The sequence below is a fragment of the Aplidium turbinatum genome, chromosome 14, assembly GCF_918807975.1.
Source record: "Aplidium turbinatum chromosome 14, kaAplTurb1.1, whole genome shotgun sequence".
Taxonomy (NCBI): Eukaryota; Metazoa; Chordata; class Ascidiacea; order Aplousobranchia; family Polyclinidae; genus Aplidium; species Aplidium turbinatum.
The window spans coordinates 17,410,454-17,482,542 of record NC_137485.1 but is presented as its reverse complement, the minus strand read 5'-3'; the positions used below and the strand labels follow the sequence as shown (position 1 = coordinate 17,482,542).

The 72,089-nt window shown below is 37.4% G+C and overlaps 3 protein-coding genes across 4 annotated transcripts; 1 reads left to right on the top strand and 2 right to left on the bottom strand.

Annotated features, from left to right (window-relative positions):
* Positions 1-13,782: 13,782 nt before the first annotated feature.
* LOC145783213 (tubulin--tyrosine ligase-like protein 12) lies at positions 13,783-44,615 on the bottom strand. Of its 2 annotated transcripts, XM_082595016.1 has the most exons (12): positions 44,479-44,615; positions 24,867-25,047; positions 24,177-24,310; positions 22,239-22,398; positions 21,779-21,912; positions 20,463-20,650; positions 19,769-19,884; positions 18,571-18,770; positions 17,607-17,761; positions 16,819-16,969; positions 16,063-16,204; positions 13,783-14,977 (listed from the first exon to the last, which is right to left on the bottom strand). In XM_082595016.1, exons 1-12 carry the CDS (start codon positions 44,602-44,604, stop codon positions 14,823-14,825), a joined length of 1,842 nt encoding a protein of 613 aa, XP_082451142.1. In that variant the 5' UTR covers positions 44,605-44,615; the 3' UTR covers positions 13,783-14,822. The 2 variants fall into 2 exon arrangements, with proteins under 2 accessions (XP_082451142.1, XP_082451143.1); XM_082595017.1 differs by lacking the exon at positions 44,479-44,615 and having other exon boundaries at positions 24,884-25,040.
* A 6,860-nt stretch (positions 44,616-51,475) lies between these two features.
* LOC145783449 (deubiquitinating protein VCPIP1-like) lies at positions 51,476-68,418 on the top strand. Its single transcript, XM_082595326.1, has 11 exons — positions 51,476-51,689; positions 56,642-56,746; positions 57,378-57,502; positions 57,715-57,869; positions 58,154-58,329; positions 62,076-62,243; positions 63,448-63,725; positions 64,085-64,271; positions 64,454-64,599; positions 65,234-65,450; positions 65,929-68,418. The coding sequence occupies exons 1-11, from the start codon at positions 51,543-51,545 to the stop codon at positions 67,003-67,005; spliced, it is 2,781 nt and encodes a 926-aa protein (XP_082451452.1). The 5' UTR covers positions 51,476-51,542; the 3' UTR covers positions 67,006-68,418.
* Positions 68,419-68,607: 189 nt separating this feature from the next.
* LOC145783261 (ATP-dependent RNA helicase DHX33-like) lies at positions 68,608-71,300 on the bottom strand. The gene has a single exon (XM_082595081.1). It carries the CDS (start codon positions 71,290-71,292, stop codon positions 69,322-69,324), a length of 1,971 nt encoding a protein of 656 aa, XP_082451207.1. The 5' UTR covers positions 71,293-71,300; the 3' UTR covers positions 68,608-69,321.
* Between the last annotated feature and the right edge of the window lie 789 nt (positions 71,301-72,089).

Genomic DNA, 72,089 nt, shown 5'->3' with positions numbered 1-72,089 from the left:
CAGCAACAGCCCTTCTGGCAAGATTAGATTCAAACAGGAAGAAGCGCTGGACAGAAGCCATAGACTCAATCGACTTCACGCACACCAGCCACACAGCATGGAGTACACTCAACAACCTCACTGGCAGATCACGTGCCTCTCGTCGCCAATGCTCCATTTCAGCAAATGCCATCGCCTCACAACTTGTGAAAAATGGAGTGCACAGAACGAGAGACCGTGAATCAGACAAGTCCGTCCTCAAGGAAATGACGGACCTCTGGAAGGTCCCAACACCTGCCGAGGGCAACATCTCTGGTGAGTTTACCCCAGAAGAATTTGCCTCCGCCCTCCAGCACATAAAGCCAGGCAAATCCCCGGGCCTTGACCACCTATGCCCGGAACTAATACTACAAGCTGCCCCCTCTATGAGATCCTGGTTAAAAGACTTCCTTTCCTGCTGCTTGCGTCACCTGCGCATCCCAAGAATCTGGAGAAGAGCCCTAGTGGTTGCAGTCCCAAAGCCGAAGAAGCCCCCAGGGGATCCGAAGAGCTACCGCCCCATCTCTCTGCTCTGTATCCCCATCAAGATACTCGAGAGACTTATCTACGCCCGTGTCGAACCGATAATAGACCCTCAGCTCCCTCGGGAACAAGCCGGCTTTCGCCACGGAAGATCAACCGTAGACCAGGTTACTCTGATGACCCAAGACATCGAGGACAGCTTTTCGGCAAAAAAGAAGGCTGGCGCCGTGTTTGTCGATCTCACGACTGCCTACGACACTGTATGGCACAGCGGCCTTACCTGCAAACTACTCCGTCTCCTTCCTGACAGGCACATGGTCCATATGATTATGGAACTTGTGCAAAACCGCAGCTTTACCCTTTCCACCGGTAGCGGCCGACGAAGTAGACTACGTCGACTCAGGAACGGCGTCCCACAGGGCTCTGTCCTGGCTCCCCTCCTCTTTAACACTTACATCTATGACCTGCCTGACACCATCTCCAGGAAGTATGCGTACTCAGACGATCTGGCTCTCCTGCATCCAGCCGGAGATTGGCAGTCAATGGAGAGGAACCTAAGCCAGGACATGTCAACTATATCAACATATCTCCAGAAATGGAAGCTACAGCTCAGCAAGGCAAAGACAGTGTCGGCGGCCTTCCATCTAAACAACAAGGAAGCAAAATGTGAGATCAACATTACTACCGATGACGAACACCTCCCCTACTGCACCGAACCCACCTACCTCGGCGTAACCCTGGACAGGTCACTCACGTACCGACGACACCTGGAGTCACTGCGCAAAAAACTATCTGCGCGCGTTGCACTTTTGAGGCGGCTAGCGGGTTCCGGCTGGGGAGCTGATGCGAAAACCCTTCGCACAGCTACCTTGGCCCTCGTCCATTCTACCGCCGAGTACTGCGCACCAGTGTGGTGCCGCAGCTCTCACACCCGCCACATTGACACCGCCATCAATGACGCACTACGCACTGTGACTGGATGCCTGTGTCCCACTCCAACGGACTGCCTTCCCATCCTTGCAGGCATCCAACCTGCTGAGCTTCGCCGTAAAGGAGCCATGATTTCCCTTGCTCGTCGCACGCTGGACCCCGGCCACCTCCTCCACAGTACACTCCAGCGCCTAACTGGAAGACAGCAGCGACTGAAATCAAGACGCCCATTTGTGCCCGCCGCACGACAGCTTCTGAACAACGTTGAAGATCTTGGAATAAGTGCGGCACACTGGACGAACTACACATGGAACATGGAGTGGCAAAACAACACCTCCCGACTCCGTGATTTCCTACCCGACGTCGATCCCCACCCTCCGGGAATGTCCCTCGCAAGACTTGCGTGGGTCCGGCTTAACCGCCTACGAACCGGCGTTGGTCGCTTTCGTTCAGACATGTGCAGATGGGGCCTGGCTCCCTCACCGGGATGCGAGTGTGGCGCCACAGACCAGACAGTAGATCATGTCGTCCATGACTGCCCAATCCATCAACCACCACATGGAACGCTTGGACTGAAGGCCCTGGATGACGAGACTGGCTGATGACATCATGCCCAAACATATAGTTCGGAACAAAGGTCATACGACGAAGAAGAAGAAGAAGATTACAGTAAATACAACACCCCCCATTCCTTCCAGTGCTGTGGTGGAGAGATTTTTTCTGTTGAAGACCAACGAAGCTGAAGTGCTGAGGCCAAAGCAGGCAAAACTAAGTGGCTCGCATTTGGAAATGCTTGTGTGTTTGAAAGATGGGTAACAATAAACTTTACTTACAACGTGTTATCTAAAACGACGTTGAAATGGCAGTGTAGACAAATGATATCATTCGATTTCAAGGTCATTTTGACGTCACAAAGTACTTCCTGGGTCAGTTTCAACCGTTAAGGGCCACTCATAGAAAAACACTTGCAAAAAAATTGATTTTTTGGTACAACTGTATTGACGTAACACTGAACACATTTCACTCACAAAATGTGTGATGACGTCATCGTTTTTAGTAGTGACGTAAGGGATCCATGTGGATCCTTCGACCAACAAGGGTAGGGTAGTTCAGGGCAAAACAAGTCGTCGGGTAAAACCGGTCAGTTTGATTTTAATCAAGCATAACTTTTTTTTTTGGAAATAATACACTCAAAAAAATGCTTTAGCGCAGTTAGTGGTTCTTTTGTGATGCGACAACAGCAACTGCTATGCAGTTTTTGCTTGCTATCTTGGTCTAGGCTGCGAAACGTAAGTTGGTGTAAAATTTTACCTTCATATTTTGGACTAACTTTTTTTTGTGGTTTAGACTAAACAGAGCATTACACTATGAAAATTGTTAATTAAACCAAGACTTTCTAGTTTAAACAAAATTACAATTATTGTAATTTGTCTCAAAACAACTCCTCTTGTAGTTCTTCCTTGGAAATTAGTTTTATTGGGTATTTACTTTTGTTCAGTCATGGCTATTTTGGTTGGGGCAACACAAGTCAGTCATGAAGTGCTGTGCCAAACTTTTGGTGAAAATGCTAAATTCTTTAACCAAACTGTCATGTAGGCTTAGGCTACCTGGTTCATAGGGTAGGCTTAAGAAAAAAAATTGGAGTCATTTGAACTATTCCTTCAGCTTCCTCACAGCTTCTGAAAATTTTCATTTTGCTGAAAATTTCGCATTTTTGTTTGTGGTTGCATAACTACAATCTTCGTCAGTGACGTTAATTCAAATAAAAGACGTCACTTTTTCCTATCAAATTAACCCAATTTCATTAAAAAAATGACGCAACAGCTCAGGGCAGGTCTATAAAGAGAAATACAATGACGTTTTATAGCTGGCAAAATGTCTAACGCAATTATGTATTATGTAACCACCCACAAAAATGCGAAATTTTCAGCAAAATGGAAATTTTCAGAAGCTGTGAGGAAGCTGAAGGAATAGTTAAAATGACTCCAATTTTTTTTCTTAGGCTAATTAGATATATCTAAACAATATTGTATCTACCCAAACTAAAAATATTTTTGAAAAAAAATGCGTTTTTGACCCCATTTTTCGATTTTTGGGCCCCATGAGGAGGCTGAAGACAATTTTTTACGAATCTCAAATTTTGTCATGAGCGTTTTCTCACTCATTGGCACCATTTCCCCACTACCCCGAGAGAATTAAAAAAAAAAGTTCAAAAACGAGCCACCCTATTGCAGATGCCTTAAACTTCGTTCACGATGTTGCAGTTGTAATTCGTGAATCGATCGTCTAAACGTAATCATTATTCATGTCGCTTTTTGGTTCCGATGAAGTTGCCTGCAATTTGCTGGGTTTATGTCTTACTCGTTGGTGCGTTCGTGCTTCTGTCCTCGCTCATGTTGTTAAGTGCTACCCTACCCTGTTTGGCTGTTGCAATGTCTTGACCCACATGACAGAAGATAGTGCAATGAAAGGAGACGTTCGTGCAAAGATATTCGGCTTGGTAAAATAAGCACGCATGTTTGCGACTACCTGCAGCGGTGAAGTTTTTCAGTTTGCAGAAGCCGTCGCAAGACAACTCCAAAACAAGAAGATCTCTGCTTCTTCATCTTTGGATCATCACCATTTTCCACGAACGGATCAAAAATCTCAGAAAAGATTAATCCGTTTCCATGCTTGCGGAAGCAGCGAACGTCTTTGCGTCTGCCAATAACCTAAAGACGCCAAAGAATCCCCAAGTGAGCAAAACTCTAGCAAGATTTCGAAACACAGAGGAATCGGATGCTTTGTCGTCTGTGGGAGAAGGAGCGTGGAAACGGCAATATGGCATACATCGAAGCCCTTGATTTGGTTCAAGCTGAGCTTGATCGACGATTCAACCAGGTGGATCTGCTTACAGCAGCCAACAGAGAGAAGACTCTTCTGAGCTGTGAAAACGGTGAGGAAGGATCTAATACTGAGATCAGCTTACCCGATGCAATCAGAAAAGATCACCTAAAAACTGAACTTACATTGCTCAGCGATGTTGTAAGTGGAAAAACCGCAAACTCCGTTAAAAAAGTTGCTGAGATATTATTGCAACTAAACCCTCGAAGACTAGATCTTTTCAAAGAAACTTGAAAAGTTGTGGAGCTCTGCCTTTGCCTCCCGGTTTCAGCTGCATCATCAGAACGTTCTTTTTCTGCTCTAAGACGCCAGAAAACGTGGTTGAGAAGCTCAATGACACAAAAAAAGATTTACTCGTCTTGCGTTGATACATGTCCATCAAAACATTTTGAACACTGTCGATGTCAAAAAACTCATGACACAGCTCATAGAGAAAAACCTGAGCGTAAAGCAATCTTCGGTATTGTGTGAGAACTCATTTCCACAAACTGTCGTTTTCATATCACTTTCTAATTTGTTCGTTTTCATTTTAATTTTCTGAACAAATGCTTTTGTTGTTGCCGTTCTTCGTTTCTTACAACTTACAATGTGTGTGTTTTTGGCGACTTATTACACACAGGAGGGGACCAATTAAACCTACCACCAGTTTGTAAATGCTCTCCCACATAAGCTCACAACACTACCGCAGCTTCAGCCCCCCCTAGAGAAGAATAGTTCCCGCGCCACTGGTTCTGTTTCATCATTTTTACAGTGGTTGATATTTTAAAACGTATTTCCAAAAACAATTCTGCAACTTATATTTAAAAATTTACAGTACAATCAAATTCAAAAAATTACCGTCATAAATTTCGATTTTACACCATTCAAGGGAATTTATCCTGGTCAGCGAACCACTGCGTTAGGCCTACGTCTATTTTCTTGATTCAGAAATTTGCAGACAAGTCAAAAACTTGTTTTAAAACATTTTTTCTATTGTTAAAGCTCTCGGACATTCACAATTTGTGAGTTAGAAAAATTTATCCATGCAGCAGCATTGAAAATCAAAATTGAGAGCACTAGATGATAAATAATGCGAGTTAAAGTTGTAGGTGTAGGACTGCAGTCTGAATGGGATGATGTTAGCCTACAAGGTTTTTAATTTGTTAGTGCAACATTTCAATGTAATAGCTACAGTAGCCTATTCCACAAATGACAATATTCAGTGACTTTGCATTGATTTATTGTGATCACATTGAACCAATGTAACCACACGATTTATCAAAACAAAACAGCATTTTAACAAAACAGCATTAGAAAAGTATAACAACTTAGCATCTTAAAACGACTGTTGAGGATAATTCGGTTATGTTCACTTATTGTCATTTCCATTGTGATAATCGGATTTTTCCCAAGCTGCAACTAAACAAACTCCAATGCTTTGCATTATAGATATTTTATAAACTACAACACAATCAAATACACGAAATAGAGCTTGTTTAGGTACGAATATCTTTTAAAGATGACCATCTAATGATGCTTCCACAATCCACACCACTAAGCAGAGTTTATTTGATACGATTTTATGGACGATTATTATAATGTATAAAAGCCTGAAGTGGTGGCTTGACCACTACATAAGATTTTTATGACGAGGTATGAAAGAAAAACTTTCTGCAAGTCATTTGGATGCAATAAGCGATTGGTTGTGTAAGTTATGAATGTATTAACCGAATTTTACTACAATGCTGAAAACCATAAGCTCCAATCCTGACTGATTCTAGGTTGTAGAGTACATAACGTTCGTGAAAAATTGACTGAAAGAATTGTGTCAAAGCCAAGAATATTCAAAGCGCCAATATTATAAAAACACAATCAAAAAATCATTTTATGCAAAAAAACGACTTTTCAACTGTTATAGAAGTAAAACATTAACTCAGTTAACTGCAAAACCATTTACTTTTAAACCATAAACAAACATAACTAAGCAACAACACAACAATAGATTAAGTTTTGCTTTAAACAACATGTTCGATGTTTAGTTCAATACCGACTAGGAAACTGTGTTCCGAAAGCTAGTGCTAACCGCTATTACCACAGAGAACTCGCAGCATCAGGCTAAAACATATCGTTAATATCTACATTGTGAAGTAAACAACGACACTACATTTAACGTCATAAAAACAAAAACTATAAGCGAACGTTTTCGGCTATTCATATAGCCCTTTTCAAGTCTACAAAATAGAATATTGTAAAAAAAATACTAAACAATTATACAGGATCACATCAATGTATGGTCGAATCTAAACACTTGAGAAACTGCCTTGCTCACACAAAATGATAACTGAAAGATTAGGCAACACTACGGGTCAATTACATGAAAGAGGTAAAACTAATTGTTCAGAAAAAATATTTAGTATTTCTTAAGTATTACTGTATGATTCTTCAGTATTTTTATTTGCAATATTTCCTTTTTTAGTAAAGTTTGAAAAGGGCAATACGAATAGCCGAAACGTTCGCTTATTGTTTTTATAATGTAAAAAACGATTGATTTGCTGTTTGGGCTTTGACCATCGACGTTAGTTTTCACTTCATGTTGCGGTTGTTGTAAAATTGTAAATATTTACACAAGTTTGAAAATAATATCGTGTTGAAGGCTGTTTCGCTTCAGGTTCACCGACACCCGTTTACGTTAAATCAACATTGAAAAGTTTTTCAAATAACTACAGTAATTTGCTATTTGCAGTTAGTTTTCAACACCACACGTCTTCAAAACAAATTTCAAGTTTATTAAGAAGTTTTATTCTAATTTTTTTTAAGTTTTATCATCTTTATCAAAAATTAACTATAAAAAGCAAACGCAGATGATTGCAACAAGCAAAAGTTGCCATTTTTACGTCGTTTCAACGTCGCCAGAAAACGTTTGATAGCTGGATTAGAGACAGAAAAACAAGACCATCATTTTAAAACAATTTAACGTTAAGAAGCATAAAATCAACGGAACTTTCATGAGTCAAACAACGTTTGTGTGAAAACATACAATATGTAAATTGTTCGATACAATATAACACAAACTTTGCAACTAGCATGTGACGACATAGGCATAAACTTACACGATCAAACACTGCAATATTCTTTTGCTGGTTCAAAAGCTTTGGCCAGGGTAGTAAAATCGGATCAAATATAAAAGACTAAAATTTTTAAATTAACCTATTTCTATTGCACTGTCTTTAACTTTAGAGTTGCTGGATTTTTAAAGTTAGAAGTGGCTGTTTGGTGCTGTAACGCATGGCTGCAAAGTTGAAAAATGTTTTATTTTCTGCTTGCTCAAAATAATTTTAGTCACGCAAGAAGTTTTTTATAAATATTCTAAGTAGAATAGGAAGCAAAAAATTTAATTATTGCACTATTTATAACGAGAGGATAAACTGCTCAAGCTAGAAGTAGGCCTACAGACAGACAAATTAACTTTGCATTCACTTCCACATGAAGAATACCAAGGTAAGCCTTTCGTACTTGTTCTAGTGTTTTAATAATTTTAATTTGTAGTCTTAGTTCATATTGCGTTTTAGTTTATTTCTTGTTTGGTTTCACCTTTTATCAGACCCTTCTTGTGTGCCCCAAGCTTACTACCCAGTAGGCTACAGCAAGTGGACCTTTCAGTATACAACTCCGTCGCAAAAGATTGTGTCGAACTGTGGTGTATCAGCCAAATTTAAAAGACTCGATAGAAAATCGAATAAATTAATAGTAATAATACGATACATACTCCAGTGATAATACGATACAGCGGATACAATTATAGAATTAATAGGCTATCTCTCATTTTAAGTGCTTTGAAGCATTTACAAATGCAAAATGTTAGTCGGTTAGCAGGCATAGGCCTCATCGTTAGGCTATATGGGTTGCTAGCATGGCAAAGGCTAAAATGAAACTGAATTCTGGAACTTGATAATTGTAGCTTAAATACGCGAATTAAGTTGTAACCTGCACAAAACTGAACTACTAAAACAGCAGTTGCAAACTAAGTATTTCAAACTACTTTCAAGTTTTAAGCGATACGGACTGAGATATCTTCGCAGCACTAAATTAAGTTCAACTTTTCTTTTGTTTATCAACTCTCTCAATCCGATTTAACAGGCGAGAGCAACCAATTTTTTGACCTAAAAACTTGAAATTTTGACTTCATAATTTACAAATTTTGACCTAATTTTGCAACCCAAATGCGAAATACAACGCATATTAGAAATCAAACCATTAGGTAAGGATGTAATCTTTTTCTAATGAAATAAAAGAAAAATGTGGAAGACTCAACGACATCACAGCTAACGAACAGGTAATGAAAGTAACTCGGAAAACTGCAAAAGATAAATATTGAGTGTCTTTAAATATCCCGAAATTACTGAGAGGGTTCTGCAGTATTATACTTCAACATCAAGTAATGTTTCACATTATCGCCTTTGAAGTCTTCTGTCATTCACCTAAATTTGGTGTTGAGGTAAACTCAGAAGCGTGATTAAGCAGTGTACTACGAACTTTAGAAGAAATTGATTGTTTAACCTTAGGCATAATTATAGGCTAGATCAGTGGTTCTTAACCTTTACTAACCTGCCGAAACCTTACGTTAATCTGCCAGCTTTCGTTGAACCTCAAATTTTCGCTGATTCACAAAAACAAAAATCTGCCATATTTAATAATAATAATAGGCTACATTACTGTATGAATGAGACTTTTGTTGTTGTTTTTCTGAGAACAATAAGGAGATTTGAGGCTTTGTCTCGGAAACAGAAATTCTCATGTCATTTTCGCATGGAAGCCGGTTTCGTTTTTGTGCTTTAACATCTACTAGATTACAGGGCTTCCCAAACTTTTTTGCTCGCGACCCCTTTTAATCTCCTAAAATTCTTCGCGACCCTTTACCGTTAAAAGGATAAATAATGCGAAATATACGTTTGTGATATTTATTGAAAGGTTTAATTTAAACAAAAACTAAAAACAAGCTATCCGCAGTCTAATCCGTAGGCCTACTCGAAGCCTACCGTATTACTGTACTACTTGTAGCCTGCTGGAAACAAAACCAAAAAGTAAACACATTTATTCAGTGTGATGGGTGCGACTGCTCTCTGCTACAAAGCAAGTCTAGCCGTTGCTCGATGTTTGCTATACGTGGAGACAAACGGCAGGAGTGCGGTTACTGTTAAGCCAGATATTGGTGAATTATCCGGTCTAACGTTAGGCTAAGCCAAAAAGTGTGAAACTTTTTCCAGAAAATTCAAGCTACAACTTAGAGTCAGTGGCGTATCAGCCACTTGGCGGTTCTGGCTCTGCGCCAGGGGCGGCAGGCTGCAAGGGGGCGGCAAAATGAGGCTGCACAGTGCACAGTGCAAAAACATCTGCAACTTTATCTTACCATTAGTGTTTCAATTGCGAGCTGTGAGAGGAGTTTCTCAAAGCTCAAAATGATAAAGTCGTATTTACGTTCTACCATGAATGATGATCGGCTATCAGCTCTATCGATCTTTCTATAGAAAGAAACTACGTTCAAAAACTTGATTTTGAAGATATTATCGCTGATTTTGCTTCGACGAAAGCTCGAAAAGTTCAATTTTGAGGCAGCTATTGATCTTTTATTTGCCTAATATCTTTGTTGTCCATTTTTTGTCTTTTATTTTTGGCTTTAACGCTGAGACCGTGAGGCTTCTTTCTCAAGCAATATAGAACTTCTGAGACGCGGCACAATATTTGTAATTTTTTTATTGAAAAGATTGCTTGAACATGAAACTATTTCAAAATTTGCTGCAGTCTACTTAGGGCGGAATTTTCAACGAAAGCCAGGGGCGGCAGCATATGCTTCTACGCCACTGCTTAGAGTCAAAAGATAGAACTGCAAATTTTTCTTTTCTGAGATTTGAAAAAGAGTTGCTCGATAGCCTACCGTAGCCTACTTTGTTTTTGCTTTGCAAATAGGTTTTGGATTCAATCTAAATTGATACTGTCCAATTCTAGAAGAAAATACTTTTTTAAACTCTTTCAACAGTCTTGACAAGTGTCGATAACCAGAAGCTTAATAACTTTTGATCCCACGCCATTGTTAGCCAAAAACTTTTTAGTAAATGAGAATATTTCAACTAAATCATTTTCAATCTTTTGTTTCTAGATGTTTAATTTTTTGATGAACACTCCAACTTTAGATTTCAATGTAACAACATAGATGTTTTCTCCTTGGAAGAACAAATTAAATTTGTTCCACTTTTTGAAGCAAACCTGACAAATTTGAAAAGCCTTTCCAAAAACGTCTTTACAAAAACGGCGGACAAAGTCTAAATTTTTTTCCTTGGAGAAATCACGACTTAATTTTTTAACACTGATAAATTTTTAAAGCATTAGCTTTAGTTTTAAAATCCACGTTTACAATGCAGCAAAGAGGGTTTCTAACTGCTATTCCATATTTCACTAGAGTAAAACTCGGTTAATCCGGATTCGATTTGACCGGCGAATCCATCCGGATTAGGCGAAGATCCGGATTAACCGATGATGGTTCTATCAAGCCTGACGTTACGTAGATAGAAGGGTATCGGTAAAAATCACCGAAATTGAACGCATTAGTGTGGTCAACTGTCAATTCCGAGACGCGCGATCACCACATTAGCGACCCAGTGATAGAGTTATTTTGAAATGCATGTAAAATGAATGTATTTGTAGACTCTGCATCTAACGCAAGAACACACTGGCAAAAGCTACATCTTCAGACATGCGTGTCGGAATAATCTGTAGTCACTCAAAACTTTTGAAAACAGTTACCAAAGACGAGTTTCTATGGAAAACTTACAAAAAATCACGGTCAAACAAAGTCTTCGATTGGAAAAACGTCGCAAAATGGGCAAATCCGGATAAAGCGATAAAGAAAGCGCAACTTTTGTCCGGAATAGGCAAAGATCCGGATTAAATAATCCGGATAATCCAAAGCTGTTTCTCAAGAAAAAGATTACAAATCATTTGTACTTCCAGACTCCAGTTTTATCCGGATTAGGCAAAGATCCGGATTAACCGAATCCGGATTAACCGAGTTCTACTGTATATTAATTTACAAAATACGGGCAGCCTATTGAGTGCACGAGTAGCACAACTCTTAATAAAGTTAATAACTTTCACAGCATCTTGCACATAAGTGTTAATATGCAGTGCTTTGTGTAAAATTTGTATAATTTCTGCGACCCCCGAAGTTCGTTACGCGACCCCTCAAGGGGTCGCGACCCCCAGTTTGGGAAGCCCTGTACTAGACAATTTTGGTAAAGAGGTCACTTTCTTCAACCACAGACATATACAACCAAGCAACCACACGGCATTTAACATAATCCATTAAAATTGAACATAAACTATAAACTACAAACGTTTTCGGCCATACACACGTTAGCCCTTATCAAGTAGCAAAAAAATAACTGCTTATCATATCTATACTGAAAATGAATAACTGATCTAAACACTGAATTGAAAAAACGAAATGCAAAATGAAACGGCATAGCATAGGAGAAAGGCACATCACATGGCGTTTAAATTACACGAGGCAAAGACGCATCATATGAAACGAAAACATAGAAGACGAAATTTCGTGTCAGCCTGAAATTTAGTTTATGGACGTTTTATAAACTTTGAACAAGGCAGAAAAATGTTGACTTTATTGACTTTTGGTTGCCCTAGATATAACATGTTTTGTTTGCGATCAACTAACTGACACCATGACTAGCATGTGAAGTATTGCCCAGTAGACAACATACATACGCTTCCACTGAGCAATGAACAGTGTAGGCTACACGGTATTGTTTTATAAGGCAATAAGGTCTTTTGATTCCGTCAATAACATATCACAAAATAAACAGAACCGTTCGAAAAAATTAGAGCATAAGCTAACCCAACACATTCGAAAAACCAATTACATTGAAGTGCTTGCTTGATTAGAATAGTCCAAAGTCAAACTTTGTTGCAATAAAAGCAAACAAAATAAAGTGGTCACACACCCAGCAATAGCTCATAGTGGCGCCATAAACCTGCCCAGAAAGTTAACAACACAAAGAGACTTGCTGACTATAACTGCTGAATAGTCAAGTTGTTCACAACAATTCAAAAGTAATATATTACATCCTTCAGTAATCTTGATTGATTGAATCTTTATCCACGGACTGGGAAAGCTTCTTGCAGAGCTTAATCCTGGCAGTTTCGCATACTTGTAGAGGCTTTGAACCACTGACGCAGGCCCGGTCACCGAGATTGACAGAATGAAGTTTCCGATTGTTGAAGTCTTGTTGCCGGGGAACTATTCCATCCATTAGATGCCGCTGAATGGAGAGCAGTCCTTAACGTGCGTTGCTCAAGCACACACCCCGAGAGTCGAACCAGCGCCGCTTGATCTTGAAGCTTCTTCGTTCCAGAAGTGACGCGCTAACCAATTGAGCTATCAATCTTCGTTAGATTGCTATTAATACACATTATTTCCTAAGGTGGACAGTAGCGCGTTACCTTTGTAGCGTCGCTACTAGTGTGCTACATTTTTAGTAGCGGCACTACATTTTTTTGTAGTGGCGCTATTATTTTTCCAATGTAGCGGTAGCGCGCCACCTTTTTTCAGTCGTACTTCCGCTACTTTCCAATTTAAAGTCAAAAAATGATTCGTTTTTGGAGATTTTCTTTTAAAACAATGCGTGGAAAAAATCAAGGCAGAAATAATTCGATTATTGCGGAAACATCAAGCCACGTTAATACCAACAAGGGTGACTCCAACACTCGTCACGACTCTGAGGACGATTTTTTTGGTGTGTTGGTGCCATCGCATGAAATGTCGGTAAGGAAAGTCAACTGTGGAGGCAATTTTTCAGACAGAAGCAAGCCCTTAAGTTTTCCTAATGCCGATTTATAACATCTCTTTATTGAATATAACAGCCCAATTCCTTCCAGAACTGCGGTGGAGAGATTTTTTTCTGCTGAAAAAAAAACATGCTGAAGCCAAAGCGGGCGGGACTCAGCGGCTCGCATTTTGAAATGCTTGTGTTTTTGAAAGATGGATAATAATAAGTTTAACCTACAACGTATTTTCTATCAGGTGCCGCTGAATGGAGAGCAGCCCTGAAATGCGATGCTCAAGCGCACACCCTGAGAGTCGAACCAGCGCCACGCGATCTTGAGCCGGGCGCGTAACCACTGAGCTACCGGAGCGGAAAAGCATATTATATAGGCTTGAAAAGGGTTATATGAAGAGCGGAAAACGTTCACTTATTGTTTTTAATGTTAAATGTAAGTTAGTGTTGTTGCTTAGTTATGCCTGTTTATAATTTAGCTTTAGCTTAAGAATCTAATTTTCATAGTACAGTAGCTCCCGTTTGATCGATGCCATTGAAAAGCTAAGTGGCACTGGCATAATTAATCGTGTTATAAAACAGATTTCCTACTTCTCAGTGGCCTACTGTCTCGTACTCTAGTGTGGAAGGTTTATCTGGCAAAGTTTTATTATAACGTGAACATAAATCAGCAATAAAGCATGTTGTCTCATCTTTATTTTCCGCATGACATGTTTCCAATGTTTAAGCATCATAATATCTTACGACTTATAATAATGACAGGTTACCCACAATAGGTGATAATGCGCATTGCTGAGTGAAAGTATTTTTTCACGACAGAGCAGGATAAGAACAAAACAAAGTTGTTTTTCAGAAAACATTTACAGACAAATGTAAGTTTTTAGATTTTCAAAAAAATAATAACGGAAGGCTACCGGTAGTTGGACTTGTCATCCTTCACTGTTCGCACCAGAAATGAAATTTCAAACAAAGAAACAAAAGCAAGCGTTTTCATATTATACTGGATTGATAAAACAACAAAATACAGTTAATGGGATTTTAATTGAGGCATCTAAGGTTAAGGTTATCAAAATCATATTCATGAGAACCAAAATAACCCATGATACAAAACAGATTTAAGATTTTACAGAACTAAGGTTTATTGTAGTGCTTACTAGTGACAAAAAAGTGACATGCATCTTGCTACCCGACCTACCGTTCATGTACGTTTTAAACCACCTAAAGTTATGCCACTTTCTGCTCATACAGTAGAAGTGCTGATATATCAATATATAATACATGGTCACTGGTGCATTTTTGCCCTGAACAAGTTAATTGAGGTAAAACTAAAATGAATATAATGCCCTTCAGCAAAATGTTGGTCAATAGTTTAATCATGTTATGTTGTACTGGGAGAAATGATGCAGCCTTGACGACTTTGTTCATGTGTACAAATAAAGTCAATAAAACGCCAGTTCTCTACGTTTACTACACATAGATTAAAGCGACTTCTATCACAGCTAAATTTGCATATGTCGACACTTTCTCGGACTGGGTAAAATTCCTATTTCATATGTAGTCTACAATTGAATTTGTCTGTATGGAGACACACAATTTCAACCCACAAAAGGTTTAGTTTGTTTATAGCGACAGTTGCTAAATTTTTCACTCCATTAAACCGACACAAAGAATGAAAGTGAAAAGTCACAAGTCGGAGATGTCGTATGCTTGACAACTTTCATCTCCCATAAACAAAAATTTGAAGACGTCGTTGAGAAAAGAGGGGTAGTTCTTGCATACAGTCTGCAGCTGGGGCATAAAAACGCATTCTAACAGAGCTGGTTGCATCCTGTTTGAACCTGTTGAAACAACACCATTTATAAAGTACGTGACTTGTAACGCACAATTGCATAGTATTGAAAAGTGAAGTTTTAAAACTGCTGCATATCCAAAAGTACGTTGTGGTTTCTTCAAACTTGGAAAGGTTTCGAGCCACTAAAATCACGCCGGCCCGGATACAAAGTATCCCCTAGACCAGGGCTACTCAACTGGCGGACCGTGGTCCGAATCCGGACCTTCTGGGTGTTGATGGTGGACCTTGAGCTTTTGGAAGAATAACCTCATTGCCACGTTTCAGGGCTTCTTTAAACATATTTCTGCAGGGAGGAAGCGATTTTTACTGTTATCCTAGTTGCTGGGGGGGCTTCGACTCCTAGACTCCCCAATAGTCACTCCCAGATAGTTTAACTTTCGTGGTGGCATGTGAAATAACTTATTCACCGGACCGCTAAAAATGTTCAACTTGTCAAACTGGACCTTTATTAAGATTTGTTGAGTAACCCTGCCCTAGACTCTCTTGTCAGTGCTTCAGCACTTGCATCGCCTTCTTTTTACGTCAAATTATTCTTTATACGTTCAAAATCCTGAGATACGGGTTTATCAGGTGAAGAAACAACAGAAGCTCTGTAGACGAACCAGAAGTACAGATTACTTAAACAGAGTAGCCTAGCACAGCTTGAACTCCGATCATATTTATCTGCTTTTTATGATAGCCTACTGTATTTTGCACGAGTCCAACCGTTTCGGCTCTCACGCAATGTCATGTGTGTACTGTAGGTATGAGATTAAGTATTTATTTATTTGAAAAACTACATAAAAGCAACTATCTTCACATTATTTTTACCATAACTTTAAATTTGCCTAACGTGACCATTGCTATTACTGTAGTACATATATCTGACAGTTCAAATTGTATGTTTCTCCTCTAACGGTGCGCACTACAATGATGCAGAAAACGTTGGTAAATCATGAAAACAGTTTGTTGCTTTTTAATTTCTCGTATACCTTCGTTACAGTTATTGATAGAAAACTAAATGAAATTGGTTACTAACGTACGATTTTTGTCGTGTGTGAAATCAAAGTCTTTCTGCCTTGTATTACTTACCTGTCTGTTCATCCACCTGCCATTCTAGCATGGTATCAACAGCATAGATTGCTCTTGAATTTGAATATTGCCCAACGCCGTACGGAGGTGGTCTGGAAATGGCGGACTTCAAAAGTTTGCTGATGCCCTTGTGAATATCAACCTACACATGAATTTGAAGATACAGAATTAACTTAAAGACCCGTAAAACGTCGCCAAGGGCATCATGAACCTAAAAAATAAACTACGAGCTTTTATGCTTCAACGTCTTTATTACCAGGTACTTCCTCGAGTCGAGGGTTGGGGGCAATGAAGTGCCAATTTTTTTCTGTTGTGAGATTTTTCAATTGCGGTTTTGTAGTCGAGCCTTGTCTGGTGAGGACTTTAATATCACCAGTCCAATTTCTGGATGGTTTGCCCTTATTTCGTCAGAATACGTCAAATCGACGCAACACAACTCAAACTTGTAAATCTTCATTTTTTTTAAATCTCTAACTTTAAAACGCAATAAATAACGCATTTAATCTTTATTCCATTCTAAGATCCAATCATCAACACAATAGACTGACATTCATATGCAATCTCTTCTTCAACAAATGTTTTGCATATCAATGCTGTTGTTTTTCTTTCCAGAAAAACAAGCACATGACCTGCGCTTCGAAACAAAAATATGAAACCCACATAGCTCAGCTTTCAGGAAGTATACCAGTTAAAAAAATCTTCAGTTTATACTAAAGTTGTAACGTTTAAGAAGTTATTGGGGAACACGGCTCTTACCCTGAGATCTTTAAACCTCACGTGTCTGTACTGCTTTTCAAAATTCTCAATGAAATCCGCGCACAGAATTCCGTGGAACGACGCATCCACATCTGAGGTTTCTTCCAGAAAGTGCACCTCTTGATCACCAAGATGTTCAAGGGAAAAAGGTCTAAACATTTCGCATGAAACCAAGCATTAAAACATGAAGACTATGAAATCAACCTGCTTCAGCAAGAGTGTCTAACAACATAGGAAAATAGACGGGGTGGATAAACCCAAAACGATACATTGAAGTAACGAATAACAGTAACCATTATTCATTGACAGCAAAAACAAATAACAAACAATAGGCAAAGTTATGACAGAAATGTAATAATAATAATAATAGCTTGTTTTTATAAAGCGCTGTATCCATCGCAGAATGCGTTGCTACGCAGCGCTTTACAAAGCAACCAGTGTTGCTGATGACTGACTTTCATCGCTTAATGACTTTGTTGTTGTTACTGTCAGTATCTGGTAAAATAGCGCAGATGAGTATGCCTTTTAACTACCCTTGTGGGTCAGAGTGAGCTGGCCAGGTCATCAACAATGCCTTCATAGACCATTCCAGTTGTGCTTTTTCTTATGCAAAGGCGCAAAGCTATAAAAACAAGTCTAAGCAACAAGCGCACACGCCGTGGAAGACGTAAGCACTGGATATGGTCACAGCAAAAACATACATTTAAAAATTACATAAGTTACTGAAGTATTTTTATTTCAAAAAACGCCATATGATTGTATCAACTAGAAGTTTTTTATGCACCTACTTTGCAGCGAATCTTGCGTTGAAAATGTCACACACGTGCACTTTCAAGGGCCGCATTGAAGTGACAAGAACGTAAAATCTCAATTCGAATTTCACAAGACTTCCTGTGTCATCTCTTGAGAAAAGAACGGGTTTTTCAATGTATTTTGAAGCAATCTGTAGCAGGAGATAGTTATTGATTAGCACAATCTTTATCTTTGCTAAAAGAATTCCTTTGAAAACTTAGCCTAGGCCACTTCACACATTACAGGGTCGGGTCATTGATCACTGATATAAGCCCGGTCACCTAAGTTGACAAAGTGATCATTCTTTGGTCTTGTCTTTAGTTCAGAAACCTTCGTTTTTTCTGTGTTTTTTTCCTTTGTTTTCATTTTCCTCTTTTTTTGCATCTTCCGAGTCTCATAAGTGAAGTGATGACTGGACATCAAACACATTAAGAGGAGTCGGTGTGTTTTCCCTGCGTGGCCCCTACAGGACGAAAAGGTGCTCCCAACTCACCATACCTACCCAGCCAAACGCAAAAAAAACCTGACTAGTACCGTAACCGGCACCCATTGACAACTAACTGGCTATAACCTACAGGTAAACGTAGAGCTGTTCTTGAAGCGAATTACTTGACCGCATACAGCGAGAATTAAAACTGCTACTTTATCTTGCCGCTTGTTAATTCGTCGCCAAATGCTTATTCAACAAGATATGTTTGGTTACCAGCACTTCGCAGAATGGCAGACCGACCAGTGTATTAAAGGAAACTTTTCGATTTTTCTCAATTTTACAGTCACAAAATATGAACGTTGACAGCGATTTTCAAGTGATTCACACGAACATCGCTGCGAAGGCAGTATGCCATATAAAGTTGACCTAACATTTCCAAATTTAAGTTTGAAAAAACTGAGTAAATTTTTTTATTTTTTTTTTATAAGTAAATACTAGTAAATATAAGTAAAAACTGAGTAAATACTAACTTGTGGAATCCCAGTTTCCCTTTGGCGAATTATTTCGTTTAAATTGTTAGAAATATAAACGTTCACGTTTGTCGGAAGATTGTAAGGTTTAAGCATCCAACAGTTTTTGTCGAAATTCGAGGCACTTCGCGTTAAAAAGTGCGAAACAAATCGTGGAAATTGTGAGTGCAAATCAAACGAAACCGGGAACCAATCAGGAGCTGAAAACAAATATTGATATTGAGTGGTTTAAGAAAACAATGCAACAGATGAAATTAAGAAAACAAACAACAAGACTTGCGTGGGTCCGGCTTAACCGCCTACGAACCGGCGTCGGTCGCTTTCGTTCAGACATGTGCAGATGGGGCCTGGCTCCCTCACCGGGATGCGAGTGTGGTGCCACAGACCAGACAGTACACCATGTCGTCCATGACTGCCCAATCCATCAATCCCACATAGATCGCTTGGACTGAAGGCCTGGATGACGAGACTGTCGAGTGGCTGATGACCTCATGCCCAAACATATAGTCCTGAAGAAAGGTCATACGACGAAGAAGAACAGATGAAAGGACTTATGATAAGCATTGTAATGATTCCTTATATAGAGCATCAGAAACCAGCTGGACAACTGAAATCTATGCTGGTTGCACCTCCAATCCCTGTCTGGGATCAGGACATTCTGTCGCGTTTGCATGAATAATGTAAAAGTTGCGTCAATTAACCTCGCGATGAGATGTCTCCGCGACAATTCGACCTCAGTCAATTGTCTCGCGTCATATTGGCCGCGTCAAAATGTCATGTATCCTCTTTGTGCTTAATTAATCGATTAAATAAAATGAAACAAAACAAGAAAAAGAAGACCAAAGAAACATGGAAAGATAAAGGAATGATCTGAGAAAAAACATTTAAAAATTGAAGATACCAAGGATACAGAGAAATTTCTTGAAACACGTGGTTGACAGTGATGTTTCGCCACGACGACCAGGCTTCTTTGAAGCAATATGAAACAAATAAGCATGCTAATCCTGATTGATGTTCAACTCTTCATTGCGACAATAGTTCGTGATTACAAGCATAATTCAGCTGTTAGAAATTAAGCTCATTTACAAACATTTGGATTGCGGGTCAACTGTTTTGTTGTAAAAAAAGAGTTAAATGAAAACATTGATAAAATAATTTAACATCGATAAAAATAATTTAACATAGATATTAAAAGTACTTCTCCCAGTATCGGTGGACCGTCTGGCTATGTCAGCAAAGAAATCTCTACAGAATAACAAGACTTCTCCCGGAAATTGATTCAAGAAAACTTCCGGTCGTTCGTCCTCAAACTTTCTGGAAAAAAAAAAAAAAAAATGAACACGAAAGAATATTTATTCTAAAACGAAATGTAAAAACGCTTTCACAGAAACATATACCTAAAAAGCGCCTATTCAGAAAACTGGTAACAAGAGTGATATTTGGTGCAAACCGAACAAATTGACAAAAAAATTGATTACACCCGGTCAAGAATTTTCAGGTGATCATGATTAAGCGAATATTTAAGTCACATGTTACAATTGTCTCAGTAAAATCATAATTATTAATAATTCTACCAGAATCTTTCAACTGGCTGTTGCATAACTTTCTACTGCTTAAAAAATGTCTCAGGTGCAAAATACATAGGTGAATCGTGCAACAACGAGTCAAGACTTTAATTTAGACGATTATATACATATAGTTTAATTACGTAGTATGGTAGTTGAAGATAGTTTTTAGTGTTTTCAAGCTAAACTTCAACAAATTGTTCCCAGAAATTATAAAAAATAGCTTTTTTTGCTATCTCAGTGGCTTGACATTACGAAAAAGGCGCAGCTGTGCTAAGCATGTGGAAACTGTCGGCCCGCCACTGTCATTCGTAAGATGTCACTTACTTGAAATCTTTAATGGGTTCTTCTGTAAAAATCACGTCAGCTTCTGAAGTTTCTTCAACAATTTCAAACGTCGCTACGTCCGTCAAATATTCACTTAAGATTCCCATGTAAACCTTTAATCTTTTTTTCTCGGTGTACCGAGCACTACAGGTGTTTGGGGGGTTTTCATTGTAAAATTTATAACGGTCCTGAAACACTATGTAGGATTTAAATTGGGAAAGTGTGCGTTTTTTGTGTATAATCTTCAACACTGCATTTCAGATTCATTTGGGCCCAGTGCTGAGGAAGTTGTGGTGATGAGCCCAGAAAGATTAGGATGTGTTCGAAATGGATCCAGACAACATTGCGTAGTTTAAATCCGGTGATTTTGTTCGACTCAACAGACCTCACATCACATCCGGTCTTTGTACCGCACTGATGAAACTAAATAGGCTAAAAACACTGCTTACTGTTTACAGTTTGAGTTCGATGCAGTCCAGTACAGTACATTATAGAACATCACACTTAAAAGTTTTTGCAGCAACACAGCGGCGCTGGTTCGGCTCTCAAGGTGTGTGCTTGAGCAACACATTCTAGGACTGCTCTCCACCATTCCGCGGAAACTTGTGTATCCTAGTTCACAGACAACACTTCAACAACAAAGGAAACTTCACTCTGTCAATCTCGGTAACCGGCGTCAGTAGTCCAAAGCCTCTACAAGTATGCGACACTGCCAAAAATAATTAATCTGTCAAAGGCTTGGTCCGTCCGAGGATAAAGTTTCGAAATAAAAGCAAACCAAATTATGCAATTAAAACGTTAATGTCGCGATAAACATTAAACAATTTATATTTCTTTTAAACTAAGATAGTTTTTAACAAAAATAATTATTTTTGACGCACCGCAATGCGTATTTATAATCTGCAGGTCGCTACAGCATATGAGGTTTATTAACCAATCAGAAGGCAAGATTTAAATCAGCTGATTGCAGTTGTGCGACTAATGCACGCTAGAAAGTAAATTAAATGGATGTTTCGGCGTAGCCAGAATGGCCTAGAAAGTTAAAGCTAGTGAATAGTCATTTCAATGGAGTGGGTTCGAATCCCATTCCTGCCACTACTCTTTATTCTTCTGTAATTATCAAACATAATTCAAAACAAAAAGAACTCTCTAGCTGAGTGCTAGAAGGCGCACAATGCTGCAGTCAGCTGGTTTATAGAAAAAATTGTCCTATTTTCAAAGCGTCTACCGTTCAAAACACTCCATCTGCTGCAGCGGCTTACAGATTACAAATACGCCATCGTAATACATTAGAAGAATCGTTCGCCAAATATCACCTCATAACGTTGGTCTGGAAGCAGTCCACCACTTGGTGTGACATCAGACAAGTCTACTGGATTCCATGGAAGTAATTTGCATTTTCTAAGAAGAGGATCTCTTTCAAAATTAGCGTAATCCCTTGTGACGTCATCTAGAAGTAGCGATATGGTACTTAACGATAAATTTAAAATGCTGATATTTTTAATTTATCAAGAAAATGAAAGATGTTCTGACAGGTGTCAAACCCACAACAAGTTACATGTCTTGTATAATAATATAAACAAATTTATTTTCACACTGTAAGTCAGTTCAATCATAAATAGCTAAAAATCGATTTCGATCAGCTAGATCATTCTACAAATAGATTCTATTTGAATAAGCTTAACTGTAGATGATCCAGCTACTACATATTCCTAAATTTTTGCAATAAATAAACAAATAATTATAAAGAATTTAAGAATAAGCCGAGAACCCAACCTCCATAATCCAAGTCAATTAATGGCCACATGATTGAAAACGACATCTGCTTCGGTTGATAGAAAAAAGGCACTACGCACATGGATGGCGAATCAGAATGCTGAATACAAGAGCCAAATTCGTCCATAATGTACCATATAGGTACTGTCATTCCAGTAGTCTGCAGCAAAGCGAAAGATGAAAATTTACAAAACAAAGTCTCACCGGTATCAGGAAAAAATATAAACATTTATATATCGTTTATTGATATTCAATGAATGATATTTCAGAACTGCGAATGCGGTGTGGGAAAAACTGATCATCATGTCATCTTTGAGTGCCCTATCTTATAAGGTATCAAATGGGACGCATGGTGTATCACTGTATCAGTGCAGAACAAAGTAATATTTACCTAATTATACAACACCTTTTAAACTTTGAAAAACCAGTCTCATACAAAACAAGATAAATGGAAGTCAAAACAACAATGTGCAAAAATCAAGAAAAGGAGTTTCAGTTTTTCTTGTAAAAACAATAACACAACACAAGTCCAAACAGAGACATGGCAACAAAAATAATGCGTCTGAATGTAACAGCGAAATCGATTTTTAATAAATACAATAAGAGGTTAGATTGTTGTGCTAATGCCAGCATTATAGATGAATGCAAAATATTCAGGTCATCATACAAAAATGTAAAGTGGAGTATGTGCGATTATGTGGGCAGGGTGTTAAAAGAAAATGGCCCGTTTCAGAGAATCCAATTCGGAGAAGCCGATCGGAGAAATCTCATTTTCGGAGAAAACCGATTCGGAGAATTTTCGAAAATTTGTAGGGATTATTTAGGTAGGCGGTTTTTCTGTTTATTTTTCCATGCCCATGCAAAAGGTTAAGCAACCTATAACACTGGTCAACAAGAAATTTTACGATTACGATACAGATTACGCAACATCGGCAGAAAGCGCGATAATGATAGAATAAATAAAAATAACAATAAAAATAGAATATATGTATAAGCACATTGTATAAGCACTTGAAAACAATAAAAACTATTAATACTACAAATCTAGTATAATAAAATAAATAACACTGGTCAACACAACTTTTCTTGCATGGAGTTTTTCAATGGATTTAGGGTAATTTTGGGGTGCTGAATCCGAATCTTACCTCAGATTTATCCTATCACGTCAGGTTTGGGAGATATGATGACAGCAATTTGTTACTTTTGTCAAAAGTGGAAGATCTGACGTTGCGTTTATTGCACATACACATTGTGCTATATCCAGAAATCCAGGCCCTGTAGTACATAAGTAGCTGAAATACACCCACCAACTATAATTTTGATACCAATTTGTTTTCTAAGCAACATTATTAACCATGCAGTAGTAACAAGCTAAAAGGGAGGCTAAAAGTATAACTGACCCCCACCCCCGTCAATATTTTGCATGAAACCACAAAGATTTAAACAGGCCCATGGCAATGCTTGTTCAGTAACCTTATTTAAGCTGTTTTGGCCTGTCTAACACTAACCTTTCGTTATAACACTGCATATGTTGGTGGTAAACGCAACGCCGAATCTTCCACTTTTGACAAAAGTAGCAATTTGCTGTTATCATGTCTCACAAACCTGACGTGATAGGATAAATCTGAGGTCAGATTCGGATTCAGCACCCCAAAGTTACCCTAAATCAGTTCTCAAAGCCCATGCAAGAAAAAAAATTTTTTTTTTGTTGACCAGTGTAATCTAATAATAATAATAAAATATATAATAAAATAATAAAATATATAATAATAATAAAATAAATAATTTAAATAATAAGTATAATAAATAAAATAATTGATAGTGTAATAAGTATAGTAAAATGTATATTGTATAAGCACTTAAATATTTCCACAAGAATGATTGGTTTAAAACAAAAACAATTTGTTTAAATTCTTTTGCTAAGTAACAAGCAATTACCTTATGGGTTATAGAGTAAGTTTGATTGTACTTCCACATATCTGTCAGTATGTTATTGACAATATCGTCATCTGGCGAAAAGATCTCACCATGAACAGAGTAACCCATCAATTGTGCTATTCGTGGAAGTAAACCTGTGATAACGAATTGGGACTTGTTTAGATACACTTTACACTTACAGTTTGCATAAACATTTTATACTCTTACTTTAGAAATATAGCATTATAGCTTGACAAGTGACTGATATTCATGTTGGTAACTCAACTGCAAATAATTTTTAAACTTTTATGCAAAGAAACATTCCAGACAGCAAAACCTGTCGTTTTTACATCGATTCAACAACTGCAGATGAATTTTTGTGGTCTAGGTTGGGCCATAACTTGTGCAGAAATTGCTCAGAAGTGTATTGAAAGGATCTGACTATATTATAATCATGGTAACTTTCGATTTTTTATAATGAAGACAGTCTTATCACTTTACAAACAAATCAATATCATGTTTGTCAATTCCATAATTCATATAAAAAAACATAACTTCACTTCAACCTTTACAATTCATAACTTCTCAGAAAAAAAAACCTACTAGGCCTACCACTAACATTAAATCACACATAGAAAAAAAATACAAAAATGTGTCAGTCATATACATAAAAAGTAAAGATCATTTTTCAAATTAACAAACTTTAACAACCTGGACTTTCACATAACTGTTTGCATGCTCTGTGAACTTCGTAAGTCCATGCATGATCAATTAAAAATACTGAGTTTGGATCGGAAACCTTAATCCCATCAGCACATGATACTACAGCTTTCAAAGCACCCTCAGAATTTTCATTTGGGGTTAAAAGAAAGTAGTCACCAGCATCAAATATCTAAAAAACAAATTCATAGTTTTAGTAAAGCTGAAATTATCCAAAATTAAATAATCCTAATGATAGAATTTAATGATAGCACAACTCTCTAGCTATTCCTTTCAAATTCTCAAAGTTACAACATATATGAAATGTAAATTATAGGCTAACTAATCTAAAAAATGGGTCATCGCTTTTTGCTATTTGTGGCAAGAATCAAGAAATGATTAAGATGACAAAGTTCAAACTAGGGCCTTGACACAATACGCGCCAACTTCCGGGGGGGCCGGTGCCCCTCTTAAATTTATGGTTGAGGAGCAACAAAAATGGTCATTACAAGTGGTGTTTCAAAGATAAAACACTTTGCGAAAGAGATTTAGATCATTTAAACGGAATTAAAAAATGCCGAAAGTGAAAAATAGCCTACGTTGCTCTTGCCCGCAAAACAGCAGCTGATCGCATGGCTTTCTCATACAGTGAGTATAATATGGAAATTGCAAAGTAGATCGTAGAGTAACTTACTGTGCTGGAATAGTCATGTAATAACTACTCACACAATATTAAGTAAACCAGCTAAATTAGGCGCGCTATTTTCAACGAGGTTTTGTCGTTGTGAGATCAATTATATTCAATTATGATTCAACAGAACGCATTGTTTTGTTTGCAAGGTATGAGAATTAAATTGAAAACCGATAAAAGAAAAGGTGTTTAATGGTCTTGGTCGCAGATATTGCCTGCATTAACAACGTCTCTTACCGCTATTATCACCTAGCCAACCTGACATCATTGTTTTATGCAGCCGCTAAGGTTTGACATCGACTTCAACGATCATCGCCATGTTACGTAATTAGAACGATTATATCCTATGCGTAGAAATAAAAAAAATGATCTCTTAAAACAGCTCTTTCTGCTGTTTTGTCTCGTGAGCTTTGCATATTGCTCAACAAGAGCATAAAGTTTAGAATTGACAAGATATCATTAAATTTGAAAATTATGTTTGAATCACTGCAAATAAACGTATTCAAAACTTTTGCTTCGGTCGACGTAATGTCACACTCCGTAATCTACGTCGGCAATGATTTTGCCGCAGCAAAAGTGCGTTCATGTTGAAAACTGCCGAGCTTGTCCCGTGTATGAGTTGAACCTGTGTTTTTGAGGTGAAAATCACTTGCGAGCATCTCGAGTATATATGGTATTCGATAAAAGACTATAAATACTTTCGATAAAAAACAGAAGAGAAAACACTTTGCCGTTGTTAACGCTTTGAAGGTAAGTAATTACCAAACCGAGCGAAACGAAGCTAATAAAACCGATAGCGGGTTTCCACTCTGCTTGATTGAGATCATGATTTTTTGCGTTTTATTTCGATAACTTCACTGTCTTGATCATTGTTATTCAGTCGCACGAAAACAAAACGAATCGGCTTGTTTTCCAACTGTTTCAATTATGACCTAACCAAATTTTTACGACTAGGCGTACTGCATGCCTAAAACTTATCCTTTCAAGCAGCGGTTCTAATAAATTCGGTTTGCGACCTAGGTGTCAATATAAACACGGAATGGCCCGTTTCGGCGAGTCCGATTCGGCTAATCCGATTCGGCTAGTTCCTTATTCGGCGAGTGCCCTATTCGGCAAGTTTTGGAAATTTTGTTTTTGAAAGGGAATTATCGGGTACCGTAGCCTAACTGTTTCACATCGTTTTAACGTCGTTGAACGTGCAGCAAGGAATAAAAATAAAAGGTTTGAACTATTAAATTAAAATTTATCATGTCAGTTCAGTTCAGTTGTTTTTATTTCTGACCATCATATCAAAAACAATACACGTCAACATAGCAAAGGTAGAAGCGACAAAACGCAAACGCTAAAACGTGCTTGAATTCGTCATGTCAGTTCAGTTGTTTTTAAGGTAGAAGCGACAAAACGCGAACGTTAAAACGTGCTTGTGACCGAAGTAAGTTATTGAGTTAAAAGAAATTTGGCACGGTCGCAACACCTTCAGAAAAATTTAAGATGTAAAGGGAAAAAAAAAAAAAAAAAATGTTACAAAAAATATGAAAAAAAAATCATGTTTATATCTATAAGTTAGTACTTTTGAATAGTTAAAATGATTAGTTTGGATCAACAAATGTGTGGCCTACAGCTTGGATTGAAAGGAAATTATCGGGTACCGTAGCCTAGTTATCCCTACCAGCAAAAATTTGTTGCAAGAACCCAGTTAGTCTAACAGTTCATTTTTACATTGTAGTAACAGAATAAAAAGGCTAACCAAATGTGTGGCCTATCGTTTTAACGTCGCTAAACGTTGAAATCGTGTAGAAAAGAGAACTTTGATGACTAGGATACGTTGCAAGCCTTAAAGCAGCCGGCGGCCATGGCCGCTAAGTAGTGCTTGAATGACCGCCGGTGCTACCTTCTCCGTCAGCCAAGTTTGGCCGACGGTTTCTCCTAGCCAATTATTTAATTTCGCAATAGAATGATCGTGGATTAAATGTCGAAAATATGTAGTATCAAAGAGTGACGCAGAATTAGGTCAGCGCATCATAGTCACTAATGTTGTATTGAATATATCCAGCTGCGATCACCAGCGCAAGTCTTGTTTGCAATTTCCGATGTTTATTTTAACTGTCCGATGTTTATTTTAATTGTGATGTCGTTTTTATATCGATTTAATGTTGTGGGACATTGAATCATTGTTAAAAAGGAGAACTAGGTTAGTTGACATCCGTGGGTAAAACACGTGTCTTCATAGTTGAGAAGGCTGTGGGTTAGTGACTTCACACCCTCAATGGTGACATCATAACGGAATAAATGGTCAGGTTTTATGAAAGGCGGTATGCAGTTAAAACAATTTAGGGTCGTTAGATGCAAGGATGGATCCAAGGGGGGGGGGGTGCGCACCCCCCAAAAAAATTTCCAACTGCTATTATTTTAATAAACTAATGGTATTAAGATCTACTAGTATTCATTTATATTTTAATAGATCATAGCATTTTATATCGGGTGCAACCTAGTTCATACCCTGAACAGTTCGTACCCTCAGTTCGTACCCTGAAAAGATCGAGAGAAAAAAGTAAAAAAAAGCCGAAGTCGCTGATCGCAGTTTCCACAAATTTTTTAATTTTCCCCCTGAAAAGATTGAGAGAAAAAATAGCACAAAGCCGAAGTCGTTGATCGCAGTTTTCGCAAACAAACAAACTGAAAAGATCGAGAGAAAAAATTAGCACAAAGCCGAAGTCACTGATCGCAGTTTCCGTTTTTCCGCAAACATTTTAAAATTTCCGGTAATGATCCTAAGAGTTTGCCGAAGTCTTGATCGCAGTTTCAGAAAACATTTTAAAAGAGTTAGGAAAAGATCGAGAAGAAAAAATTAAAAATAGCCGAAGTCGCTGATCGGCAAATAAACCAACTGAAAAGATCGAAAGAAAAAAATAAAACAAAGCCGAAGTCGCTAATCGCAGTTTTTCCGCAGTTTCCACAAACATTTTAAAAGGGTTAGGAAACAATCGAGAGAAAAAAATTAAGAAAAGCCGAAGTCACTTATCGGAGTTTCCGCAAACAAACAAACTGAAAAGATCGAGAGAAAAAATAGAACCGTTTTTCCGCAGTTTCCGCAAACATTTTAAAAGGGTTAGGGCTGATCGGAGTTTCTGCAAACATTTTAAAATTTCCGGTAATGATCCTAAGAGTTTTTGTTTGTTTGCGGAAACTGCGATCAGCGACTTCGGCTTTTTTTAATTTTTTCTCTCGATCTTTTCAGGGTACGAACTAGGTTGCATCCTTTTATATCAGCATGTAACAAATTGATGCTGTGTAGATTATGGAATGTATACCAATGGAAATAATCATGTGTTTTGTACTGCTCATGTTTTTAAACTTTAGAATATTTCCCAAAATTTCATCACATTCTTGAATTTTGTTATACCATAAGTGTTTTTTATTCATGCTTGTTTTAAGACTTGATTTTTCATGCACACTTTCTCCGTTTTCAGGTCTTTATAAATATTAAACAAAAACATCTGTATTAACAACATGAATGCTTATCAGTATGCCAAATACAGCAGAGACACATTTTGACAGTGCCACACTGATGGACCTCCTTGAATGAAAATAGATTTCAGCAGCACCCCCCCAAAAATTAGAGGCTGGATCCATCCCTGGTTAGATGGTCCCGCAATACCGGATTACAATCCCGATAAAGCATTTAATGCGTGGTACAACGATTCTATTGCAGGACGTCGCTCAGACTTCAACAACGCTAAGTGATCAATTTAACATTGTTGCAAGTTTAATGCTATTTACTTATGCTGTCGTTATTGTATTTTGGCATCCAAGAACGCAGATTTGGCTGTCGAGAAGGAGCTCTCGATAGGCCACGATGGCTGCCGGAAAAAAACACGAGTTTCAAGGCCTGCGTTGAAACTGAGAAACATTCACAGAAGCCCTTCGATATGTTGCATTTTTAAGATTATGCTTTTTTAAGATAATGTATTCAGACGTTGAATCAATGTACAAATGAACTGTTAGGCTAAATGGGTTCTTGGAACAAATCGAAGGGCTTCTGTGAATGTTTCCCAGTTTCAACGTATCCTAGTCAGCAAAGTTCACTTTTCTACACGATTTGAACGTTTAGCGACGTTAAAACGATGTAAAAACGGCAATTTCTGCTGGTCGGGATAACTAGGCTACGGTAGCCTACCTGATAATTTCCTTTCAATCCAAGCTGTAGGCCACACATTTGTTGATCCAAACTAATCATTTTAACTATTCAAAATTACTAACTTAGAGACATTAAACATGATTTTTTTTGTAACATTTTCTTTTTTTTATTTTCCCTTCATTTCTTAAATTTTTCTGAAGGTGTTGCGACCGTGCCAAATTTCTTTCAACTCAATAACTTACTTCGGTCACAAGCACGTTTTAACGTTCGCGTTTTGTCGCTTCTACCTTTTTCTACACCTTTGCTATGTTGATGTGAATTGTTTTTGATATCATGATCAAAAATAAAAACAACTGAATTGACATGACGAATTCAAGCACGTTTTAACGTTTGCGTTTTGTCGCTTCTACCTTTGCTATGTTGACGTGTATTGTTTTTGATATGATGGTCAGAAATAAAAACAACTCAACTGAACTGACATAACGAATTTTAATTTAATAGTTCAAACATTTTATTTTTATTCCTTTCTGCACGATTTCAACGTTTAACGATGTAAAAACGGCAATTATAATTAGGCTACGGTACCCGATAATTCCCTTTCAAAAATAAAATTTCAAAAATTCGCCGAATTGGATAGGCCGAATCGGATTAGCCAAATCGGACTCGCCGAATAGTAGCAGACCCATATAAACAAGACATTAAGCTTTATCAAGAACTAATTTAATTGAGTAAAAGAGTAAAATAAGATTTAATTGAGTAAAATAAGGTTATGACGTCATCACTCATCACCTTTCTCGCCCACCAAGGTTTTTTGAAAAGTCGGCGCCTATGCTTGACACTGGATGCAGTTTACCATCTCTGCTCAGGACTATGTCAACAAAAAGATGACACATTATAATTAACTGGATTGGTAAGAAAGAAAGAGGAAGGTTCTCGCTCTGCAGTGTGCTATCACAGACTAGATATGTAAGAACCATCAAGTGTGGAAATATTTTATTACAGTAAATCTTTTCAATCAACTAGATTTAATTATTATCTTTTTTTGCTTTATCTAAGCTATTGCATTTATTAGATTAAATGCCAAATGCATCTAAAATCAAACAAATCAATTTTAATGCATTTTATGACATAATATTTTAGACAAATAGGTTATATGTGTACAAATCAATGCACAGTTGCACGTACATGATATTTCCTCAGATTAACATTGTAGTTGTACAAATGTACAAACATGCCAGTGATAGTTTATTGTGAGACATGTTGTGAAATGTCTCTTGCAACTGGAATGTAAAATGTAATATTAAGTTATTTGCAGATGACACAAAAATATATCAAAAAATAACGGACAGAAGTGACTGTTTAAAACTGCAGTTCTAATGATCTTGATGCACTGAATGAATGGTCCAGAAAATGGAAATTCTACCCAGAAAAGTCCTGTATTTTAAGACTGGGAAAAGACCCACCAACATTCAAGTACATATATATACCATCACTGGCGCCGACTTACGGGGTTACGGGGTGGCCACGCCACCCCGTAACCGCTGTGGCGGGGTGGCAGCCACCCCGTTTAGGTTACATTACTTACTGCAAATAAATGTAATTTGAACGGACGTTTAAATCTTTTTTTTGATCATTGGTTTTCGCTTCAAGTCAACGTAAAGCAAGAGGTAAACCAATACAGTATTGCGAAGAAAAATAAATGATTGTTTTTGTCACAAGCATGATACTCGCGTAACATCAAGCAAGCTACGTGAAGATTACGCAACACGTGGCTACGAGTTTTTTCCTTGTTGTTGCGATCGTTTTATTTGTTACTTGTCATAAGTCATTGTTACATTTGTTAGGTATGCAATGAAATTTATTAATCAATAAAATACGATCTTTCCATTGCCTCCCTCAAAAATATTTTTTGAAACATTTTAAACTGCTCATAATGTCGCTATAAATTATGCCAGCTATAAAATACTTGGAAATAAAATTATCTCGATGATTGATAGCTCCACCCCCTAAATCAGTGGTTCTCAAACCTTTTCAGCTTGTGGCACATTAGAAAAAAATATAAAATGCACGCGGCACACTTACAAAAGAAGAAAAGTTGCTTTAAAAAAATTATTTTTACGCGTCAATGCGATGGATGTGCTTGTTTGTATCAATATAAGCTTCGACTGAAACGAGGTTGCATTGTTGACAAACATATACCCGAATTTCATCGTCAATTTCAAGCAGTCTCTCTCGTTTACAGCTTTTAATTTCAGTCAAAACAGAAAAGCCATGTTCACATAGCCATGAAGATGCAAATGGCAATATAATTTTGATTGCTTTTGCACGGATCATGAAATAGAATTTGGAAGCAGACAGCCAAAACGCATCCAAGTTTTTTTGTGGAAACAGCGTTTGAAAAAATGGGTCGTTTCGTAAATCGATGAACTGTTCTTCTTCTGCAGAAAGAATGCTTGATTCATTGCTTCCAAATGGTGGGAAGTACTGTTAGCAATAGCTAACATAGCAGCCCAATAGTGACGTGGCAATTACCCTGCTGTATCGGCAATGCCATAATTGGCTTCATCGTCACATGTGCTTATTTATCATTTATTGAAGGAGTTAAAGCGCTTTTAAGTCGCATGCTTGTCTGAATGGCTTATTTTAAATATTTATACAGTTCTTTTCCAAAATTTCAAAGATTCGCGGCACACTTGAGAATCTGTGGCGGCACACAGTTTGAGAATCACTGCCCTAAATGAATATCCATTTTCAAATTTCATTAAAAAAATGCAATTTTTGAAACTTATTGAGTTTTATTTAAAAAGTGCACTTAGCAAAGTCACAGCAGTTTTAACGTTCTGCAAATTTGCACGTTAACATGATTCTATTCGAGGAAAGCTACACTCCCTGCCAATTCCCATAATAAAAGCAACCTTTTTCAATTACTTAAGATTTTGCATTTTGGATTATTTTCCGATTTCAATTGGAGTGTACTGTCAGCTACTTCATGCTTTAATTTCTGCTTTGTTATCTACTTCATGCAGTAAGTTAATATTGCGTGGCAAACTGTGAGGCGGGAATGTATTGGTCTGACATAGGAGTTGCTTGTTACATCATAAAAAAAATTACCAAACGTCGTACTGTAAAAGTCTGAGGCGGAAATTTATTGGTCTGACATAGGAGTTGCTTGTTACACCATAGAAAAAATTACGAAAAGTCGTCCAGTTAAAGTTTTCGCCGACATTCCAGTTTTATTCAGCTTAAAGATGCCATCGAAACGCGTTCAAAATTGCAGCCCTCCATTGAGTCATTTTTTGTTGCGTCTAGTCAGGATTTCAGCCAGCATGAAAGTGACCAAAGCCTGAACGAAACGAAAGTGTGCCAATGCTAAAAAGCGTTAGCACGATCAGGGAGGTGGAAGAACCGAGCACGAGCAGGATAATCGTTATTGAAGGGAGAAGCTATCAAAAATCGTGGGAGAGTGAATTCCCGTGGCTAGAATACAATAGAATAGATGCAAAGATAGAGCATTCTGTCCGATTTGCAACTATGTCGCAACTGCTTGATCTATTTGCAAGCAATGAAACAATTCCATTAATGCTTCCAAACATGGTCTGCATTGTGAAAATATACTTTGCCTTTGAAAATATACTGAAAATATATCGTTGCCTTCCACCACCTGCGAGGCGGAGCGATCGTTTAGTGCACTCAGGCGCATAAAAACCTACTTGCGATCTACCATGACGCAACAGCGATTGAACCACGTCCTAATTTTAAATGTTTATCAAGCTGAAGCTTCACGGTTACAACTTGACCAGTTGATTAACAGTTGGATTGACAGAGCTGCTGTTCGCAAAAATACTTTTGCCAAATGTGAAGTGTCAGAGCAGCAAAGTAACAATAAAATTCACGACATACTTCCTGTGCTTTGTTTTAAAATTGCTTTGTAAATTGCCGGCTCGGTGGCTTAGTGGTTAGTGCGCCCGTCTCTGAAGCGGTAGGCATGGGTTCAATACCTTGTCGGGTCATACCAAAGACTTTTTAAAAATGGTACTGAATCTAATTTCTGCTTGGCACTGAGCAATGGAGTGGATTCGGGTAATAATGTACTCAGTTGCGCCTCTATACGGCTGCATTGACACTGTCTGTTATGTAAAGCGCTGTGGAGCAACGCATTCTGCGATGGATACAGCGCTATATAAAAACTAACATTATTATTAAATTATCGAGCTACAAATCAGGTGTGAAAGACAGTTGCATCTACGAAACACGCTTAGTAAAGATCAAACAAAAACATGCAGTTTGAAAGTTTTTAGGTTGCCATGTTGTGCTATCCGCCACCCCGTGCAAAAATAAAAGTCGGCGCCTATGTATACTAGGGTGGCCAAAAAAAATGGAAATTTTTTATTTTTGTTTGCACACCCTCTCATTTGAGGAGGATTCATGAAAAAATGACACTGTGAAAATTTGAAGTGAATCCGACAAGAGGAAGTGCTCTCCCACCGACCTCAAAGTTTGCTTTCTTTGGCATAATTCGTCAAAATTCCTTGAATATGTGACGTAATTATTTTTTGACTTATTTACATTGCAGTTGCAGCATTTTTGTGTAAACCATTGTTTTACTCTGAATTTATGATATAATAAGTGTTTCCACATGCAGAAAAACAGAAATAATACACAAAATAGATCACATTAACAAGCGTTTGGTATGAAATAAAATGCACTAAACTTTAGCTAAAACCGCATAAAAGTACGTTCACCAGTCACGATCGCAACACTTCATGTGACAACACATTGCCCAGAAATTGCAAGAGAAATGTTTGTATAAAGAGTCAAGCCATTGGTTGACTTTATTGCACTTGTTGGAAGCAGCTTTCTGTGGTGCTTGACCACTTGATAGAGGAGCTGGCGCTGTTGTTCATTTTTTGTATGGACTTCATTGAAGTCAGTAGCTAATTTGACTGCCCGCTCTGCACAATCATTGACGGCTTTGAGATGACGCCAAACTTTGCATGCTTCTTTATAATCATCACGATCACGCCATGTGTCAACAGAAGCAGTGACTCGAAAAGGTTAAGTGAACGCTATGTTACAAACTGTGCCAAAGAGAGACGTTAAAACTTGACAATTTTGTTTGGGGCAACACGACGAACATCTTCGGGAAATGGGTCTTTCTTAAGAGCATTAACGATTGCCTTCTTTTCATCATCTGTGTTATTATCACTGAATAAAGGCAGTGCAGCAAGATCCTCACTGATGTACCACAAGCGCAACCTCAACTTTTTTTTGCCACTTGAGAAATTGCATTGTCAACCTCTTTCTAATCCTCTGTGAGCTGTAACATTGCTAGGTCATTTGTAGGGGCAGATATTGATGAAGGTGCTGCAAACCAAAAAGTGGCATAGATGGTAGTAGTTAATATTACTTCATCTGCAACTGTACTGCATGCAAGTGGCAGTGTAATCTTATTGACCTTCATCTCGTAGTAGACGGCGAAGAACCACACCCCATACAGGCAGCTGACATGGCCCTCAAGAGAGTCAACAAATGGACACCCACTCTCTAGTGTTGACTCCCTTGAGGGGCTATGTCAGCTGCCTGTATGGGGTGTGGTTCTACGAGATGAAGATCAATAAGGTTACACTGCCACTTGCTTGCAGTACAGTTCTTGTGAGTGAAAGCTAATATCGCTACCACTGCAAAGACTCACGTTGTTACCAAACTAAAACGCATCCGTCTAGAGCATATAAGAGAATCAAAGCACAAAGGGAGGCGAAATTCAGCTTCCCAGCTGACCTCAGAAGCTGACTTCACCCAGAGCTTAAGTGCATTATTTGATATTGCACATGCTAACTGGGAATGCCGCATAACAATACCAGAAGATTGCCAGTTTTTGATAGACCAAGGTGGTGCATGACAGATACTGATGACAACAGAGGACCCAATGCATCGGCAAGCTGCTGCAAAGTATAGAAAGCGCAAAGATGATGAACAGAGGCGCAACGGAAATCGCATTGATCCAGTACCATCAAGTGCTGCTGCTTTCTCATCTGAAAATGATTAGCAAATGATGAAGATTCTTCCAGTGACCCACTGTTTGCACCGTAAATCCAAATAACACCAAAACAAAAGAAAACCCAGTAGGAGCAGCCATTACCAAAACGCTGCATTATCGATAATCCACTGTTTAATGCAGCACTGAACAGAACTATAACATCAAGTCGTCAAGCAATGATGATCGTCACTCCTGCTCTTGCTGCAGCTGGAATTGATATAAATGAATTGACAATGTCACATTCCTCTGTCATGAATGCTCGAAACACCTCATGTGAAAGCCTGGCAGCTGCAGTGCTGCAAAAATTTAAACCAACAGTTACAGTTCCACTTGTTGTTCATTTTCATGGTAAATATTTGACTAATGCCAATGGCACAAAGTGCGAATCTTTGGCCATTGTAGTTTCTGGTATGCATGTTGAGATACTGCTTGGCATTCCGAAGCTGCCTGTTGGAACGGGATCACTAATGGGCCAAAAAGTAGTGGAATTCACACACGAGTTGTAGCAGAGCACTTAGCTGCACTTTGTTTTGACACGACATCAAGCAATACGGGAATCCACACTGGAGCTATCACTGTCATGCAGCAGGCATTTAATCGAAGGCTGCTAGTTCTTGCATGCCATGATCTCAAAGTCGTCAATGATTGTGCAGAGCGGGCACTGGGCAGTCAAATTAGCTACTGACTTCAATGAAGTCCTTACGGAAAATGAACAACAGCGCCAGCTCCTCTATCAGGTGATCGAGCACCACAGAAAGCTGCTTCCAACAAGTGCAAGTAAACGCCAACGTGCCAACAGCTCCATTAAATAAAATCAATGGCTTGACTCTTTACAAACATTTCTTTTGCTTTTTCTGGGCAATGTGTTATCACCTGAAGCGTTGCGATTGTGACTGGTGAACGTACTTTTATACGGTTTTCGCTAAAGTTCAGTGCATGTAATTTCATTCCAAACGCTTGTTAATGTGATCTATTTTGTGCATTATTTATGTTTTTCTGCATGTGGAAACACTTATTATATCATAAATTCAGAGTAAAACAATGGTTTACACAAAAATGCTGCAACTGCAATGTAGATAAGTCAAAAAAGAATTACGTCACATATTCAAGGAATTTTGATGAATTATGCCAAAGAAAGCAAATTTAGAGGTCGGTGGGAGAGCACTTCCTCTTGTCGGATTCACTTCAAATTTTCACAGTGTCATTTTTTCATGAATCCTCCTCAAATGAGAGGGTGTGCAAACAAAAATAAAAAATTTCCATTTTTTTTGGCCACCCTAATGTATACCATAATTCAAGACTATATGATACTGACAACTCAAGAAAGGAATTGACATAAATTTGTAAGTGACTATAAGGACCTTGGTGTAGTTATTGATCAGGACTTATCTCTCAGAAAACACTTAGAAAAAATGGTTTCTAGAGCTAACAGTATGGTAGGACTGATTCAACGTTCTATATCTAATTTTGATACCACAGTATTTGCCACTCTTTTTAATACATTAATTCGTCCAATTTTGGAATACAATAATTTGATCTGGTTCCCAACATATAAGTATCATACTCTGTAGCTACAATAGAAAATGTTCAAAGGCATGCAACCAAATTGGTTCCTGGATTAAGGGATTCAATAATAATATTTGATGTTGTAAGCACCGACCTGTGCTTTGTCATCATTCTGATATACATAACACATTTGCTGTTACTTAGGTTAACAGCTAGTTTCATAACTAATAACTCTACTCGTCGTCGTTCGTATGAAGCAGAAAGTTTGTGGTCAGCCGAATGGAAGGACTTGGAGCCAACTTTTCGTCAAGTCATCTAGTGTACGGAGGCCTGTTATTCCATTGGGAGGGGAATAGATGGGACACCCAAAGATGAAGTGGTTAGCTGTTTGCTCCGTCGCACCGCACTGACAAGCAGCAGAGTCCCTTATGCCCCAGCGTGTCAAGCAAGCATTGAAGCGGCCAACAAAAGCGGCCAACATTTCAACAAAAAAATAACTCTACTCATCAATAAATAACATATACATATATATAAACTTTTAAAAGACAGATTAGTGGGAGCAGAAAATGAAAAAATATGATCATATGTATATACCGTATTTTACCATAAGGCGCACGATCAATTTATGAGGAAAAAAAGGATTTAAAGTGCGCCTTATGGTCCGTAAAATACGGTACATGAAAAATACATAGCCTACACAATAGTACTGTCACTTAATACATAACATCATAAGATGAATTCAAGGTAAATTTCAATGGATCACTGCTCCAGTGCTTGTCAAGCCTTGCTTTGATTGCATTCAAGCATTTGTCATATTCTGAAAGATTGGAAAAATTAAATTTGCCTACTCTAGCATTCCGACGTCTTCGCCATGATATTATTCAAGTGTATAAATATTTAAATGCTTTTATGATGTAAATTATATATACTGTATATATTAGTTCAAATGAATCCAAATACATATGATACAAAATGCCATAACTTAAAATTGTATAAGCCACAAACTATGTCAAGACTAAAGATGTAAAAAAACGTTTTTTTTTGTTTTTAAAAAAAAACGAGCTCGTTTTTTTTGTTTTTTATTCGTTTTTTTACCTATTTTTTAATTAAATGTCACAATATGCAGCAATTAGGGTAAACTCATTGCAATAGCGTCTCTTTCAACAAAAAAATAGTCTCATAACTCGTATAACATCTTTCAAATGAGACAATATGTCTCTCAAGTCTCAACACACGAGCCATAAAGGTTTCTCATCGTCTCAAATAGTAACACAGTGTCCTATGGTTGGCACATCTCAAGTATTGTCTGTAATTTGGTTCAGCCAGTTGTTAAATGCAGTACCACACTCGTGTACAGTTTCAAAGCCACCTGGGATTTTGGTTAATGGGCATGTTACGTTAGGACCAGGTGGTCAGGGTCCTGTTTCTCTACTTCACAAAGGCACTTTTCACCAGCACACCACACCATTACCAGTACAACGTCAAGAGATTGTTCCAGTTGATGTGCATTTGGTGCAAACGTGATGAAAATCACACAAGCGGTTCTCGAGTTATAAGTGAAATAACCTTAGCCACTAAGTGGCTTTATAGATAAGGAGCAATAGAAAAACGGCCATATCTCAAGAACCGCTCAACATATTTACATAAGTTTTAGCTCTACCCCCATGTTTTATGGGGTGGGCTATCTGTTTATGAAAATTAAAACAAGTTTTGGCTACTACTTTTTGAGCTAAAAAGAAATTAACCTCTTGTTGTTACGCACCAATAAAACCATGGTGCGTAAATTAAAAAAAAAAATAATTGGGTAGAAAAAAGATTGATGACAAGTTTGGCAAAAGCAGTGTAGTGCTAAAGTCCCAACTTTTAGCCCAAATCACATTTAAATGTAGTGAAAGATGGAAACGTTTTGATGTTTTTTTATTTTCCCTGAAGAGATTCAATAATCCTTTGTGACATCATAGTCATGTTTGTTTTCCCTTAATCACACCATTGTGCTGTCATAGACATGTTTAAAAGAAGTATGGTTATTGGTTGCACTTAATCCATTCAATTTGAACTAGTTTGCAGAACTTTGAGACTTTAGCACTTTTTTTGTTTTTGCCTAACTTTTCGTCAATCTTTCCTCTGCCCAATAAAAAAAATTAAAGTTTGCATCATGGTTTTATTGGTGCGTAACGACAAGAGATCAATTTCTTTTTATCTCAAAAAACAGTAGGCCTAGTTCTCAAATAAAATAAGTTTTCATCTTTGATGTTTGTTTTGTATCTTTATCCTGCATTGTGGGAATATGGGTAAAACTTTATTCTTGTCAGGAAAAGCATTATAAAGCATTTATTCACTATGTGAACACTGAGCACTGAGCAGTGCTGAAAAACTCCACTTTAAAGGAAAAATTTCTTCATTCAAGGTTGGTAGAATGGTAGTTACTAGCAATAGTCAACATGGGTGGTGGGCATTTGAAAGGAACATTAACCTAAACCTTTTCTGACAAATGCACTAACTTTTGACAGCTAAAAATATCAGTGATAAGGTCTCTTGCATTATATGTCCCAAATAATCTGCAAGAAGCATCAATGACGAAGTGTCCAATCCAAGATCTCACAACACACGAAAAGAATACTTCTGTTTCAACATTTATAAAGCATATACATCGTTGGCAAGCTATCAGTTACAAAACATGTTTAAACAAGCTATTGGCAATAGCTTGCATTAGTAAATTACCACGTCCACAAACAAGGTAAATGTGTGTACTGAATACTGCCACCTTGTTTTGTCAAAATTTCGTCAACCCATTGAGTGTGTACAAGAATAACCAGTACCACAGTATACTAACATCATAGGCTAACTTCCATAAAAGGAAAAAGAAATTAACTCATCTACAATATGTCATGTATCAAATTTCATTAATTCAATGTTTGTCAGGTCTACTGCCACAAACATGCCCAGGCCTCGAAATTCACGGCGGACACGGCGGTCATGTCCGCCGTCACAGCATGTGATGTCCGCGGCAAGTACAATCTAGATCGGTCAAATTTGTCCGCCGAGAAATAGCGATACAAATTGTCATTGCATAGCACGAATAATTGTTGCAAATATATATATAATTTCCCGCGCATTCTAGCGCGCAACTAGAAAATGTGAATACTGTATCCCTTAGCTTCTATTCAAGCAGGAAAACTTTCGATTTTTACGTTGCTTCAACGATTGGTGACAATGAAACAGCGTAACAAAGGTGAATTCTTCGCTAAGAACCGATGGGAGTACCGGTACTTTTACACTAATCCCACGCAACCTAGTTCAAGTCTTACGTCACAATGTCTGGCTTTGATCTCCGAGCGATGTTGATAAAGCAAGGTTGGTTACAAAATTAGATTGCACGAGTAGGCTATTATAGCAAGATGCAGCAAAATTTGTTACGTTTTGGTATTACAATAAGAAAGAAAAGACCCAGGGAAAATTCGCATTCGCTCACATGACACGCAACAATAAACCTAAAGAAAAAAGCCTAGTGAACTTTGCACAGCAGAAAATAGTGGCGTTAGCGTAGAAGTTTTCCGACTCGTGCCCAGAGGATTGTGATGCAAAAAGCCATGCGACCTCGTTTGGGTGGAAGTTAACCAGTTATACAGCGAATTAAGCAGCCACACGGCGCTTTGACTCTTCAAGCGCACGTCGTTGGTCTGATGAAGCCTTTCAGACTGACTTTGCTGGATTTTAAAAAAGCCTTCTAAACCGTAGCTATAGTTCTCAAATGGCGAAGAATTATCAAGATTATCTGATTAAGCAAGACAATCGACGCTAAAACTGGTGTGTCCGCCGCGAGACTTAATTTGTCCGCCGAGATAGCTGCTCAGACCGGACACGTTTGTCCGCCGTCAACAAAAACGAATTTCGAGGCCTGCATGCCAGAGAATGAAGAAGAAAGCGAAACAACATAGGTCCTCATAGGACTATGCAAGAACATATGCTGCCAAACACAAACACTTAGGAATTTCAGCACACCAATAAAACTATTTTTAGTAATTTAATGTTTTTCAAGAGCACTATAATGAAACTAAGCTGTAAATTGCAAAAAAATTGCAACTTTTTCAAAAAAATATGAAAAAAAAACAAAAAAACGAGTGTTTTTTTTGGCTCAAGTTTTTTTTGAAAAAAACACGTTTTTTTTTAAAAAAAACGGTTCGTTTTTTTTGCATTTACATCTCTAGTCAAGACTGAGAAGTAACTTTTTCACAGTACATGTAGTAAATGCCTAGAATAACTTACCACCAACAGTCATAAATGCACTTAGCTTGAATGCATTCAAGGCAAGGCTTGACAAGCACTGGAGCAGTGATCGATTGAAATTTATCTTGAAATCATCTTATGATGTTATGTATTAAGTGACAGTTACTATTGTGTATATATATATAGTCAATCTGGGTAATGCACAGCGCAGGAGAAATAGCGATAATGCGCAGCAGTGCGCTTTATAAGAAACAAAGAAATTTAATATTTAAAAGTTGGTTATTTACAGCTAAACTACCCAGCTGTTTAGTGGAAACCAAGTCAAAAAAAGGATTGGACGGCATCCAGGCTAAAATCTTTCTTTTCATACGTCACCTATTTTCTCTTCATTTTAACTTTGAAAGTCGGATTTCTAACTTTGCTGCTGCAAAGAGGAGAGCGCTTGTATCCAAATGGCTCCAACGTGTAGCGATCATGCACACACAAGCCTTTATTTAAACTAAAAGATGATAGAGAAGTAATTTTGTTTCTTTAAGAAAATTGAAAAATACGCATTTGGCCGCAACAACAGTCACGTGGTGAATGCGTGGCAACCACGTGAGGCTTTGAAATTGAGAGCCAGACGATGATACAAAATGGCGGCTCGGTCTGTTGTGTTTCCCCAGGCAGCAAATAAGCCATTTTTGACGTTGCTTCAACGTTTGCTGATGTTGAATCAATATAAAAAACGAGTGATTTGCTGTCCGGTGCAGTAAAAGCGTGCTTAGCTAAGCATCTCGGCTTGGACAGTTACAGCACAGAATTAAAAATTTACCGGTGTTATTAAGATGTTGAAGTTTTAGACAACAACAACTACAGCAAAAATTAGTCGTAAATCAACCGAAAACAGTGATCCCAGCGGCTCCACGGGGGTGCAGCTTAATGCGAAGTATAGCGATACATTTCGCTTTCCCACTCCAGAGGATAAAAATGTTAAAGAAAACAAAAAACAGTTTAGTATATATGGTATTCAGCGTTAAGATGAACTACGGAAGGTATAATATAACTTCATATTTTCCAGGCTATCTAAATCTTCCTACAATATCACATTGTTTGTGTTACGTTCACTGTTCGAGTCATAGCAAGGAAAACAAATTATTTCCTGTTTCGAGCATTTAAAGAGAATGTCCCCACTGATTGATAACTATTGCTGCCAAATTTCTTAGTTAAGCCCTCTGCATTCATTTGTGACTCGTTTGTTAATTATTTGGCTTTTTTCTTTTTTGCAAGTCTACGGTACTAAAAAAGCCACCTGTTTTTGTTTTTTCTTTTATAATGTTTTGGCCTCTGTCGCATTTGTGTTTGCACCTGTGGTTTGTTTTCGTTAAATCAATAACTTATTAGTCAACGATATAACGTCAGTTTACATCGAATTATACAACCGTTATGACCTATTCGTTTTTCAATAATTGCCGATCCTTGAGAAAGGAAATTCGTAATTGTACTGTAAATCGTTTTGTTTCATTCGACAAAATTGCTTTTCTCTAGACGGTCGCAAATTTAAGAAATCTCAAAGTTACCTGTGTTTAAAAGATTGTCTAAAAACGCACAATAAGAACACGTGAAACTCAATTAAAACTTATATGTTGTGTTGTTGTTAGCAATCCAGACAGTTCAAATAGAGCAAAGGTCAACAACGATAAACAAAATACATCACTGTAACGTTGCAATAAAATAGACAAAGCAGACGTTACAATCAATAACCCATGTTGATAATTTGTGCCATAAACAGCCATAATTTTTATCTGCTTATTTGATAAAGATAATTTGTGCCATAAACAGAGTTTTTTAGGCAACTGACTGATTTGTTTTGATGCTAAAGTAGCTATATACATAATGCCCGTTGTGTTGTTATTTGTGAACGCCGCTTCGTTTAGTCGTTTATTTTATGCGTCAGCAAAATCTTACATTTTGTCGACTCTGTGTTTCTTGACATTGAATCAACGTAGTTAGAAGCTTGCGTCGGCAAAGGCAGCTTGTGCCTTTGTGTGTATGAGGAATCATTTCTCTTTTCGTGCTATAAATGAGGTCTGTGCTTGTCATGTAAAGCTTGTACTGTAGTGTACTAAACACTGATAAATTTCCCTTTCCCGATTTTGCCTGGTGGTACACTGCAAGAGCACAAAGCTGTCATAATGCAGGCTAACTGCGCATTCGATTGCGCGGTGCGCTTTAGCCCAACGCGCACTGCGCATTTGTAATTAAGCGATTATTGCGCAAGCGATGCCGAAAATTTGCTCGAAAACAAACAAAAGGTGCACTTGACCTACTTCTTAGTACAATTGATCTACAAGTAGCAAGGTACTTAAAAAGTTAAAACTGGCTTGTCTAAGGTGTAATTTGACCAAATGAGAGCAAAGTTTGTTAAAATTGGCTGCGCATTACCCCAATTGACTATATATATGTATTTTTCATGTATATATATACATATGATCGTATTTTTTCATTTTCTGCTCCCACTAATCTGTCTTCTAAAAGTTTATATATGTTATTATTGATGGTTAGAGTTACTAGTTATGAAACTAGCTGTTAACCTAATTAACAGCAAATTGTTATTGATGGCTAGAGTTATTAGTTATGAAACTAGCTGTTAACTTATGGTAATTAAGCGTTATGTAGGCCTATATCATAATGATGAAAAAGCTCCTCGGTGCTTACAACATCAAACATCTATTATTATTATTATTATGTTTAATTGTTTATTTCTGTAAAATTTGTGTAAAAGTGCTATCATGAAAGGAAAGTAAAACTTTTTGCATAATTTCAAACCTTTCACGACAAGGTTTTTAAGAAATATTAATTAACTTAGGTTTTAAGCTTCAGCGTGGAAAAATAGGCCTAGTCATATCTCAGATTAAGGTGCCTTAACCAATTCCAAGCCAAAGTATCAGACACTGTAATCCTTAGATAAATATCTATAACTACATGAAAACACTTTCTACTTAACTGTATTTGTATTACATCAAACTAACTTAAAAAAACCAACCTCATGCTCCAGTTTTCTATGCAATGATCTCAGCAAATGCATGCTCAAGCCATCAGATGTAAGGATTTCTTTATACAAGGTACAAAACTCATCAAAATCAACAATCTCTTGAGGAACACCAGACATTTTTAACTGCAATGATGACCTATATACATGCAAAATTGAAATTTTTCAGTTCAGTTGTTTTTATTTCTGACTATCATATCAAAACAATACACGTCAACATAGCAAAGGTCGAGAAAAGGGTAGAAGCGACAAAACGCAAACGTTAAAACGTGCTTGAGACCGAAGTAAGTTATTGAAAGAAATTTGGCACGGTCGCAACACAAATTTTTCAATGATTAAATTGCTAAGAGTAGCTCTGCTTAGGCTCTAATTTCACATTTGGTAAGCAAACTGTCAGATAATAATTGCAACATTCGATTTATACATTCCCAGACAGCAAATCAGTCAGCAAATCGTGACTGATTGCTGTCGGGGTTGATGCAAAATTGCCATGCATTGTGCTAAAAAAACTTCAACGTCTATAGACGTTGAATCAATGTAAATCGTGACTGATTGCTGTCGGGGTTGATTCAAAATTACTATGCATTGTGCTAAAAAAAACTTCAAAATGCCAAACCAAAACTTTTCTGCCAAACTCATAAAAAAAGCACCAAATTTATCGAATTTGGCATTAAAAACGACAATATTTAATCAATGCACCCGGTCTTGGATGCAAGCTGATTCACAATAATTCACTCGAGCATGACATACGCACTCAAGCGTATCTTTTTGTGAAACGCCGTTGTAAATTTCAAAAAGTATCTTAATTCTCTAATTTCTCGAAAACTAGAACCATTCAAAAATACCAGGAGCCTTAAAAGTTTTGAAATGACTTTAAAACTTGGTGTCAAAATTTTAGGCTATATATGAATGATTTTTTTTTTTGTTAAAGTTTTGTTAATTTTTACAACCACCAAACTTCCTCGTTAACAGCAACAATGTGGTGCGCACAATCAGTTATTTTCCTATGCTAATCCAGCAAAACAACATTTGACTGAATGAATCGGATCAACAGTTGTGTGGTGAAGAGCACATGCAACCAGGACTCTGAAGTCAGGCAAAAAATATATGACTAGCCTATTTGTGCCCCTTGTTTTTTCAAAGGAAACAGCAAATTTTTGCTCTCCAGGTTAAAATATATAGCCTACCGGTACATTGGAATCAATAAAAATTTAGGCCTGGAGAAGTGCTACATACAGACAAATTAGGAAAGAAATTTAATCGTGGTCATATCAGTCGCAAATTTTTCGACATCGATATAAACCCGCAGAGAAAGGACAATTCAAAGAAACCTTGATTTAGGCTATCTAGTAGCTAGGCTACCAGTAAATTTGGGACTCCGAGAGAAATCGTGACTGGTCGCAAAATATTATAAAAAATGGGCTTCAAAAATTTTTTAACAATATCTAAGGGCAACCCTTTGCAACAATAAATGACTTAAAAAAGTATGTTAAACAAGGAATGTTTTTTTGTATGATTTCCGATTTTTGTGCAACGTTTTTCGAATTTTAGTTTTCAAAAAATATTTCGGGAAAGTATTTTTATAGACGCTTAATTGAAGCCTGGTCAATACGTCAGAATTTTAAATTATTTTTGTTTAGCGTAGCCTATATTTTTTGTCCTATTTTCAAACTATTCTGTTCATGTTTTCATTGTGTGCCCTATCACAAGATTAACATCCCTGAAAAGAAACTTTAACGTTAAACACGAATCGTTTATGCACGAATAGAAAGAAAATTCAGAAAAATATTTTCAAAACGTATTTTTATAGACGGTTAATTGAAGGTTGGTCTTAACGTCAAAATCTTAAACAACTTATATTCGATTGACGTAAAATATTTGTCCCATTTTCAAACTATTCTGCTCACGTTTCCTTCGTGTGCCCCATGACGAGATTGGCACCACTGAATAAAAAATTTAACGCTGAACACGAATCAAAAAGAAAATTCCTAAAAATATTTCGGGTAAGTATTATTATAGACATTTATGTGATGCTAACTTGCTTTGCTAAATCCGGCTAAATCTCATGTCACAGTCAAAACTTCCAATATTATGTCTTACATTTCGCAGCGGCAATTGCTTAGCTGATGCAAGTCAAGTTTTTTGTTGAAATTTGTGTGTTCACCCTTTATTTTTTCATAAAAAAAAACAATTGATTAAATGTGACGACGAAAAGTGGTTTCATCAACATCTGACTGTTGTTGCTTTCATCGCAAGGTTTACTGCGCGTTTTTTGCCGATTAGGCTATTTCGTTAGGCAGATCGCACAAAATAACTCTGCCAGAATGACAGTAGGCTAGTGTTTTGAAGAGATTATGGTTTACCGTTGTGACTATAAATACTAAAGACGTGTTGTTGTCAGTTAAGACAAAAGCACAAAAGAATAATAAAGACGATCTTGTTGGTTGGTAGACTATAGAAGAACTTAAAGCACAAAGAAAAATAAAGACGTGTTGTTGTCAGTTCCAGAAGCACAAAAGAAAATTAAAGACGTTTCTTCTCAGTTGATACTGAAGAACTTCAAGCTAAAAATTAAAGACGTTTCTTTGTTGGTTCTGAAAAAAACAAAACATTGACATTTATTGGCAAGAAAGAAGATTAAAGACAATCGATTTGTGCTTGAAGATTCAAGTAGACGAATCCAAGCAAGTTTTGTGGAACTTTCAATAGCCTAGATTGGAAGTCTCCAGAAGTGGTAGGACTTCATATACCCCTACAACTACGGTATTGTGCATTTAAAATCTTTTTGTATTTTTACGATCTTTGCAGTTAAGTTTGTTATAGCTACTGTAATATTTTGTGTGTTTGTGTAACTTAATTTTTTAATTGTTAAATTTAGCCCCAACATTTAATATGTCTACACTCGGTGGCGACAGGGACTCGACCACCGTCGACTCGACTGAATTTAAGCCTGATGATGTTCTTTGTGCTCGGGCAGGCCAATCTGGGGAGGGACCCAGTAACGATGACGCTAAGTCAGTTCGAGAAGCCCGGCATCTTAGAAGAGATATTTTGACTCAAATTGGGGAACTTTCTGTAGCCCTAGGTTCTTTGAATGATAAGCAGGAACTGTTAATTTTTCGATCTAACTTATCTACTTTAGAAGAGGAATTACGGCATTTCCATGCTCTTTTGAGTAAAATTTTTAACTCTGCAATTTTGGCAGAACTTCGTGATAGGGTAGATCCCGAATTTAACTCGTTAAAAAATAACTTCGAACAAAAAGTAAGTGAGTTTTCAGATATGTTAGATGCTGACATACATCCTGAGGATAGCGCCTCAAATGTAAGCACTATGATGTCTAGAAGCTCATCACGAATAGTTGCACAAACTAACCTGCAGCTGAGACGAGAGGAGCTCCAGATACAAGCTGAGGCCAAAGCAAGAGCTGCTGAGGTCATCGCGAGAGCTGAGTCCATACGAGCTGAGGCTGCCGCGAGAGCTGAGGCCGACGCGAGAGCTACTGAGGCCATACGAGCTGAGGCTGCCGCGAGAGCCGAGGCCGACGCGAGAGCTGCTGAGGCCGTACGAGCAGAGGCCGCCGCGAGAGCTGAGGCCGAAGCGAGAGCTGAGGCCGAAGCGAGAGCTGCTGAGGCCGCCGCGAGAGCTGCTGTGAGTTTGCATTCAAAGACGCTCAGTTGAGGGCTGAACATTTGAACAACGTAAAGAGGTAGTTTTAGCTGAATATCGATCAGAGTTGGGCTCCCGGCGTAGTTCTAAGAAGGGCTCTTCTAGCCATTCCAGAAGTGAACATCAATCGCAGTTTAATTTACATAACCTTTTCCAGACGCCTGTTCAATCGGTGGGTGGACCAGTGCAATCCACACATTTTCCAGCTGTTTCAGGAGGTCTCGTGGCCGCGGCTAAGGGTCTTCCAAAGGATCTAGAGCCAAGTCCTGCGAATTATAACCGAACTCCTCCCCCAGAGCGTACAAGTCACGGGGCCGCCATTAGCAGTAATGCTTTGCCCCTTCACAGTATTCTGCGCCGCTAGTTTTTGATCGCCCAGCTACACGTAATTTGGGTGGTTGTGAGAGGCGTATCGCGTCTCCCAGTGGCGTAGCCAAGGGGGGGTTTTGGGGGTTACAACCCCCCCCTTTGGCACGCGTGTGACGTCAAAATATTGAGAATGATGCTTTTAGTCTAAAAAAATTGCCTAATTTTAAACAAAATTGCATTAAAAGAGCGAGTTTTGCCAATACCAAACATCTCAGCCAGGAATTAACAACAAGAAAACATAGACTCTTAGCTTTATTTCCGAAAAATGCCGAAGAAAACATGATCTTATCCTTTTGCTATTCCACCGGACAGCACCATTTTACAGGAATATTCGTACCCACATTTTTGTTGAAAATGCTCTCAGAATGCACCAAATTCAAAGTAATTTTTCAAAATTTTCTGGGGGAGGCCCCCCAGACCCCCCGCCGCTGGGTGGTCAAAACCCCATCTTTCAAAATTCCTGGCTACGCTACTGGCGTCTCCTGAATTTAACGTGTGTGAGAAGCGTGATCGGGCTGTGCATGTGACTGAGCCCCCTCAGCCCCTTAAGGGATATAGCTTGTCTTCTCCCACTAATACCAAAATATAGTAGGACGTTTTTCGATAATGCGGCCCTGATTGGTTACGATGGTAATAATATGCCATTTGTCTTCTTTAAAAACCGTGTTACGGCCTTAATGGCAGCTTCGCCCTTTAAACGTATTTGTTACTGCTTCGTTTCGGCGACAAGAGTAACTGGCCGAGACCATCAGGTCTACGCCTCTCTTATTGCTAATTACTCTGTCGGCTTATATCAAATAACAACGGAAAAAGTATGCCGTTGGTCAAAAGCCTTATCTATCACTTCAATCAATTTATTTCACAAAATATATTCGTGATTGTGCATTTTAGGTAGAAAAGGTGATAAAGACTCGGTTTTTGGCCTATTTTCGCCATTTCTTGGTCAAATTTCTCAGTTCACATTTTATTTTAAAAGTCTTCTTGCGTTGAACACAGAAGAAAACGAGCAAAAACTGCTTTGTGAATGAAATAGAAATAATGAAAAAGTCATGGTTGGGTAAACAGCGATGAAACATATCTCATGGTTGGGTAAACAGCAAATGCGAATCGACCGCGAACAAATTTTTGGAAAGGGGATGTCCCTGGTAGAGTTTTACAGATGCACCTTCTGGTTCTGGTGTGTTTATTATTTTTTGACAAGGGGAACTTAAATAAGTGGCGTTGCTGGCTACGGTACCTCTGGGGAATATTTTTCAGTACACAAAACATCATGGCAAACTGCAAAAATTAGCTCAGTTTGTTGTGCTGTTTGGTGCAGATTACCAACACACTTTGTTCAGTTAGATCCTTCTTGCAGTTGAGTTGCATTAGGTAAAGAAATGAACTTTTGTATAAAAGTTTGTGATAGTTTTCTGTGTTTTTGTTTGCTGATGAATAATTGAGATAATAAGCACCAGAGTTTAGTTATAGACTGAGTTTATCAGATGTTATACCTATTTTATGGCCTAACCAAACAAGTTAAAGTTTGCTGATTAGTTGAAGCAGGGAGTTTGAATATGCCGAATAACAAGTCATTGTGATTGTGAAAATGCTTAGTTTATATGATTTTGAAAGTTCATCTTAATAATTGCATGTAAAATGTGGTAATAGCATTTTGAAGTTTTAATGTCGGTATCATATACCTGTTTTACAAATACCATGTGATGTAGCTTGAATTTTGAAGATGATGATAAAGTTGCGGGCCTTGTAGGTATTAAGCAGCCTACAATTTTATGAAAAAGAAATACAGGAGAGATGTTTCTGACCATCGGGCATGGGTGGCCTAAACCAACAAGCACTAAAGTTGCATTATGTTGTGTATATTTGTTAGTACTGCATTTGCTTTATGTCACTAATCTATTGATCTTCCCTCGCTGATCTAGTTTCTTTGCTTTATGATTCAAGATATTTAAACTGATTTCTATGTCGTATGTTTTTATTTGATGTGTAATGAGTACGGTATATTTTAGGAATATTTACGGCAGTGGCTATTTGACCGGCTCCGGTCTTTGAATTTGAAACACTATTTGACCGGTCATGACGTCACTACATAAGCGCTTTTTTCTTTTTCTCTTTCAAAGCAACAGACGAGAAGCGCCGATATAGGCTAAGTTCTAACTTCAACACGTGTTCTTCAACACAGTCCGTGGCGCGTGCGATACGTCTCGGGCTGCCAATCTAGAGGGGATGAGTTCGATACTATCCGGAAGCATTCTTTTTGTTTTTATCTAAATTTTGACCCGAAGCGCATTTTTGTGGTCAATTTTTAATTTGAGTAGCCTACAGCCCATTTTTTATGTCTTTTCAAATGTGAGTAATAATGTTAGAGTTTTTTTAATTTGCTGGAATTTGAGAATTTCTCTTGGTAATTTTCTGATCGTCATAAGTGAACGTGTGTTGCCGAACGACCCTACATTTTTCTCTCAAGTTAGTTATATACAATACTTCTTTAAAAAATGGTTTTACCATTATCATTTCTTTTAAAAGAAGTATTGTATATAACTAACTTGAGAACTATACTTGAGAACTATTAACTAACTTGGACTGTAGGCTACTCAAATTAAAAATTGACCACATAAATGCGCTTCGGGTCAAAATTTAGATAAAAAAAAAATGAAAAAAAGAATGCCTCCGGATAGTATCGAACTCATCCCCTCTAGATTGGCAGCCCGAGACGTATCGCACGCGCCACGGACTGAGTTGAAGAATACGTGTTGAAGTTAGAACTTATATCGGCGCTTCTCGTCTGTTGCTTTGAAAGAGAAAAAGAAAAAAGCGCTTATGTAGTGACGTCATGACCGGTCAAATAGTGTTTCAGATTCAAAGACCGGAGCCGGTCAAATAGCCACTGCCAATATTTACAGTCAAATACTTTGTTTTCTTCACATTAATGCAAGCTATCTTTTTCAGCTTCCTGTAGTCTTTCGATATGGCTTTGAGCACTTTGTAAATGTTAATATTTATTTAAATTAAACAATAAAATGTCGGATACTTATGATTTTGAAGCACAGCTATTGGTTAATATCTTAAATTCCACAAATGCAGCACAGTTTGATAAAAAAGTCTTCAGTTGTGATATCAAACAACATAAGATTTATTGTGGAACTTGTCCAGATGATACTTGTTTGGTAAGCCATTTCAATTGTTTAATTCTGAGTATGATAGATGTTCTACATCTAACATAGCCTAGCTAATTTGTAACTGACTGATTTTAGAATTTCCATTAGACTACTTAGATAACTTTGTTAACTTTTATGTACCGGTAGTAGGGTGTACCAAAAAAACCTTACTTTCACTGATCTTGCTGTTGGCTGGCAAAAAGTTGTGTTTGGGGTCAAAACTAATGCTAATATAAAAAATTTTAAATTTCATTGATGTTTGACGCCTATTTTCTTTACGTTTCCATGGAAACAACCCAAATTTTTAAAAAATGGCGTAACTTGAAAACCACTATAGTTACAAAGCTCTAATACACACCAAAAGTTCCAGAACACCAATATTCCTATGAGTGTTTAATACATTTTATGGGTCTAGGTCAGTGGTTCTCAACCTTCTTGTCTTAGTGGACCCCTTTTGATGCCTTCGAAGCGGTCGCGGACCCCTAAAAATTTATATTTGAAATAATTTTCGTAGCCTATATCGCGTCTCCTTATGGAATCATATGTTACATAAGTTTCTAAGAACACACTTAGAATAATCTGCTGAATTCCCGATGCACTTAGCGATTGACGAAATTATGTTAATTATGTTGGCACACAAGATGAAACATCAATAATGTATATGCTCATTTGATGTTTTTCTATAAATTTAATCAAAAGTTAATAGAATACTTGCGACCGTTACAAAGAATTTCTCCCGTTTTTAAACTTGTAATCAATATTAATTCGTTATAATCGCAGTCATTGCAAAGCTGTGAGTAGTGGGACTGCTGACTAACGCTTGCATTTCTAAGTTAATCATTGATCATGCTGTCTCAAAAGAATTAAGTTGAACATGGTCTACATAGCCTTATTGAAAGGTTTAAGTCATTTAGCCTATATGATACTTTTAGTTAAGAAACCAAACCTTTATGCCATGTCCTTTGCAATTTCAAACGACGCAACAGTGCGTTGCGACTTACAGTTTGAGAATCACTGTAGGCTAATACATAAACAAAGCACAAACAATTTTTAAATTTTGTAATTTATCAATCGTGCAGAAAACTCGGAAACTTTCGCGGACCCCCTGAAATCGCTTCACGGACCCCTTGGGGTCCGCGGACCCCCGGTTGAGAACCACTGGTCTAGGTAATGTAGTTTTTTAGATAATTCCTAAAATAGCGTTTTTGTAAAAAATCTAGTTAATTTATTCTAAAAATTATTTTATACAAATTTTTGCTATAGCTGGCTAAAGTGGCAATGTAACAATCACACAGTAGTCTGGCAATGTAAACAAAAAATTAAAGTATATAATTGACTAAAAACTTAAATTACCGGTATATATACATACAGTATATACATACATTGTATATACCTGAAAAGATTTATGCAGTAAGCAATACTATTTTACTTCCTTTGACAATGCTCAAGACAAAAGGTATACCAGTGGTCAGGTACCTGTGTAGCCGTAATGTGATATGCATTGTTTTACGCATCATATCAATGGAAATCAATGTTGCTTGATTTGTAGTTTTTACAAGTACAGTTTCATTCCTTTTTTAGTAACTCTTTCTGATGATGTAGCAACTGTGGCTTGTTTTTGTCTCAATCCTTTGATAATAATCTTTGAAATGTTTTGTTTTGCTGTAGAATTCCAGGTGAGTTTGTCATAAAATTCAGTAAGAAGACCCAATGCTCGTTCAGATGCATCATTGACAACTGGGATTGCTTTGATTATATTTCTTACCTTTAAGTACAGTAGATTTTTGTGCCAAAACTTGGGATTAGCTGTTAAAAAACTTGTATCTAATTTGAGCAAATTGAACCAAGTCCATGAGTCTTTTCCTATAAGGTTGTGGAGTTGAGTTTGTTGTTGAAGAACTGGCATTTGCTGGATTCTGGTTTTTGGAAGTTTACTTGATTTAAATACTCCATCATGCTTTAAAAGTTCTCTAGCCATTTTCTGTTTCTGAGTGAAGAAAACATGATTGCTGAATAGTGCAAAAATAACTAGGCGCTCAGAAAGCGGAATGGCCCGTTTCGGTGAGTCCGGTTCGGTGAGTCCGATTCGGTTAGTCCGATTCGGTGAGTCCGATCCCTTCACGGGGGATTTTTTCAATTTTTTTTTTAAATTATCGGGTACCGTAGCCTAATTATCATTGCCGTTTTAGGGTAAGGGGTTAGGAGTTAAGGTTAGGGGTTAGAAATTAGGAACTCACCGAATCGGACTCACCGAATAGTAGCAGACCCCTCAGAAAGGTACCACAAATGTTTATCAAACTTTGTCAAATATGCTGAAGGTATTTCAATAAAAAGTGGAGGGATAGTTGCAGAATATTTTTGGATCTCTTTCATATCATTGCTTAACTGGCAATGTAGTTTTAAATCATTGATTGGAGAATCAAGAGAATTGGATGCAGTAAACCAGGGCTCTATATGATAAAATACTAGAAAAACTGCCAGAAATGAGATTTCATTCAATGTTGCTTCAGATACCAGATTTAACTTCAGCAATTGTGATTTGAATGAAGATATTTTCAAAGAATATATTATTGATATTCTACTCATCCAATGAGCATGATGTGATGCTCCTGGAGCTTGAAAATGGAACACTTGTCTGGTATCCTGGCAGTTTTTCTGGTATTATATCATATAGATTATAGAGCCCTGGTTTACTACATCCACTTTTCTTGATTCTCTAATCAATGGTGGTTTAAAACTACATTGCCAGTTGAGGAATGATATGAGAGATGCAAAAATATTCTGCAACTATACCTCCACTTTTTATTGAAATACCTTCAGCATATTTGACAAAGTTTGGTAAACATTTGTAGTACCTTTCTGAGCGCCTAGTTATTTTTGCAGTATTCACTATTCAGTGATCATGTTTCCTTCACTCAGAAACAGAAAATGGCTAGAGAACTTTTAAAGTATGATGGAGCATTTTAATCAAGTAACTTCCAAAAACCAGAATCCAGCAAATGCCAGTTCTTCAACAACAAACTCAACTCCACAACCTTATAGGAAAAGACTCATGGACTTGGTTCAATTTGCTCAAATTAGATACAAGTTTTTTAACAGCTAATCCCAAGTTTTGGCACAAACATCTACTGTACTTAAAGGTAAGAAATATAATCAAAGCAATCCCAGTTGTCAATGATGCATCTGAACGAGCATTGGGTCTTCTTACTGAATTTTATGATAAACTCACCTGAAATTCTACAGCAAAACAAAACATTTTAAAGATCATATCAAAGGATTGAGAGAAAAACAAGCCACAGTTGCTACATCATCAGAAAGAGTTATTAAAAAAAGAATGAAACTGTACTTGTAAAAACTACAAATCAAGCAACATTGATTTCCATTGATATGATGCATAAAACAATGCATATCACATTACGGCTACACAGGTACCTGACCACTGGTATACCTTTTGTCTTGAGCATTGTCAAAGGAAGTAAAATAGTATTGCTTACTGCATATATATATACTGTATGTATAATTGTATACCGGTAATTTAAGTTTTTAGTCAATTATATACTTTAATTTTTTGTTTACATTGCCAGACTACTGTGTGATTGTTACATTGCCACTTTAGCCAGCTATAGCAAAAATTTGTATAAAATAATTTTTAGAGTAAATTAACTAGATTTTTTACAAAAACGCTATTTTAGGAAATATCTAAAAAACTACATTACCTAGACCCATAAAATGTATTAAACACTCATAGGAATATTGGTGTTCTGGAACTTTTGGTGTGTATTAGAGCTTTCTAACTATAGTGGTTTTCAAGTTACGCCATTTTTTAAAAATTTGGGTTGTTTCCATGGAAACGTAAAGAAAATAGGCGTCAAACATCAATGAAATTTAAAATTTTTTATATTAGCATTAGTTTTGACCCCAAAGACAACTTTTTGCCAGCCAACAGCAAGATCAGTGAAAGTAAGGTTTTTTGGTACACCCTAACCGGTAGCCTATGAGCAGACTTCATCCTTTTTGCTTTTGTGTATTTTTTGTTTGCTATCATTTTCTTGCTATTTCAATATCCATGTGGTACATCATGCCCATTTTCACAGTTGTCATTGATTATATATATTTTTTTTATTTTATCTTTTGTAATTACAGTACATTTATATTAGAATATAATACTGTATCTTGATTAAAGGTATTTAAAGAGAGAGCTTTTCCATGCATGAATGAAATCAAGAACAATGAATGTTGTACAATGTACTGGCACTTGGTACTTTTTTTTTGCTAAATTAAATTTAAAGCAGTGAATCTGTTTTGAATGAGTAAAATGTTTCTACACAGAGCTCTTCTATGACACCAAGTAAATAAAATTTCCCACCAGAAGTATATACTACAAGTGCAAGCAGAATTTTTCACTGACTAAGCTTGCAATACTTGTTGAAGCCTTTTACAAGCATGATAAATGTATATTATATATACCAGGATTAGCTTTTAAGGCCCTTATAATCTGAGGATGCAATATTTCCTCAACTAATCAAGTCAAGAAAGGGAGTCAACTTAAAGTGTTGTACTGATACTTGAGAGTGCAGAAATGAAGTTGATTAAAGAATTAGTCAATAGATTATATATGTGTATCTACAGCTACCGCAAAATGACTTCGGACCTTTTTATCAAAATTTACGCCAGGTTTGTAGCTGTGTGTTTTACATCAGATCATACCACTAACAATAAGCATTGTGACTAACAATGCGAAGATTGTGAAAAATGTGAAGAAGGTTATAATAATGCAATATTGCAATATGACAAATTATTAAGAAAGGGTGATAGTTTTTATTAAAAAATTTCATTGTATACAAAATGCTTGTTTTTCTTGAAAATTTAGAAAGGTCCGAAATCATTTTGCGGTAGCTGTAGTTCCATTGTCCCATGTTTGCTGGTAATGTCTTAAATTGACTGAGAAAGTTACTTTGCAGACACCTTTGCATTATAGCTCTCAAGATTATTTTGTGGACTGTTTTAAATGCTTAAAAACCCACTACATCAGTACTCTTTTCAACACATATGAAACTGAGCTGAAGGTAAGTTTTTGTGAATAAAGAAATATTTATAAAATTAGGTTTTACAACTACCGTATGGAGTTAACATAGCATTAAACATACATGGAATTTATTTTTGGGGGGCCGTTGGTTGTTATTTGTGTCAGTGTAGAAAAACAATGCCTAGTTTATCAACTGTGATGTGAAATGTATTTGTCTAACCATATATATTGCTTTATTTCGTCAAATGCTTGTTTTTACTACTTTTCCAAAGAATTGCTTTCATAAACTTTGTAAAATAAATGTCATAAGATAATAACTACTGGTATGAAAAGGCATTTTTACTTTATCATGGTAATTATCATTGTGGAAGAGAAGTGATAAATTTTGTACTTTATGATGGAAATAACTTAAGGGCTAAGGCACTTAAACACAAAGCATAAATTTAATTTTCATATTGACTAGCCTATAGATGTTTTAATTTTTTAGCAATTTACAAACTTGATCATATAGTGAGTATTTATATTAATAAAGTTCGATTTAATTTTAATGAGGATTTTATCAAATTTGCTTAAATAGTCGTTTGTGTTTATTTACCATGATCAAATATACTTGTAGTTAGTAAAACAGTCTTTCAGCACTAAAGAAATCTAATTTTTACTCCTATTTGCAGAAAACACCTCTACGCCAAATACCAAATTCTATAACAGATTTTGTAAAGGTAAATGGACAATCAAACTGTTCCTGCAAGCTTTTGTCTCCATTATTGACGAAACATGGAATGAACAAAGCCGGAAAGTAAGATAGTTTTAAAGACCAATGCTATTATGTGTAGGATGTGTACTATTGCAGATATTGTTTTTTGTTTTGCAGATATTTCACCTGGTAGCTTAATTCAGATCATGGTATGTTTTCTTGCATTTTAATGTCACCTAGTTAGCTTTTGTTGATATATTTATTTGACTAATGCTCAAAGTGTTAAGCAAATCTAAGCATGCGGTACTTTTCAGGCCTGTACTGTTAAAAGATATTGGACATGATGAAACGGTCAACTGTGGAAAGTTGTTGGGTGGACGATCATTCAAGATATCTCCTGATTATATCAATGTTAAAGGATATGGAAAAGACATCTCCGGCAGTTTTATTTATCTAAAACGACTTTTTGGTGAGAAAGAAACGCACAACTAGATAGATATGAATACTGAATATATAAGTTGAACTGTAGCCTACCACACATTTGTACCAATCGTTAGCTTATAGTGCCACGAAGATTGAAGAAGTGTGGTATTTTTTTTCTGATTCCTTACGCAATGTGCTATCAGAATAATCTTGTTTCATTTTGAGTCCTTTGTGACAATATACACTATACAGTGCACTGCGAATCACAAATGCAACACAGCAGATAGCTGGAAGCAACGAGGTAGTCACCCACATGCATTTTACCTGCAGATCGTTTGGAAGAGTTTCACAATGGTGAGAACAGGCTAGTTGCTATTCATACCGATGGAGATGGCCACTGCTTACTTCATGCTTTGTCAAGAGCTCTGATAGGCTTAGGATTGTTTTGGCATGGCTTAAGAACAAACCTTCACGATCATTTGAAGGAGCATCGTGTTAAATACATGGTATGTATCCTTTTGCCAAGACTACTGACATACCGGTACTTAGTTGTTAACCTATACCACCAGGGGTTACCAAACTTTTTTCTCTGAGGGCCGGATTGCTGTGAGATTAACAGCTGCGGGCCGGGTGCAAATTGCGAAAAGATGTACAACTATTTAGAATCTCCATTGACTTGAATTGAGCACAATAAATGACAAAGTCAGCGGTGGAATAGCAAAGTTGTGATGAAAATCGAAAGGTTGTTGGAAAATTTATCCTCTGCTGTGATTCACTACAGGGCATCGTGCTCTTGAAAAAACATTACATCTTTCCAAATTTAGCTTAGGTTATCCCCATTTGTGATGGCCTAATGATAAACAGCAACGTCAGTCATTTACAAAAAGTTTGGTAACTTTTTTCCTTAACAGTTGTAGCGCAGCAGTTGTTATTTCCTCAGCACGTGGCGGGCCAGATGAAATCAATTCACGGGCCGGTTCCGGCCCGCGGGCCGTAGTTTGGTGACCTCTGCCCTGACCTATACCAATGAAAAGAAACTGCAATGAATATCTACCTTTAGAAATTTCTACGTTGTGTTTTCTTGTTGCAACATCTACATATCTATTTTGTATTATACCAAAGACAGGCAAGACACAACAATACCACAGGGTTGAGCATTACAACAGTATATATTTTACATATTTACAAAATAGTTTAACATTCAAACGTTTTCGGCTTAACCTAAGCCCTCATCAGGAATCTGAAATATTAATAAAATGCAATAAATTTCAACTTCTTGAAGGTAACTAGCTAACTAATTGTAAGCATCAAGAAATACGCAGCGGTTAAAAGCAATAGTGTGGAAAACAAACAGACGGACGGAAAACAAAATTACATTAGAAAAAGGCAACTACATGACTACAAACAAATTAGCACCACAGGGAACGTGATCCATCTAACTTAGTAAATGTTTAGTAGAAAGGACGCGCCACCAGCAAATAATTGTTTGTTTAAATTTGGGTTGTAGCGTTTGATTAATAGCGCTTCCTGAATTTTTGTGTCAAATTGGGATTTGCCTTTGCGTAAAATTTTAAATGAGTCAGCAGAGAATTTTCGATTTGTGCAAAAGGAACACTCCATAATATGGTCTTTGATGGCACTTTTCTTTAAGTCTCTAAAGTTCAAATGCTCCCGTACTCTCGTGGTCAAATGTTTTTCGTGGTCAAATGTTTTTCGTAAGTCAAATGTTTCTCGTGGTCAAATGTTTTTAATTTAGACTCAGACAGAGACTCATAATATTACTGAAAATTAACTCAGACTCAGACAGAGACTCATAATATTACTGAAAATAGACTCAGACTCATAAGATTACTTTTCAAATTCCAAATCTAAATTCAATTCGAACTCACGAATAAAAGTACTTGAGACTCATTTGCGTTACGTCTGTTGCCATTGAAGCTTTGTTACGCCAGCAGCGGTTCTGCTGTCATCAGGGTTCATAAACATTATATAATACAAATAAAACCTCGAATAAAACCTCGAATTTGTCAAGTTAATGACTTTAGCTACCGAAGGCATATTTATGTATAAAAACCAATTGTTTAAACAAATTGACGGCGTTGCCATGGGATCTCCATTGGGCCCTACTATTGCTAATTTTTTTCTGGCACACTTAGAAACAAAACTATTTAAAAAGCGTCTTACATTTCACCCAAAGTTGTTCTTACGGTACATTGATGACATTTTTGCGGTATTTAATAAGGAGACGTCTTGTGCGGCCTTTTTGGAATTGCTGAACTCTCAACATAAAAACATCAAATTTACGATTGAAAAAGCACGCGAAACTTTGCCTTTTTTGGACGTTGAAATTAAAATTAATGCTACCGAATTTGATACTTGGGTTTGGCGCAAACCAACCCATACTGGTTTGTTTTTGAATTTTGATGCACTATGCCCATCGAAATGGAAATCTGGTCTGATCATGTGCCTATTAGCTCGGGCTAAAATGATTTGCTGTAATGATGCTCTTTTTAATATTGAAACAGAGAAATTAAAACAAATGTTCTATAATAATGGTTATCCAAAATTATACTTTGAAAAAATATTGAATCGCTTTATCTCCACGAATTCCGACCAACAAGAAAAGGCTGAAAATGAGTTAAATATGAAGCATTGTTTGTCCATTCCGTTTGTGGGAAAAGATTCTAAAACGTTTGCTCGCAAAATCGGACAGTTTATGAAAAGTAAATTTGATGTGGACGTTTTTCCTGTTTATAAAACATTCAAAATCAGTTCGTATTTTCAACTAAAGTCCCAGACGCCTTCGCCTCTCTGTTCAAATGTCGTATACAGTTTTACATGTCCGTGTGATTCGGCATTGACATACATCGGTATGTCCACCAGACATTTGACCACGAGAGTACGGGAGCATTTGAACTTTAGAGACTTAAAGAAAAGTGCCATCAAAGACCATATTATGGAGTGTTCCTTTTGCACAAATCGAAAATTCTCTGCTGACTCATTTAAAATTTTACGCAAAGGCAAATCCCAATTTGACACAAAAATTCAGGAAGCGCTATTAATCAAACGCTACAACCCAAATTTAAACAAACAATTATTTGCTGGTGGCGCGTCCTTTCTACTAAACATTTACTAAGTTAGATGGATCACGTTCCCTGTGGTGCTAATTTGTTTGTAGTCATGTAGTTGCCTTTTTCTAATGTAATTTTGTTTTCCGTCCGTCTGTTTGTTTTCCACACTATTGCTTTTAACCGCTGCGTATTTCTTGATGCTTACAATTAGTTAGCTAGTTACCTTCAAGAAGTTGAAATTTATTGCATTTTATTAATATTTCAGATTCCTGATGAGGGCTTAGGTTAAGCCGAAAACGTTTGAATGTTAAACTATTTTGTAAATATGTAAAATATATACTGTTGTAATGCTCAACCCTGTGGTATTGTTGTGTCTTGCCTGTCTTTGGTATAAAAAAGCAAACTCTCTCCCGAAACTATATTTTGTATTAGTTGTTTAAAAAACAAATTGAAAATTGCATTCGTCTCTGTGCTAAGCGCTTGGCTTTACACGGGATTTTAAACTTTAAATTGCCGTAATCAAAACTATTCTTGAAAAATGTATTTTAGTCTTCACAATTTGCCTTATTTGCCACTGATCCACAAACTGACACTGCGTGATAGGTGGTTACCCGCAAGGGAAGTTTCGAAAAATCCCCTATTTAAAAAAACCCCAAGGGATTTTTTTTTCTTGAATCGTCTCAGCAGGGATATCCCTGCGTCTCAGTTTTGTTTCATTTGTTCGTGCCATGGCGCAACACTTTGCTAAATCGTTGTATGGTGAAATGAAAGTTACGTAGAGCGTACCGGTATACTGTATGACGTCTTCTCGGTTTTGGGGCCATGCATCACACTTTCCAAAACACCTTGAAGTATGCAACATTATAAATCGTAGGTTGATGACAGCAATAGGATGATATTTGACAGTGATACAAAATTCTCTCTGCAAGATTTTTTCCCTCTCCTTTGAAAGTGAAACTTGGTCTTGTTATACGCGGAGCAGAACCGTGCGTTTAATTGGTCAAATTCTGCACTACTGCACAACCCCTTTGATTTACAAATTCTTTTGAGATTTCTTATAAAGAAATTTTGTCGTCATGGATAAAGATACAAATCAATCACTCATGGGCGGATATCCTGAAACTTCTCGTAAAACGTCCACAAGCTAAGTGTGCTTAAATGTTTGTGTTTATTCCCTGAAGGAACTCTTGAAGAACTTTTTTGACGAGCATCAATGGAATGAAATTATTGAAGAAGCTGATCCTAATTGCAGTACTGAAGGAAAGGAAATCTCCTTTCTGGGAAATCCTCACATTTTTGCTTTGTCCAACATTCTGAGACGGCCTATTATACTTTTTGATTCTCCACAAGTGAGTAATATGCCATAGCATTCTTTGAAACAGAACAGCCCCATGCCCCAATGAAATTGAAACTAATCCCTTTGTGATAGGCTGCAAGATGTTTTTGATATGTCATCACTTTTCACAAAAGTGGTGTGCCTACGATGTGTTCTTCAATATCATTCCTCAGTCACGGTAGGCTACAAATCGATGTTATCCTTCATTTTATAGTGTAAAACAAAAGACAACACAACAACAATAAAATGGACTCTTTTTATTTACTTGTATAGAAATGTATTACGTTAAATATTCCATCTTGACGTAATTAACCGCATGTCTTAGCCAATTTTTCAATATCAAGATTTTGCTGAGTTGGTTGGTTTTTGAATCTTTATCCTCGGACTGACAAAGCCTTGGTAGGTTATTCCTGGTAGTTTCGTATACTTGTAGAGGCTCTTGGCGCAGGGCCGGATACCGAGATTGGCAGAGTGAAATTTTCTGATTGTTGAAGTGTTGTTGCCGGGGAATTGTCCGATTCACTAGGTGCCGCTGAATGGAGCGGTGTCCTAATATGCATTGCTCAAGCGCACACCCCGAGAGTCGAACCAGCGCCGCGTGATCTTGAGCAGGGCGCGTAACCACTGATCTAACGGGGCGGACCGTGACCACGGGCGGACTGAGTAAATCAACTTAGCTCAATTACTATGTAAACTGCAGTCGCCTGCATAAGTACTCGCGATAATAAGCAGTGTGTGGAAAATTTTCACATCACTTGCCTAGTTATCCAACATCCACGGCTCGTGACTTTCTGTAAAAACGTACGAAAAACAATTTCCTGAATACTTCTTCTATGTAACACTTAAATAAAGCAAATAGGCTCTAATGATTGTTCAACGTGATACCTTAAAGAAAGAGGAAATTTGCTGGTTAGATTCAAATGACTTTTCATATGCTTCTGACTAATTGAACTAATACAATACAAAACTCATTGCATACTTGGTGACTTTATGGAAATGTCTTTTTAGACATGTTTGTACAGATCCACCACTTATGAATTTCTAACATTTCTTTTCTGAGTTCTCCATCGTTTTAAGTTGTCGTAAACAAATTGCTCTATATTGATGCACAATGTAAGAATGTGTTTCTTGTTTCTTTAAGTTCATGAAAACAGTGATTCTTTGAACAAAAGAACGTGTTGCGCCAAATAAAAACTTACGAACCTTCTACGCTTTAGAAATTGCAGAGCGCAGCAGATTATGCTGGACTGTTTGTACCAGCACTTTTGGAGCCATCAGAATGCACAACTCGGTCTCCCCTCTGCATAGCATGGAGTGGGAACGCGCATAATCATTTTGTAGCCTTGGTGGCTGTGGATGGAAGGCCACTGCCTACAATCCCTGAAGATCTTATTCCTGAACCGTGGGCTGTTGGACTCGAGGTTGCCCAGCGATATTTGTCTTACAATAAAGATGGCAGTCTGCCAGTCTGTGATGGAAAGCCTTTAAAAATGAAGTAGGTTAATCTGTGTACGACGGTAGGCCTACGTGTGGTGATTTGCAAACTGATAAATTTTAGCAAGAAATGTGATGCTTTTTGTGAAACTAAAAATGTTCATGGAAGTGTGTTAAGTAAAATATCATTTGGTCTGTAGCAGATGTGTAGTGGGATACGTCTTTATTGTAACTGAGTTTTATTGGCAAATAGCTAGCAGCGTAATTATTTAAGTCGCTATATAATGTATAACGATGTTATGCACAAGACAATAAGTTATCGTTTCCTTTTTTTCATGCAATAAAACGCAGTTAAATTTGTTACCGAGCTTCACTTGTATTATTTTGGTTCTAATTTAATAATTTTTTTTAACGCTTCAGTTACGTACCAAAACTTGCTCATGCAATGGGAGAAGTCTTTATTGACCGCTATGGTGTTGCCCCATTCTTGGTTGAAGACTATCGTCGGTACTGCTTGAAATCTTTTCAATTGGTGGAGTTGAGTTCAGACGATATTATCAAACGCACTGCTCAAGCAATTATTGAAAGGCGTCTTTTTCGTTGCTTGGTGAGTTTAGGTTTTCAGACTAAGGCCTACAATACTATCGTTTCAAAAAAGTGCAAAGTAGCAGGTTACCTTAAACATCATTTAATGTTAAATACACGAGATCAAACTTTAGGTAGTGATACTTTTGAAAGGCTACAATAACAGTCAATCTTTTTCATAAGCGTATACTCTCATAATTTTAGCAATGCGGGGCATTGGAAGAAATCGATAACCAAGAACCGAAAAATGAATCGCTGGATGCACCAGTTATGGTACCCCGTGAACTACAACCCGAGGTGGACTCCCTCAAAAACCAGATTAAGTCACTCCGCGAAGATACCGGCGACGGGTAAGATGATTCGAATGGTTGAATCAATGTAAAAATGACGGATTTTATTGTCTGGCATTCGCCTGACGACAATATAACTGTTTCAGCCTGCTAAGTCTCAGATGTGGATGTTTTCTAAAAGCTGTCTGAGAAAGTCCTATTTGTTGACAGTAAGCTAGGTTATTGCATGACGTAAGTTGAGGACATCATGACTGTGGAGAATGAAGAAAAGCAGGAAAATGTTATCATATGACATTTGGTCATCCTTAAAGTCTCCTGCGACCCTGAGGTCATCTTTGCCAGTTTTCTCAATGATTCATAACTACATTGCGTCCTTCCATCGCAGCACCTATTTCCAATTTGGTATATACTACACCTGAAATATTTTATAACTACTTTTTTGATTTCCGAGATCTAGTTGAAATTTGTATCACCATTCATTGCTCTCGCCAATTTCATTTGTAACCATTATCAGCCTAGAAAAATAGCTTCTTTTTACCCCATTAGCTATAATGTAATAAGCTCAGTCCAATAAAGCTTGAAGATCTCGGTGTGCCATGATGAACATTGAACAATTACTGGTTGTTAGTAAATCGTTCATCTGCTTATTTATAGTGTAGATTTTTCATGAGTAGCTTATGTTGAAACTCTGCAGGGTGACCGACTCATCTCGCCGATGTCATTGGTGCGGGACAGAAACTACCAGGCTCGTTGATCGCTTTGGAAAAGTTTGCTACAAAAATGGCGATGAGATCGAATCTTCGAATGGTTCATGCAGAAAGAAATTCTATTGGAACGGGAAGGAATATGATAAAAAGCCACTGCAGTTCACTTTGTCGTGGAATCAAAATCAAGAGGAAATTGAGATTTCAGTAAGTGTTAACATTATGTTACAACGTTACTCTAGGGTGGTAAAACAGTAACGTTTGGCTTAGAAATTAGTGTCAAGTGCACTGCAATATGTTGATGGCAATGTTTTTCACAACTTCATACAGTCGTAAGCCTTTATCAGGGTGTAGCGAATGTTAGAGGGTTTTTAGGAGATCTAAATCGATTACTTTATCTTCGGGCATTTAAAAGTGAATGCATCCAAGGGACATCTATTTATTAATTAAGTAATGAAAACGCTCGGTGTATCAGGATCTAAACTTGTGAAGTTGCTTTCTCAGCTGTCAAAGTTAACTTTACTTTATGGGTAGACGTTCACCACAATATGCAGAGATTGGCCATGCTTCATCTTGTTAAACTAAACAGGATTCAGGAAAAGTTGTTTGGTTCGAGAATATTCGACTGCTTCAGCAATCGACAGTCCTGAGTTTTCTTTACATTGTGACGTTTGTTTTGTTGCAGATTGTTTGGTTTTACGGGGACTCCAGTTCCGAATTAAACAGCAATTGCACATCAGAGGCAAAACGAGTCGTACAAGATTATTTCCCTGATGAAATTAACACTGACAAGCTAGTGGCGGAAGTATCGGACATGATCGAAAAGAAGTGTATCGCTTTGGGGGTGCTGAAAATTAAACAAAGCACCCAGAAATTTACTGCCAAAAAGTCTCCAAACTCGTCCACAAAACGTAAAGAAATTCCTGAAAAGACCTTAGCTAACATGAAAGGACATGTGAAGAGACAAGAACCCACGGAAGATCATTTGCAGCAGTCCACTTCTACAAGTCCATCGAGTACTAGGTCGAATTCTCCAACCGACTCTTTCACTACCAGCGTTCAAAAGGCTTCTACACATATCACTGTCAAGGTTTCTGAGGAAGGAGGCTCAACAAAGACATTGAAGCTTGACCCCAATATAGGTTTCCGCCGTTTACAGGAAGAAATATATCGAGAATTTAAAGTGAAACCTTCTCAGCAAGTTCTTAAAATCGGTCATCCTCCAGAACTGCTTGTGCCCCCTGATAATAGTGGACCCCTTGGTTTGAAGTCCCATGACCAAATCCGGCTCCGGAAGACGAAAACAACCGAAAAAATTCCCCACTATTTGAAAACAGAAAGCAGTGAAGTGACTACAAGCAACGCAAACGTTTTGGCGGAACTGAACAAGCCTTCGGAAACTGCAAGATTGGTTGAACCTTTGATGCAGAACGGGTTGTCCACAAAGTGGAGGCACGCGATGGACAGACCAGAACTTTTCTACCCGGGTGGATGTTTTTACGAGGAATTTAAAAGGGCCGTTGGCTTAAAGCCTGATCAGCACGGCTGCCTGTCTCTTCTTCCTGGCCTTGCATTGCTTTACAATCACCGCCTTGACAGGATTGAACTATGTCTAGAACCTAAAGGACATTTTCCAGTGGATGAACAAACAAAGCGCCTCATTGAAAGGTATTTCCACCCCCAAGAATCCCACTCTATTGTTCATTCAGATTCACTTCTTCTTCATAGGCATGGGCTACCGCAACTTCTGGAACATGCGTAGAAAGGTGCAACAAGGTTTTATGTATACGAACCCACCTCTATTGAACTGCACTTATACGTAAAGTCGCTTTTTTACAACTGCCTGTATTGCAGAGACATGCTCATATTGCTCATATGATAAGACTCCCTCATGGCTTGCTCATCAATAAGTACAACAGCAATTTCAATCATAATAACAAAATGTTTGCAAGGTACCTACTAATTTAGAGGCGATAGTTTTCAACGTGAATTCTCTCGAAGGCTGTTACGTTATGAGGACAACCGTGACATTTTTTGCCAACCTTTATAAAGCGATACGACGGGACACTGCCTCTCTGAAGTGGGTCGTCATATGATATTTGAACAAACTCTCATACTGCACTTAAATCAATTTTGTGTGTGGCGGTTTTTTTGTACATCATCACATGTTTGAATTGTTCTTTTATAGTAGGGTCGGTGTAGTTTTTGTGTGTGCTTATTTCTAATATTGTCATTGCCGAGACTGTAATCTTACTTTATTTCCTTACCTTAAATCGGGTTGAACAGTGTGGATTGTCGCTCAGTATTCTTCATGAAACAATGCAACCGTACTTTGTACATTTATCAAAATTAGTACAGTATTATGTCGATTTAGTGTCGCGCAATTGTCGGTTTATTTGTAAGTTTAAGAAAAGGATATTCTGAATCAGGACATGAAAACCAGACCAACAGATGTTCGATAAAGGGAGCCTTCAAAACGACGACATTCAAAATACAGCTTATCGGACATTACTTTATGATAATTTTTTACATTGGACTACGTGCGTAATTTGTGTGAATAAAATGCAGAAATAACCCCATGAATGTTTGACACAAGTGGTTGTCGAATTGTTACTGCTCATTTCTGTGCATTACGCGCAAAAGGTATTGTTCTTCAAAGTGGGATGACTTTTATTGGTATTCGCTGTAGGCCTAATCGTGTTTTCAAATTGTGGATTATTTGCGTTACCAAGCAAGAACACTCTGCATCATACTGTTGACATCGTTTGAAGCTGAAGCGATTCATCAAAGATAAGTTTTGTTTTTTTTGGTCTTTTCTGCCGTTTGCATTTAAAAGCGCATCATATTGGAAATCAAAGGTGTAATGTTCATCACGGGTGCCAAGTAGCTACAGTTAACGGGCGTAGCCTCCTCGCAAGAGCGTAATACTTGCCATGACTGCAACGACTTTGCTATATGAACAGTGATTCAACAATTGCGGAAATATGTACCTTGGGACTAAACATATTTTGAAACAGAAGAGAGATGTTGTGAAAATTTGTTGTTCTTGACTAGAAAACAGCATGGTTGTTAGGTGCTTCCAGTCCTTTCGATTGTTAATGTCTTCTGTACAGTGTTTGCGTTCCGTGTAACTCGTATTTGAAAGGCGCTAATAAAATCTCTGTTTCTCTTTGAATAGGGTCTGTTGAGTACACTCTGCTTTGATTACTGATTTCTCAACAAGATTGGTGAGGCGATCCTGGACAATAATCTAGGAAGATTTTGTTGATCTAAGACTATTTAAAGCCACTCACATTATTAGCGGATACAAAAGACGCTAATCTCAATTAATATTCTAGAAACAACTATAGTTATGTGAATAGGATGTATTTTCATAGAGACCAACATCGCAAAAAAGATGACACTGATAACAATTTATTGCCCTTGCAAATGTAAACCAAACACTCGCTTAAACGTTTTTTTGGCTTTAGCAAGCACCTCGCCTGCAGACACGAGTGTATTTATCTCTGAATTTGATAACGAAGCGCCAGTTTATGTTTACAGCAGCATAAGAAAATATAAAGCAAGTGGGATCTGTGTAATTACTATAGCCTACTGTATTTAGTTTTATGAGTTAGCAGGCTATACGTTAAAATGTCTATATCTTTAAACACACAATTTTTCACAACCAGACAATTTTGTTTGTTTATTAAAGTTACAAATTTTCTTTTCACTACAGATCCAATTTTGCACAAAGAACGCATGAAGGGGGTTTCTCAACAAACTGTGGCCATTAGAAGGATTGGGGACAATCAGAGGTTCCGCCACATTAACGCTTTTTCACTACCTAAAAGTGTCGGTATAAACGAATTGTACTTCTACGATACATAAAAAACGTACATTAGTTTGATAAAAATATGAGGAAGATATCAATAAACAAGTTCTTCCAGTCTAAGGCGCTGGCAGATTGCAAAAAATTGAAGCACCTGATGATTAACGAAAATAACCGGACTAAACCAAAATGAGTAAGTTCATTGATTAAAACGTCACATTTACTAGAAAATAATAAAAACAACGAGATTGCTGGATCAAATACGTTTTATCGCTTTCCTTTCAGCTTTTTTTGAAAATATTCTGGTGCCGCATTATACAACCAGTCTGGGTCCACAACGCATAAATCACGCATATAGCACTTTGTAGTATGGACTAATTCTCTGAACACAACATAAGCCGGTTTGCAGTGAAACAAACACGAGGAAGGATGAATATGAACAGTCTGACCAGAGTCAACGGATCGAAATGTACCATCAGGTTGCAATTCAGCGGCATTTGAAAAATATCCAACAGCGATACACTTGCGCAATGCTGTCAAATCTCTACTGTTGGATGTCAAAGGGATGTGCGCCTTCATGCAGATATCGCGCAGTTGTTTCCTTATATCTAACACCGTGGTCATGTTACGAAAGTTGATAAAATTTTCAAAACACCAACTTTTGTTTCCTTTGTTTTGTTTGAATGCTCTGAAAATGTTTAACAGCGTAAAATGATCACCTTCGCTTGCTGCGAACTTTTTTCTAACAGCTTGGGCTTCATCGTGCTTGCCCTGTGGAATGTACATGATACTGTCTCCAGACAGCATAGAAACTACACTCAACACCTCTTCAACACATCGGTGATCAATTGCACAAATAATCGTTTTTGACATTTTTGGATCTAATGGAAATAATGACATTTTCTTTCCCAGAGCGGTCAGGTAAAATTTTTCAGAGTTTTCTGTTATGCCTCCGAGAATTTTCAGTTCTTTCATAGCAGCATCAATCGCATTATTAGAAGGAGGATCCATAAAGTCGAACGTATGGATGTCATTGACTCCAATTGCAAGAAGCTGCAAAATCATATTACTAATGTTGCACCTTTGAATCTCAGGAACACTGTTAGCACGAAACTTCTCAAACTGAGCTTCTGTGTACAATCGGTACACCACTCCAGATCTTTCACGGCCAGCTCTGCCTGCTCGTTGCCAAGCTTGAGCCTGCGATATCCGTTGCACAGCCAACACGTCAAGACCAGACGATGGATGAAACTTTTTCGCTTTCACCTTTCCCGTGTCAATGACATACTTTATACCTTTGATTGTGACAGATGTTTCCGCTATGTTGGTTGACAACACCAACTTTCTCATTCCATAAGGGGTAGTCTTAAAAGCACGTAATTGCTGATGATGAGGAAGAGAGGCATACAGGGGACACACAAGAAGCTTAGGAAGATTAGGAGATAATGTTAAACATATATCTTTTATGGTTTGTGTGACTGATTCAATTTCTTCTTGACCTGTAAGAAAAACTAAAATATCTTCATTGGCACTAGCTTCTTGGTGTAATTGCAAAGCCGTGACTATGGCAGCACAGACATAGTCATTTTGATCAATTGCCGCGTACTTGATTTTGATAGCATGTAGCCTTCCTTCAACATACAGCACAGGTGCATTGTTGAAGTACTGCGAAAAGTGATCTACATCCATGGTCGCACTCATGACGATTAAGCTCAGTTTTGGCAAATTTTTGTGGTTTCTTTGTTTTTGCGCATTTTTAACTACACCAAACAAAACATCAGTATGAACTGTTCTTTCGTGGGCCTCATCCAGAATTATAAAACTATATTTTAGTAACAATTTATCACCTATAGATTCTCGTAATAACATTCCATCGGTCATATATTTAATCTTTGTTGTCGACGAGGTGCAGTCTTCAAAACGTACACAGTATCCAACCTCATTACCAACTTCAACATTCATTTCTTGTGCAACTCTCTGTGCAATAGTAATAGCAGCAACTCGCCTAGGTTGCGTGCATGCTATAACGCCACTTTTGGCTAGTTTGTGGTTGTAAAGAAACTGTGGAATTTGAGTAGTTTTCCCACTAGCAGTTTCTCCAATTACTATTGTTGTTTCTGACTTGTGGGCTTCTTCAATAAATTTTGTTTGGGCACTTTGAATTGGTAAGTTGTAATTGGAATTTTGTATTCCATTTACTTCAGTGCTGGTGTTTTTATGTGGCCTTTGTTGCTTCATTTCACATGTCAATATCTCTTACAATTATTTCTATGTAAAAGAACCTTAAATTGTAAAACATTTACATAATGTGGATTATGTTTGTGTCTTGATGGTAATCCAAATATGCACATACAGCCAAACCACATCACAGCATTTAACATATGCAGAAATGGACTAAAAATTGCAAACGATTTGAGCTACATATGATATATTATATAGGCTATACATAGCCTATCTAAACAATTACATTTATTATGCTACATAAAATAGGTATACATATATGTGCTTAAATAAATCATAATGATATGCTCTCCTTGCATAATCAAACCGTCATGTGACGTGCCATAATTTCTTTACCATTTTTAGCTCTCTCTTTCTGCTTTGGGAGCAAGCATTAGCAGAGTTACAAAAGTATTACCATGTTTATTTGTGTATAAGTCATACCTCTAACTCAAACCTGTTAAAGTGGTACAAAGCAATTATAAATTATTTGAGTATATATAAGTTACACTTTCACTTTGTGGGTAAAAATTTGGTTCAAAATTCTGCCTCTTATACTTGAATCTTCTTTGTCATACTTGAATAAATATGGTATATTATAAATATCTATTGTGGTGTTTGTTACATTATTCTTTTACTTCATAGTAACTTGTAAGGCTGCTTCAACATGACTGATGTTGTAGAAAATATGAGTAAATACATTTAAATGTAGAATTGATTGGTGGTACAAAAGTTGAAAAATAATGGCCGCTCTTCATTCCACCTTGCAGCCCTGGAAGCAATCTTTATAAAAACTTTCAATCCAGCCTTATCCT

What these genes read in the sequence shown, in the direction of transcription:
- LOC145783213 (XM_082595016.1), bottom strand. Translation starts at nt 44,604, where the DNA reads ATGTCTGGTGTTCCTCAAGAGATTGTTGATTTTGATGAGTTTTGTACC. An exon ending in TGAGGTTTAAAGATCTCAGG is followed by an intron (nt 16,205 to 16,818) that starts GTAAGAGCCGTG and finishes ATTCATGTGTAG; the next exon opens with GTTGATATTCACAAGGGCAT. An exon ending in GCAGGTGGATGAACAGACAG is followed by an intron (nt 14,978 to 16,062) that starts GTAAGTAATACA and finishes TTGTTTCAACAG; the next exon opens with GTTCAAACAGGATGCAACCA.
- LOC145783261 (XM_082595081.1), bottom strand. Translation starts at nt 71,292, where the DNA reads ATGAAGCAACAAAGGCCACATAAAAACACCAGCACTGAAGTAAATGGA.
- LOC145783449 (XM_082595326.1), top strand. Translation starts at nt 51,543, where the DNA reads ATGTCGGATACTTATGATTTTGAAGCACAGCTATTGGTTAATATCTTA. An exon ending in GTCCAGATGATACTTGTTTG is followed by an intron (nt 51,690 to 56,641) that starts GTAAGCCATTTC and finishes GTTACTTTGCAG; the next exon opens with ACACCTTTGCATTATAGCTC. An exon ending in TTATCTAAAACGACTTTTTG is followed by an intron (nt 57,870 to 58,153) that starts GTGAGAAAGAAA and finishes TTTTACCTGCAG; the next exon opens with ATCGTTTGGAAGAGTTTCAC.